Here is a 72,089-nt window from a genome sequence, read left to right as displayed (position 1 = left end):
TAATTTTCTGTCCCGAGGCCCGTTCATATAACTCAAGGATATGTCGTAAATGGTAACAGTTAGCCGAGGTAGCCTGAGCAAAGATAAAGCTGTCATCCGCAAAGAAAAGGTGGCTGACGCTCGGCGCCCCACGACAGATGGTGATGCCCTGCAGCTCCCTACGACGCTCAGCCGTATTAAGCAGGGTAGTAAGGCCCTCCGCACAGAACAGGAACAGGTAGGGCGAAATAGGGTCCCCCTGACGAAGGCCCCTAGAAGGATGCAAGTTGCCCCGAGGCTCCCCATTAATAAGGAAGGAATAGGTAACTGTACGGACACAAGCCATCAGCATTTCCACCCACTGAGAGTGGAACCCCAGCTTCAACATGATCTCCTCCAGGAAATTCCATTCCACACGGTCATAGGCCTTACTCATGTCTAGTTTAATTGCCATGCAACCCTTCTTGCCACGTCTACGCTTACGTAAATGGTGGGCCATTTCAAAAGCCACAATGGAATTGTCAGAAATCAATCTACCCGGAACAAAAGCAGACTGGTTTGGGGAGATGATGTGATGAAGGAGTCCTTTTAAACGGTTTGCAAGAACCTTCGCCCCAATACGGTAGATAACATTGCACAGGCTGATAGGACGAATATGAGACATATTTCGGACCTCCCTCACCTTAGGGATTAAAGCAACAGAAGTAGAATTGATCCTTGAGACTGCCCCCGGACACCGAAAATACGCAGTGACAGCACGCACAACATCGTCCCCAACAATAGCCCAGTACTTCTGATAGAAAAAAGGGGACATACCATCAGGCCCAGGAGCCTTGGAAGGATGCATTTGGAACAGAGCATGTTTTATCTCATCATAACAGAACGGCTGCATTAGGGAATGGTTCATCTCAGGTGAGACCCGACACTCCAAGCCATCAAGAATCTCCCCCATCCCCTCACCCTGAGCAGACGAGAACAGCTGGGTGAAATAATCAAGAACCGTCTTCTCAATCCCAACATCGTCAGAATGCCACCTACCCTCATCATCAAGTATACCCCGTAACAGGTTCCGCTTTCGGCGATGATTGGCATGCTGGTGGAAGAACTTGGAGTTTTTGTCACCCGCTTTCATCCAAATAGCCCTTGAGCGCTGCCTCCAATATATCTCATCCATCTGAAGTAGAGCGTTAAGGTCACCCTGAACAACCCGTTTCTCATCCTCCAAGGAACTAGAGTAAGGAGCCCTGAAAAGAACGGCCAACTTCGCCCGAAGGGCAGAAAGACGCCGTGCAGTATTACCAAATTCCGCCGAACTCCAGGTTCGCAACTTCAGGGACGTCGAAGATTGACGTGTCTCGAAGCGGGTAGTAGGGTTCAACCAAGACCCAGCAGACCAGCCCTGCTGCACCACCCGCTCACAGTCAGCATGGGCTGACCACATCTCCTCAAAACGAAATCGCTTTCGGGACGGACGACGGCGCCGCGGCTGAGACTGGATAACCACGAGGATGGGCAGATGATCAGACGTACAAGGGTCAAGATGCAAAACAGACGATAAAGGGAAATGGTCCTGCCAGTCCGACGTTGCCAAAGCCCGGTCCAACCGTTCACGTATGACTTCACCAGCATAGTTTCGCTTCCAAGTAAACTTGTAGCCAGAGAAACCCAAGTCCTGAAAAGCACATAAATCCACAACCCCACGAAAACCATCCATTTGCCGATCACTACGAGGGAGCCCCCCCTCCTTCTCATGAGCAAAGAGGAGCTCATTAAAATCACCAACACAAAGCCAAGGTAAATGATTATGCAGACCCAGCTGAGAAAGCAACACCCAGGACTTATCCCGGTCGGCGGTTGCCGGAAAGCCGTAGAAGCCCGTGAGACGCCACCTCCCAGCCACCCCAATAGAACCAACTTCAGCATCAATAAAGTGATCCGAAAAAGACTTAATAAACAACTCAGTATCATTGTTCCAGAGTAGAGCCAAACCACCAGACTGGCCCCTGGAGCTCACAGCCAGAACATGCGAAAAACCAAACCTCATTTTCAACTTGTTCATATGACCACTACTACAACGAGTTTCACAAAGGAAAACGATCGCGGGAGATTCTTTTCGGATTAAACTCTTTAATCCATTAACTGTCCAAGGGTTCCCAAGCCCTTGGCAGTTCCAGCATAGGATATTCATTGGGACCGGCGGGGCTGAGCCGAAGCAGCCTCCACCGATGAGTTCATTGTAATTGGGCCAGTATGGGACCTAAAACGTTTTTGGGTTGGCAGGTCATCCCCAAAAGGAGCAACATGCAAGCGTCTCTTAGCAGGAGTGAGGTCAGGAGGAAACACAGAAGCAATACATTTTGTCATACGTCCTTTGCTGCTGGTCATGCATGACCAACCATGCACAAAATTACTGTCAACCCCTTGCTGTCTAGTTCCCATAATGCGCTCAGTGGTTGGGCCAAGAGGGAAAGAATCAGACCCAAGTGGCGGGGCCATATCTGCCACATGGTTTCCCAAAATAGGGCCCAAGCAGGAGCCCAACGATTCCCCAAGGCCGAATAGATGGTGGTCAGTATGAGTTACCAATGGCCCACTTGACAAGATAGCAGCAGGTGTCCTATAAAGATTTTCAGAACTATCAGTGTCAGAAGGCAAGACATGTGCACGAGAAGGAAAAGTTCTTCCACTTGAAGGTTTCAAAGAGATCGTTGTATCCATATTGGAATCATGAATCAGAGTGCCAAAGAGCATAGATTGGTTCCCAAATTCCATGGGGCAAAGTCCCATCCCAAGCGCCAGAGAATGTTCCTCCGACAAAATGGCGGTGGCAGCAAGACCAAGACCAGGCACAGAACTCAAGTGCAGACTGTCCACCTGTTCCGCTGTCAGTGCGGGGATGTCAGATCCAGCGGTGCCCCCGAAACCAAGACCAAGGGTGTGGTCAACACTTGCCACTGGATCAGAGTAACGCCGACCAGGTGCACGACGGCGACCTCTTGGTTGGGGAGGTGCTGTAAATAAAGTATCGAGACTTGGTGCAGGCCCAGTGCCCATCCATTCTCCGAAGAGCTGCTCTGATTGGGTTCGCATAGTAGCAGTAACAAAACTACACTCTTTTTCCCCATGGCCAAGACGCCCACAGGCAAAGCAGAAGTTTGAGAGTTTCTCATAACAAAACGCAATCCAAAGTTTGGAATGATCTGACCGTGGTAGACCAAACCCAGGTGGAAGGGGTTTACTTATGTCAACCAAAACTCGGACTCGGAGAAAGCCCCGAAGACCACCTGCTTGGATTGGGTCCTCCACTTGCAGAACTTCACCAATAAAACGCCCAAGAAGATTAGCTTTTGCAGTGGTCATATCTTTCAAAGGAACACCATGTGCTTGAACCCAAAAAGGTATAAGGTGAAATTGAATTTCTTCAATAGCCAAATCAGATGGCCAAGGTTGAATGGAAGAAGAGAACCCCATAACTGACCAAGGCCCGGTATCCAGGATCTTTTTGGCCATTGTCGCATCACTGACAGTAATAGCAAAGATTTTATCCTTCACCTCCACTATTTTGGCTTCACCAAAACCGCTCCAGGCCTTCTTGAGAATTCCTTTTGCAGCTCCCCTGTTTGGGGGTTTGTCTGCAATGATTGTTCCAGCTAACATAGTCCCCGCCTGGACCCCACCAAGGTCAAGACTATCCCATTGTTGAAGGAGCTGGTCAGCACTTAAAGTATTCTCTGTCATTTTGAAAAAAGAAAAAGTGGGTCGATGGTGAAAAAAACAGTAAGGGATAGGAGGTAGGTACAAGTGAAGGGAGAGAGTTTAAAGGAAAAAAGGGAGGGTAGTTTAAAGAGTTGAATTGTGGTTTGAGGGTAAAGATGGAGGAGAAAAAAAGTAAAGAGTGTAAGGGTAGGTGAGGATTTGGACAGAAAGAAAGATAGACGTGGAAAGAGATGAGATTTGGAACTTGTAGTTGTCTAGGAAGAACTCAAACCAAGTTGGAAAAAGAAGAACAGTAATATCACAAAGGATATGGAAACTCTCAGGTAGAGAGAGAAGCTCTCAAGAAGAGAGAGGAAACCACTCGAGACAAAACATATTACGTCTTCGGGAATAGATTATTAGATTAATGATAAAGCCATGAGCCACTTTGCTCTTCACGCACGGTTCTTCAGATTTGATCATTTTGATACCGCCCTCTCTCTCTCTCTCTCTCGTATACGTGGCAGCCATCATTGCACTATTTTCTTTTTTCTTTAATTTTCTTTGCAAGATCATTTCTTTGCTTTTTTTAATAATTAATAATAAAAATTTTGTTTGATTGTTTGTATTTTCTCATGGGGCTGTTTTTTTTCCTTTTTTCACTCTAAAATAGTTATCATACATGTTTTCTAAGAAATTTCCAACATTAATCACCTCTAAAGTTAAGAGGGTATATCTAATCCGTGCTTATAAAGACTTTTTATAAGTGAGTGACTTTTATAAAGTTGACAAATTCTTAAATATTTTCATAGACTTGATGAAAGTCCCTAGTAAATTAGCAAGACTTTTGTTATTAACAATTAGCCCTAAAAATATACAAAAATCATTCATTTAATAAACTTTTTAAAAATCATTAAACTTTTAAAGACTTTTTAAACGTCACAGCTGAATATCATCAAACATCATTTTCCCATTGCTAAACTTGTTTTATTGTTTGTTTGTTCAAGTGGAGTTTATTCGAATTTGGACCCATTGTTTAAAGAAATTATAAATTACAAAAAGAATTTGGTTAATGAGTTCTCGCCCAGTATAAAGGGGCATTAACTTGCCAGCCAATGGGCTCAGGTTTGACCTCTCATGACACTTTGGTTGTGTGTGTATGTGTTGATTACCCTAGTAGTTTAGACTATCACTTGTATCTACCCAAAAAAGAAAAACTCTGCTTATATTCAAAAAAAGAAATTACAAAAAGAAAACTAATACCAACAAAGAATTACAAACAAAACAAGAAAGTATTGTATTTTCGTATTTGTTGTGTTGTGGGATTTCTTGTATTTTTACTTGACTTGATTTTCACATGATAATGGTGGAAATATTTGGATTGTATGATTACATATTCGAGATTCAAAGTGCTTTGTTTTACTTCGATTACATCCAAAATCAATCTAGGATAATCTAGAAGTTCTTAATCTTCAGAGTACCCAGTCATTATGACAAACACATCCCTAATTAATTATAATCATTATGACAAACACATCCCTAATTAATTATAAAAAAAAACAATAAATTAGGGAGGAAATTAGAATACTAATCAACGTGACAGCAGAAATTCTAGAGTCTAGATGTTTTCAACTTTTAACACAACATACTACGGATTTTCTTGGAGACCGAAAGTTCCTTGAAGTTGTATAAATTGGAATAATAAATAATAAACTTTGGGAGAAATCAATGCCCCATACCATACTTCTAGAAAGAAAATTTAGACCGACCGATGCTTCCCCTTTAACTACTACTCAACACTTTCCTTTTCTTTTATCTTTAAGTACGATATTATATTTATTTTTTTTAAATACAAATAATAGTGTAAATTATTTTAAATTAATCTAATTTACTGATGAGATTCAAACTTTGGTGCAAGAGGCAAACTCACTGCCCTGACTAACTAACTTAATCCATATATTCCACGCAGAATTTAACATTCCGGTTGAACCTAATCTCAACTATTTTTTCTACATGAAAGTGCCGCATGTCTTTAAAAATGAAAATAAAACTGGACACATTTCTTTAAAAATAAAAATAAAAATGCGCACATTGGTTCATGTTCAAATTTTTTCCCTGGTAGAAGAACTTGTGATATACTTCAAATAAAATGTACTCAATAAAACCATCTGCAAATTCTTGGACAAAAACAAGAGGATGAGAAAACTGCTGGCATCCGAATACTAGTTTGAGAATGCTGTGTTGACCATTATTGTCTACATTTGAATTTCATAACTATGACAAGTATAGCTATGTTGCACCATTTTGAATAATATTCTCAACAAAAGTCGATTTTTATAAATAAAAAAATTCCTCAAGTTTGTCCCACGTTTCACTCAAATTGATAGTGTACATATTTCGTGGAGTGTGGGTTTAATCATAAACGCTGCTTACTCATTTTTGGCAAAAGGAAAACCCTTAAACCAAAGTAATATTGATATTGATCTTTCTAGAAAAGGAAAAAAAAAACAGTGATATTGATATTGCAACTAAATTGGTTCACATATTGATATTGTAACTAAATTAATTGGTTGACAGATCGATGTTGCAACTAAATTCATAAAAATCAAGTTACTCATGTAACCCTGTTTATGTCTGTCAATTTTGCGTGATGTGCCACTCATAAGAAAGACATGGTCAAGGGAACTGTATTCATTAATAGTGGGAAACATTACAAATTGAGGAAACTCATTTCAAAATGCATTTTAGCGGGACATATATATATTATACAAAAACTCATGTAGAGTCTATTTAGAGAGAGAAACCCAAAACTAGCCACTTGTTATTTTCTAATTGGTTCTTACTATGTTAAAATTTTATAAAAACCAATTGAAAAATAACAAGTAGTTAGTTTTGGAGTTTTCACTCCAAATAGGTCCAATTACGGCTTCTGTATGTTATGTCATGTTAAAATGAGTTTATTAGTGAAATCTTAAAAGAAAAAATGGCTGGTTTAGTTCATTGATTATTATTGTTGGAATTATTTATTTATTTATTTAGTTTTGGCATTACATACTTTTAACTCTTTCATATAGTTTTAGAACACTAAAAAAAAAGTGCAATTTCATTGTCGAGATGAGAGAGCATCTACCTTTTCTACAAATGAGAGGGTAGCTTTTTTACCAAATTAATTTTCTGAGTATGCCTAGGTTTTTCTTTCAAGCAAACTCTCTGGATTTTGACAGTTAACCTTTCTTTGATAACGGCAATAAAAATGGTGGAAGAAAGAAGGAAGTTCAAGCTACCAACCACAAAATGATCTAATGTTAGAAACGGGCATACAAGATCTCGAGCAAAGTGAAGAGAATTTCAGAGTAATGAAATTAATTTAATCAACCCTTTTGGTGGTGGATTGTAGCGAAGAAGAAAGTGAATCGTTAGGTACCTTTGAATACAAAACACAATTCGAATATTATATGCGTACGTACATAACTTTTTAAAAATATTTCAGTTTTCCGTACACTACTTAATTATATGGAAAAATATGCATTTCTACAATAAAAATATATCATTTACGTATTATATATGTACATACTTATTTTTCTTGAATAAATATATATTTTTTCGACTATCTTGCAATAATACACGTATTATTTTTGTATTGTATCCTTTTTTTTTCACGTACTATTGAAAATAAGACTACAAATAAATAATTATAAATTTTTATAAAATGACCGGATTTTTCACCATATATTTTTAAGAACTTTAACAAATAATATACATACATATTTTATACATATTATACACATCCCATATTTTACTAATTATGCTAGCATACATAATTTTTTTTTTGGTCTGAACCATGAGGTGGTCCTGGATGGGCCCCAACTATGGATGACACCTTTAAGCCTTAACCACAATCAAGACTAATCCCCGATCACACCGGGTCGCCCCGTAAGGGGTAAAGTGCTGGCCAAAGTGGTGACTCCATACGAGAGCAGAGATCGAACCCCTGACCTCTCTTATGCTAGCAGACATTTCGCTACAAACAGATAGCTTAGATTTAAAAATTGATGATACGGAGCTTTCAAAATAATTAGACCTAATTGATCATCATTGAAACATTTTACATAAGTTTCTTTTTATTATACATCAGTAGTAAAGTATAAATCAACACTAATAAAAGCTTTTGTAAACCACAAGGTGTGGTGCGGTTGGCAAACTATCACCTCATGCTAGCAAGCTACCTAGTGCCTCAATGGCAGGGGTTCGAAATCCGTTGGAAGCACTTTGTGGTCATGAACAAGTCGAACCCCGAGTGGGGATTAATCCAATCCTTCGAATGTGGGGATACCTCGTGGTATTTACCAAAAATAAACAAATAAAGCTTTTGTAGGTTTTCTAATCAACTTTTCAACCGATAGAGATAAGCTTAGGTAGAGAAGCCGAATCCAACCCAAAGAAAATATATGATTTTATTATATAACAATAAAATTGAAGCAACGGTGCTACTCAAAGAAACAGTTACATTATTGGCACTATATATTTGAAAAATATAAATGCGTATAATAACAGGACTATATTTAAAAATATTACATTATGTCCCTATATTAAATAATTATATATTTATTATATTTTACGATAATTATTTCCCATCAAGAAATACTAGCATTTTCACACACGAGCCTTCCCTACTGTAATATATTTTTATTTTACAGTAAAACAATTAAGGTTTATTGGATTTTAACCCCTCAAGTTTGTCAACAATTTCATATATAGACCTCATGTCATAAATTTAGGGTTTATTGCATATTTAACCCCAATATATATTTTGTGCAAAGTTAGACCTCGTATCATACAATCCATCTATTTGTCCACTAAATGATGTTGTGGGAAATGTGGACTCCACACTCTGTATGGTTACCATGTGCTTTCGTATTTGTATTAATTCTATGTGATTATTTATATTTATATTCATTCTTATAATTGATAGTCTATTTGAATTATATATGAATGCAATTTATCGTAGAAATTTCATAATCATGTATTTGTGGCTAGGTATTTAAATTTTGGATAAGTTTATTGGTAAAAGAACTAACCTAACAAAGTAGTCCGCCAATAATTTACTATACTAAAATGTATAAAGTGTACAAAAGAATTGTACTTTTTTCGAATTTAAGACATCTTTCGATGCGCGTTTGAATAATAATGAAAACCAACTTGGTTTGGTAACTAATCTTCTAGAAGCAAAGGAATTATCCAACATGAATTTAATATAATACAATGGAGTTGCTTATATATGTACAGTGTTCAATTATCATCCCCTTATAAAAAAGAAAATAAATAAATAAAATATAGACAAATTGGGGTTTAAAAAATAGGAAGAAAAAAAATAGGATGAGAAAGAAGAAAGCTACTTTTATAATTATTAAAGTGCTTCACTTTCGACAGCTATCGTCGTGCCTATGGATATGATGTAGAATAGTAGATATCAGCCATTATATACCATTATAAATTCATCGTCCAATGTTTCCGAGGAAAGGTTATGAGTTCGAGTCCTAATATCTGTATAATGTGTGTGAGTTTAATAAATTATCGTTCTTCTTAATAAAAAATATCCTAAAAATAATAAAAATAAAAACATACGCATGAACCATAATATAGATATATAACACAATTGGAATCATGTTTTGCCTCTGTATATGCATTATTTAGGGTTCTTCTTTGTGGTTCATGTTGTATATCATTTTGCCACTATATCATCATCAATTAATATTGACAAAAATTTGAAAAAAGAAAAAGAAAAAATATATAATAAAATATTAACTGCATGCAGAGTTGTAACCCATCTCTAGAACATGCATCACAAACAACTAATTTTAGGTACAAAGAGGACGGCAAGTGTTCTTTTATCCAATGTAGTTGAAAAAAAAACAATTAAATTGAATAATTTACAATTTATACATAGTTGACTTCCATGAGTTTTTGTAAGCGGTTGACCAACTATAGCTAAGTGTAGTGACTATAAAAAAAAAATGATGTATTGCTAAGTCTAAGTATCTTTCTTTTTTTTTTAAAAGAGAAAGTCTAAGTATCGTTGGGTAAGGAAGTCAATGCCTTATAAATTTCTGTTACATGCTACTAATTTATGAAGATTCACATAAAAATCTTATATGTAATTGTTGGTACGAAGAGCATGAAGATCAAAATTTTGTAACAAATGGACATTTATGGTATATGTGGATGAGATTGTCATGTAAATTAACACTAAAAAATTTGACATATAGCAAATGGCTGGTAGCTTAAGTGACGAAGAATATTTACCCCTGCATCCGAGATTCTAGATTCGATTTTCTCCCATTCAATATCGCTTGTATTATTATTATTTTTTAAAGAAGAATTTGACATATAAATTCTTATCTCTTTGATAATGTGTATGTTGAACCCATACGTGGCATACATATTATAGGAAAAGAAAAGCACAAGAGACGTTAAAGTATATTTAAAAAGAAACACAGCTTTGACAAATAAAAATTATTTTAAAAATTCCAATAATTAGACCATTGAGAATAAATGAATCAAAAAATAATTATTTTGGTCAACTCACATTGTTTCCAGAAAAAAAAAAGTAACGAAGAAAATACATCAGAAAATATTAGGGAAAATTTTGAGAGTAATGAAAAGAAAACGTATATGCAATTAGTATATAATGGTGTCGTTGACCATACATAAAATACATGTTCCTCAAGACCAAATCTGGACCGTCGATATGTGTTAGATCAATCTCAAGGGCTGATACAAAGAACCAAGGGGCTGCAAAATCTGGGGCTCCTTATATTTTATTTACTCTTATTTATTTATATTTTGATAAGAGAGTCTGACTCGTTATCTTTGATCTGGGGAAAGGAAAGAGGCCGATGACGTGGCAGATGGTGTCGTCGTGGGGGCCACGGGTCGCAGAATAAGCACCGCCACATACATGCAGCACAAGACACGAAGACCTGAATCACCGACATCAAAGACCAATGCAATTATACGCGGAGTCGACACGTGGCATTAAATTAGGTTTCATGACGACGATGGACGAATGGGGATGTGCCCTTTCTTGTGTTTCTAGATGGTATACTATATATATTGCACGATTGTGTTGCGGTGTACTACTACTGTTTTTTCTACTCTTTTTTCTTGTTGATTTAATAAATTTCTATCCCATGTTATCAAAAATAAAAAGTTTACTTATAGAAATCTACTTATCCTTGTTAAGATGATTTGACATGTTGTAATGTTGCCAACGTAATTGCAAAGGTTTGTAACTCAAATATTTAAGTGCATTAAACCAAGGTGGTTGGTGTGAGTGGTTCGGCACTTTCATTCCTTAAGAGAGGTCAGGGGTTCGATCCCTGCTCTCGTACGGAGTCACCACTTTGGCCAACACTTTACCCCTTACGGGCCGACCCGGTGTGAGTGGGGATTAGTCTGGGTTGTGGTTAAGGCTTAAAGGTGTCACCCATAGTTGGGGCCCATCCAGGACCACCTCATGGTTTAAGACAAAAAAATATATATATTTAAGTGCATTTAGTTTGCATATGAGGTCCTAAGTTTGATTCACCATTCTCCTAATATCGCTTGTAATCAAATAAAAAATCTTAATCGTCATTCATGTCAGTTTTGGTTTCAATATATTATATATGGTCTTGTCTAGCAATAAAAAAAACAGTTTTTTATTTTATTTTTATATATAAGCGATATCTTCAAAGGGAAATTTTAATATTAGATCTCGAGCACAGAAATAATATCTGCTAACTATTTGAACTATCAATCTCTTACAACACCAAGACATTTTAAAGTTGGTAATACGACTGGTAAGCTCTTTAGCTACGTGGTGTTGTAATATGCGGCCAAATGCATACTTTGTTTATCATATCATAACGTGGAGGACCGTGTTCTTCATAAAAATTATACATAATAATATTGTGTATTATATATATTAACTTAATGTTTTTCCACATGGATCTATCATCTATGCATGATTTCGCAAGTTGCACACAAGGCCTATCCTAGTACGGTCAAATGACCCCTTCCACTTAAGAAGTTTGCTCATTGTTTTTATCTTGACCCCAAGAATCAAGGCATCAAGCATAAGGTAAGTGTTAGAGCAACTGGTTTGCCTGTTTGATCACTTGGCTACTAGGGGATTCGAACTCGGGTGCAGAATAAGGACGTTTTGAATTGCTTATTGCATTTAATATATTAATAAACGGACTAGTTAATGGAGGTGCCAAGAAGTTTATTAGAGTTTGTATATTCTAAAACTCAATAGTTCTTAAAGGAATTTGAAAATAGAATAATAATTTGAACAATTCTATATAGTTAACTCTATGCTCATTCATTGCAGATGCAATTGGTCCGAAAGCTCTTTCTCTCCCTAAAATGAAATAATTTTAAAAGAAGCAAAAAATTTGAAAAAAATGAAAGGTCATAAACTGAAGATAAGACCAAATTAATGCGTAATTGTTACGTTTACATTTGAATATAGGTAGAGGTTAATTGTCTTGAATGGCATAGTTGATAGTTGATAGTTGACAGTTGAATGACTTAGTCGAATTTAACAATGGCAATAAAGGGTATTGCATTTTATTTTATTTTATAAAGAATGATAGTATTTTATTAATAAGAAGAACGAAAACAAATATAAAGAATAATGCGTTTAACGTTAAACATATCGATATTAATTAGGTCAGCGTATTTTCTGTTGGGAAGTATACACTTCCATATGTAATTTACCATAAGCTTATAAGTGTAAGAAACATATATAATTTCAATATTAGAATTTAAACAATACTAACGTCATTCATAATTGATGAAAAACAATAACATTACGAACAAACAAAACAGCAAAATCTCTTCGAGGCATTTACATGGTGGGTGGGCACCAACACAGAGCAGATTCCGACCATTGCGCGTAAGAGCTCTCGGTACAACATTTTCTATACAACCATTAACACAACTGCATAAATGGAACTCCAAACCTTATTTTTTTTAGTACTCTTGTTTGTTCTTGAAAGAGAAAATGTACTGCATGAAATAACATGTAAGGTTCATTTCTCATGTTTTATAGTTTCGGTGATAGAACACTTACGCTCATTTTAGTTTAGAACGCGAGATTGACCCTTTCTTTTACGATGAAGAAACAAATAAAAAGAAAAGCTATGGGTACGTAAGTTGTAAAGATGATGGTACAGGTTTTCCAGAGGATGTAGACCTTTGAAAGTTACTGCTCAATAGGCCATTTATTATTGAAAAGTTTCATTCCTTTTCTCAATTTCCAAAATTGATTGCCACGTGTGAAGATCAGCTGCAAATGTTTCTAGAAAGAAATTTTTTTCTTCTCATTGATTGATTTTTGTCTGCTGGGTTGAAAGTCTAGAAGGAGAGAGAGAGTGGGAGAACTACAAATTGCGGTGGTGCATGCTTTAAGCTTTGACTGTTTGACAACACCAATAAATTATGTCTGGGAATGTCGACATTCTAGAATATCTATAGATCCTTATAAAGTTCCTTGGCCTCTCTTCCCCGCCCCTTCCTTTTGTCCGTTCAACAACGTGAGAGTTTCTGAGGGACCATGTTCTAGTAACAAGAGAAATTGACCAAAGGTTGGTTTGGGAGGGTTTCAGCTGTAAATTCTAGGAACTATCTCTTAGATCATAACTAAGGATTCAAATTCAACTCATGTCGTGTGTCACGTTCATGAAGTTATTGTTAAGTTAGAGTGTGTTTATGAAATATGAATTATGGAAAATTATCGTAACAAAATTAGCTAATAACTGAGAGACGGTAAGTGTATTCACTAAAATAATACAAAAAAGAAGTGGCAACAGTCACTATTATTTAATGACTAAAGTTGGGTGTTGCCACTTTTTTCGTAGTGAAAACACTTAGAAACAATGAAGGAAGAACAAGATTATGGATGTAGAGTGAACATCTAGTTCTTAAGTAAGAAGTTATTTATAATAGTGACTGTTGCCACTTTTTTCGTAGTGAAAACACTTAGAAACAATGAAGGAAGAACAAGATTATGGATGTAGAGTGAACATCTAGTTCTTAAGTAAGAAGTTATTTATGAATGCGGGCGTGCCACTATGTTCAGATCCTGTGTAGAAAAATGAAACTGAATCTGAACTTAAACAACAAATCATTAAAGTGAACAAGGACTTGATAAGAACTTGAACACTTAGCTTGTTAGCTCGTTAGCTTGGTTTTTTTGAGGGCTTAGTTTTATGTACGACTCTCTCTAGCCAGACTGTTAACGTATATAAATGTTTGTGTTTTCTTCTACATCTCCTACGCCTAATTATCTGGATAAGCAGATCAGCTCCAACTTCCAAGACTCAATCATGCATGAACTTATTAAACTGCAAACACCATGCCTCTATGTCTCCATGCTCTCCCCCTTCCCCAGCATGAAGATGTTGTTCATAAATGTGCGTGTCTCCAGCTTTCTTTTTTTACTTATTTATTGTTAATTTTTGTATTATTAGAATATAACACTCTTCTTCCCAAATTTTAAATGCAAGAGTTTGAACCGACGGGGTCTAATCTAGTAGAAAATACCATTAACTTACTGATAAGCGATTTCATGTTCAAATCCCTATGACACTTTGCCGTCTATGCGAGAAAATCCCCCTTCTCGTCAAAAGTTTGAAACTTGTGAGCTTGATTAATTGGCCAATGAAAGAAGGCATGTATACATGATCGATCGACCACGCTTCCTAAAGACCTAGACTAAACAAACAACAGGATTTTAAAAATATCTACTAATATTAATAATGCATATTGATTTATATGATGTGAAGTCTCCAAGGACAAACGACAATTTGAAACCACTAATGCCGGAGCACTGCAGCTATAACATGCAACATGAATATTAAAATCTTCAATTATTAATATAATATAGTCATGAATTAATGTTTAACTTATCTCTATGTGGTCACTTTTAATTACTTAATTATTTTCCTAGCCATAAGTTGCTTTCAAGCAACCCAATCAACTTGATCTAGAAGGGAGGGGGCAGCACCACTTCCCTATGCCGACTTAGCTCAAAACCATCATATCTTGCACTCAAAGGGAATTATTTTATTTTTCACCCAAAAAAAAGGAATTATCTTATGAGATATTTAGTTATATACTTATTCTTAGCACTAATGATATAGATAAATTCTATGCTATTTAATTTTTATAAACAACTCTAAAAAAACCCAAAATATGACAGCTCGCCATATTGAATTTAATTTTGATTATTAAATTACTTTGATGTCCTATTGAGTATTTTGGATTTTTTTTAATGTGGTTTTGGGGTTGGATTTGTTTTAAGAAATCAATAGCAGTTTTGTAATTTATAAGAAGTTAAAAACCTCTCTATTAAGTTTTAAATGAACTTTGGGTATGTTTCTAAAGTCCATTTCATATATGGTGTTTTTACAATTTGGGCCGTATAATAGTGAATTTTCTTTATTATATTATTATTTAACATGTTCTATTTTTTTATATTTGCTAGCTACGCATAAAATAATACATTAATGTACTCTATAAAAATAGTCTATCTCTGGCCGGTAGTTATTAGTTAAAATAGCTTCTAGAAGTCTTTTGCCTTATTCCATTATTTTAATAGGTGGACGCCTAATTTGCCAATTAACTAAGGAAGACGACGAAAGTCCAACAAGTTATTTACGGGAAAATTGGTGCTATATGAGAATGAAGTGACACATAGCTTAGCTCGTCGGGCATTATTTATTAGTGATAGATTCGAATGGTTTGAGGAGCCTCATGATCTTATTCAGGACTTTTTGTTTGTTGATGCCTCTAATCGTGGTCAACTTCTTAAGCTCCTATTCTCTCCTTCCTCTTTTATGCCCATGTCTTTTTATTGATGATTAATAAAGTTTCCCTTGTACAGTCGAGATTTCTGAAAACAAAAAACAGTTGAAACCGAAACTCATAACATAATGAAACTTCCACCGCCCTCCTATATTGCCCATCTTATATTTTGTATAAGTTGTATTTTATTTGGATTTGTTGGAGCATAATTGAGTATGATGAGCACTGTTTTACTCCTATTTAGAGGTGTTACATTATTATTATTATTATTATTACCCCTCGAATTAATATATAACTAGAACGGGGAAAGTAACTCATAATTTCATTGGACAAGAGACATCTTGTCATGACTCCATGGTTAGATAAGAAGAAAGCTACTTTTGTACAAAGAAAGAAAAATCAATTACGATAAGTATTCAATAGATATATTCAGTTCAGAGCAGATAAGTTCATGGCGTGGTGAAAATGAAGTCTACTCCAATCCATACCGTACATATATATAGCGTATTCTCATGTATAAGCTGATCATGGTATTTGATTATAGATAAACATGTATATGATTTTAGCTTACCAAAAGAAGGAAATTTGTTTTTATTTTATAACATATACGCGTAGATAAAATATATCTTAAATAGTCATGCTTTTATAAACTAGAATCGCACCTTCAAATTGCCCGCCACCTTCACTCAAGATCGAATCCCCCTTCCCTGAAATTAGATTAATTTAAAATAATTTGAACTATTGCTTGTATAAGAAAAAAAAAAAAAAAAAAAACAGAAATCCACCTTAAAACATGATTCTACTTGATCAGTGTGTGGAAAGTTTCTGAATAAAACGTATTTGTCAACCTTGGACCAAACCTTTTGGACCAGATTGAATTCTCTTTTTATAGATCACTAGGGGTTAAACTTTCTAGTGTGAAAATGAACTGTGATATTCTAGGTTCTAGCACGACTTTGCAGTTAACTTGTGTTTTAAATAAAGAACCCAATTCATCGTAAATGTTAAGCTGGGCAAGATGCATAACAATATCAACATTTCACATAGTTCTGCCTGCCCTGATCTGATCAACTGGCTTTCGAACTTTCACAATTAATTTTCATATAGTTGTGCCTATCAAATTGGCTTCCGAACTTGGACGTTAGCAAGCGGACTCACTGTCGTAATCAACTGGCCTAATCCACATCTACAAAATTGGAGGGTATAGGAAAAAAACAAAAACAAAAACAAAATCATTGAACGGCAATATCCCTTTCATCGTGAATAATATAATATTCAGGTAATAATTTTCCTTCGAAAGTTGTTAATGACGTCGTGCCTATCTTCTTCTTGCTCAGAAGACAGGACTTCTGCACGCCAGATAAAGATTAGGTGGTGCATGATGGCTTATCTTTGTGCATTGTATTGTCACTGTTTCCTAGATAGAGAATACGGACATGGATAACACAGGGCTGTTGTTGACCATGTTCGCAAACCTCACAAGCCAATTTGCAATTGGCAAGCAACTTACTTTGATTAGCTTTAAAATAGTAGAGAGAAAAAAGGAGGACAGTAGGGCTTAGATCTATTCATCCCACCATGCAGGACCAAAACTACAAGTTTCATATGCCTAGATTTTACACTCATGACACAGTCAACTTATAAGAAACTGCTAGCTAGGGGTAGCACGAGTCGGATTGAATCAATTTTACTCCACATTCACTATCGAACCTATTAAAATAAAATGATTTGATTTAGTTTGGTTTTAATAAAAAAATGCTGATGAAGTTGAATCGAATTCATAACTTCTCTGGTTTAGTTTAGGGGGATTTACAAAAGCTCAAAACCACAACCGAACTAAACCATTACAGTCTCGTTCAGTTTTAAATACACATGCAGGATCTACAGATACTCCATGTGATCAACTTCAATCATCAGTCAAAGCTACTAGTTAACAGAATAGACCAAGCACCAACTTCACAACTTGAAGTTAAACAAAAACTTGCATTGGGTTTTGGGTTTTGCTTGACTTGTTGCCAATATGTTTACAAAAGGATAACAACAAGAAAGAAAGTTCTAATAAGACGCTTCTAGCTAGCTGGCCTCCGATGGCCTCCTTGGTTTTATAATATCCAAGTATTGCTAATCTCCTATTTGTCATTTGTTTCTAACCTAACCTAGCTTTCTGGCATCCAAGTGGCTAATTAGAATGCATGTAATAAGCAACACCAGTTTCCAGACACATAAACCGCCGATTAAAAATTAGCGTTGCATAATTGCATTGGGAGTCGGCCTGCATGTTGATGATATATATAGTTCTTTTCCTATGCAGATGTTCGCACGATGTTACCATGCGGACGCCATTATAAAGAAAGAAAAACAATGAGACGTAATAGAAAATAATAGCATGCTGATGTTTCTAGTAAAATGCCGCCTAGCCTGAGCTTCAGCAACAATCATTGTTTACACAGAATAAACCAGACATACAAGGCCAAGTGGTTCCCAGAGTAATATATCGATTCAATACTAAGCAACAAAATCAACTGACCAAATAGACAATAGAACATTAGAGAATAGAGGGCGGCATGTCAATTAAAATTGGACTTAGTAAATGTCAGAAGGTTCCCATATAACAAATTGAGTTTACACAATATTCACAACAATTCAGATAAGGCTCTGACTGGCTGTGACTGTGACTGCGACTGTGATATGGTCTACAAATTTTAAATAGGCCAACTTGCAGTTTTTTATTTTTTATTTTTTCAATTTCCTCCTTGTTTGCAACTTCATTCCGTCTTCACCGTTAGTCCAAGCGTCAACTTTTTTCATTTCAATGGTTTTTTTTTGGCGTGCTCACATCTTAGTAAACAGATTGATAAAGCCTCTTCCTTTCTTAAATCATAACAGTTAGTGTTTGAAAGAAAAAGTTGAATTGAATTGCTGCTCAAGTTTTGTGGACCATCCAATTTTAGTAGAAGGTTGTGGGCTAGTGGCACCCGTGCCCAGATCAAATAGGGTTCCTCATGTTTCCATTGGAAGTTAGAACCAGGCACCCTACGTTAGGGAATAGAGAAAAGGAGAGCTCCTAATTTGTTTAACAAGAATAGCTTCTTCTCTTTTGTACCAAGTGTTAAACCGATTTTATTAACTTGGTAAAGTGAACTCGTTTTGACAGAAGACTAAAATGGAATGAAGTATTTTATTTCTGTCTTCTCATGAAAGCTATTCTTTTTTTCTGTTGAAAGACAAACTCATCAGTCCACCTTTCAAGTTTAATGAGACTTTTCTTTGCGAAATAAAAGAATAAATGGTTCCCTAAACATACTTCTGGCATGGAAATTCAAGAACAGAGACCAATAAAATGTAGTTTCTATCATAATATAGACTTTCCTCTTGTTTTTTTATATTTGTAAACAAGGCAACTTCTAACTTCGACCCTATTTTCTTAGTCAGCTGCCAATAGGAATGAAGCCCTCAGTTTGATTCAAGCCATATAAACAACAGAAACAGTCATAGTTTTTGAATCAAAGACATCAACATCATAATCAGAAATGGCTTAGAAGAAGAGTCAGAACTCTTGTGAGATTCTAGATGTAACTTGTAAGCAGGCTGCAGCCCTTGATTTATCTTTATTGGTGACAGCAATTCAAAAGAAAGTATCAACATATTTTTCAGTAAGATCCAACAACATCAAATCAACATGAAGGACTAGTTAAGTTCAAAAGTTCTAGAATAGAAGAAAATATGACAAAATGTGAGTGGGTAAGAAGGCAAGACCCAGGTCATTGTAGGGACTCTTATGCAGAAGATTTTCAAAGTTGCGAAAGTTGACCCTCTAAAATCTCTAGTTTTCTTTGGGGCAAGAAATTTTCAGCAAGGCCAGTATTATTGGAGGAGTCGAGAGGCGTCTCATGTAGAAAATCAACATAGATGACCATCAAAAGACAAGATAAAAGAAGCTTCCAAATTTGATAGACTAATGAATTTATTACCTAACAGCAAAGAGAACATGAAAGAAAAGAAAAATACTAATAGAAATTTTGCAAAAGATTTCCATACCCACCTACAAAAATTTCTCAATGGTAGCAGTCAATGTAGTTTTAGGCACAGCACCAATTATTGCGTCCTTTTTCTCACCGTTAATGAAAATCATGATGGTTGGGACACTTCGAATTCCATGTAGGGTTGCAATTGAAGGAGTATCATCCGTGCTTAACTTAAAGCACTTAAGCTTCCCAGCATACTCCTTTGCTAGTTCACCCACTACTGGATGGATCGTACGGCAAGGTCCACACCATGGAGCCCAAAACTCAACCAATACAGGGCCATCAGCTTTAAGGACCAGTGAGTTCCATGTTGTATCCGTAACTGTGGGAACTGTAGTTAGAAAGCAAAAGGGTAAATACATTCGCCTGCATTTAACAAAAAGAATCAATGCTAAACTGTGATCTTAATACAAAAAGATGATATGCTGGTAACCTGATACAAGCAAACAATCAGACAATGTTCTTTTTCTAAGTTTCAGAAAATGTCCAACTTTTACTCAATCAGTACTCTGTATCAACCTGGTCTTATGCACTAAAATACTGGAGCACTATCTGAGCCAGCACTCTTATATATGACCAAGTATAAATGCAGAATAAATGCAAAATACAGCTCCATTTAAAAACTTGTAACATGCAATTATGAGAGATGGTGAATGGTAGCTATGGTCCAATCGTTTGATGGCACATGAATGGAACTGCCAAACAACACCAGATGAAGATATTACAGTGAAGTGTGCTTATCTATCACATTGACAATAACAGTGTATGCACCAAGAAAAACAATTGATTCCAAAACTTTTACTGAATTACAGTGTATGCATAATATATAGATCTGACATTTCATGTCCATTATAGTTGACTATACTGAATAAGAACAAAATTTCATTTGCAGGCAGATTAGAATAAACTTGAGGCCTTTCTTTCACTTCATCTTTTTTACTTTATAGAAACATCAAGAAATCATCTGCGACAAACCAGACATTGATATATTTTATCTGAAGCCATTGTGGGAGAAAATAAAGACCTGAAAAAGTTAATTTGAGTTCTCTGACTTTCTACCATGGATAAGGTGAAGCTGATATTGAAGTACACATTCAATTTCCACATCTAGTGGTACTGTGACATAAGAGATGTGAGATGTGAAGAAATGAGGAAATGAAATTTGACGTAGAAAGGGTCATCACAAAATTGGATATGTAACCAAATGGCTTCGAACTCATACAGGTATGATAACCACAAAACATTGTATTCCTACCTCATGCCTATTTCATTTCCTTTGATACGTCTCTTCAAACCTGAAAAGTATGATTTTTCACCACAACTTCCAGATGGCATGCTAAATTTGGAGTTTAGGCATTGCGGTGGATAACTTCTTGTCAGATTGCAGTGTTGAAATTAATTGGAAGTCATCGATTTCAAAAGAGAAAAATTGTTTGACAAAGGAAGCTTCCAATTTGATACGACAATGGCAACACAAATTAGAAGTAGGTTTCTTCTGGAAACTAAAAAACAATTGCATCCAATATTACACACACCCACACAATATATGTTTACCAAATTGATGTGTACATTAAATCTTTTCACATGTTATAATCTTTTTTAAGAAATTTTCTTTGGTGATTCAATTAGATTTTCATTTGCACACACACACACACACACACAATATATGTTTATAATTTTCTTTATGCATATAAAAGATTAAAAAAAATTCTTTTCAATTAGGAATGTAGCATAATTTGAGGGTTAGTTTGATGGGTTACATAGATTCTAACCTCAAAAAGTTACTATTAATGCTTCCTTGAAACTGGCCATGAAGGAAATTTATAGATTGTAAAATGGAACCGGTCATTTTTTTTTATGTGAATGTGGGTTTGCACTCACTACTACGTATTTTAGGGACAGTCTATCTGCCAATTCTTTCAATTCTTGGGAGTCGTAAGAAGCACATTCAAATGCTTAAAACTCTCAATCATTATGGTACCCGGAGTTCTAATGGTCTCTATGTTCCTAATTCAATACCTGCATCATCCCCATTATGGATTATTTTGTAAAGCAAACAGGATTAATATAATTTAGATCCAGACTTTATCTCAAACGTCATCTTCATATTAATATGGTTATTGTAGCGATGAAAAATACACGCATTCACCTCTTCATCAAACCATGGTCATCTTAATGATGAAGAATGGTTCCATGAAGCAAAGTGGCCCTCAAAAGTTCCACAGGGCATTCTACCAACACACCTATATTTCTATCATGGACAACTAGAGCACTACATTTTCTAGAAAAGTGACAACTCCACCCCACCCTAACCATTCAACCTTCCCAACCCTCATCTTATACAAACCCAAGGCAAGGTAAGTTGGTTTGGCCTGTAGCCAGCCTGCCGAACCCTGAATGTTTGACTCGGGCTGGTCTTTGAAGCATTAACATCACGAGGTTGTCCCTGCCTCAGCCTATTACCAAGTATTGTAACAAATTTATCGTTATTTCCATTATGAATTTAGATAGACACACAAATATCAGAGGATGAACATGAATGTTTTGGGTTCAAGAATTGCATGGGAGTTGCACAGTACACTAGAACGCATATGGTTATGTGCAAATTTCCTATCTATACTCTGCGTCCTCTACAAACAGCAATAAAACTTATGGCTCTCGAACTAACGAAATCCTTCAGTCACAATCTCTGTTTTAGATAACACTTGCCCATCAAATTTCTAACGTGATGAAGGCTTGCTCCTCTTTATACTCAGAAACAAATAAGGGTGATAATATTGAAGATGATTAGAACTTATGCTATGAAATAAGGGAACTAGTCTTGTTTCGGCATCCCTAATCAACAACAATAACACCCAAAAAAGCAGTTCATACTTCTTGTCGGGGATACTTAATTAAACTGTTAATGAAACAAAATCCCATGTAACAGTACTCATCAATGGAGCAAAGATGCAGCCCATCAAGCAGAGCTTACATTACATACCCTAGAAAATGACAGAGCATAAAGCTAATACGAATCTATAAAAACAATCTCAATTCGCATAGCCATTTAGGCAAAAAATTGAATACACCCAACTACAGAGTTAACGAGATATCCACTAGTAAATGATCAAAACTTGGTTCAAAATCCAAACAAAACTTTTCTTTCTTGTTTCTATTGTGCTACATTGCTTCCTCAACACCAAAATAGAACATCAACAAAACTAAATTCTTAGATTAAAGAAAAAGGGGTAAGAGAAACCAAACTATAGGAACCAAATAACGAGAAAAAGAATCAATTTTTATGCGAAAATTTAAAATTAGAAGGCAAAAGAAAAAACGTACCATCGAGAGTGGTATCCTGAGCTTGAGAGACAATGCCGGCAGATGATGGAAAAGGCCTGGCTTTTGGAAAATTGGAGGAAGCGGGCGACGGTTTGGGAAGCAAGTGAACCCTCAAACCCCTGAATTCCGGCAACGCATCCAGTCTCCGGCGAACAGAGATGGAAAGAGCCGGCCTTGACGATATCGCCGGCCGGAGATATGAATTTTGAGCCGAAGAATAGAGAGCGATGGAGTCAGTTATCGTCGCCATTGAAGAGAGAAATGTACGGGAGAGAGATTCGGGATGGAGACTATTGCTTCAATATATAGTGAGAATTGAGAGAAATGAAAGTCAGATGTGGGACTCTGAGTGAAGGTATGAAAGAAAAGTGTTGGAGGATGGAGACGAGGAGCTTGGAGTGTAGCTATAGCGATCAACAGTATACTAACAGCTGAGGTTTGGATTTCAGAAGAGAAACATTTTTTTGTTTTTTCAGCCGTTTACCCTGAACTATGACCATTGTTGAAATTAAGGCATTGAATTAAAAGATCAGCCAATTTAGTCCCAAATTAATTGAAATCGTCAATTTAGCCTTACCGTTACTTTTTTAGAATTTCATCCATTTTTTCGTAAAAAAGTCACGTGTCACCACGTCACCTACTATTTGATATAGTTAGAAAATAGAAAAATGAAAAAACAACTCTCTCTCGTCTCTCTCCCCTCAACCTAATTTGCAACCTATGCTAGAGTCTAGGAAATGCCAATTCGAATTTTCGTATTAACAATCTCCCCCTTTGACATTTCCTGGACAAAACACTAGATTACATATCAACCACGTGTACAAGAAAACCTACACAACCTAGTTTACTTTGTCAGGCAGATATTCAGTTATTGTAACGTCTGCACACCAACAAACAGATTACCAGTGAAGCATAATAGAATTGAAATAATAATAACCAGAAATTGACACAGTTAAACAACAATATTTCATATGTCAGGAGGTTAAGCAAAGTACTTGTTTGTGCCTAATAAATCTCAGTCAAGGAAGCTGACCGAAGGAACAACAACTCGGCCCTGGCGTCTATCCACGATCAAGTCATCGCTTCCGTTGGTTAAAGACAAGTGAGCTTATAAATCAAAGCCATCACGGCCTCGGTAACATTGGCCGAGGACGAACTCCTCAGATACACAGCCAGAGTAGGAAAATCAAGTGGCATCGCCACATGGCATCATGGTTCCACGCTTCATTTAATGAGGTAGTACCTCTGATCACAGCAGAAAGCACATGATCCACGTAGGAGTATTTAATGAGCCAAGAAAGAGGGGACGTGATTGAAGTCAGATATGGTGAGTAAAATCAGGGATTAGGTGCGAAAATCCCATGATTTTGTATGGCTAAGCCACCAACCATCAGACCAGGGCATTAAATGCTCCTCCAAGGCCCGAGATGCAGAGCCCACCACCAGGGCGGCGGCCGGGGTTTATGGGTGTCACACCACCATGCTTCACGTTCCCAAATGCCGACTCGATTGCCCACTAGCTTTGATCAACCTCACCATGCAGATTGTCAGCTTCATTGTCTCCTCAAGACCTTCTCTATAAATAGCAAGCTCCAAATGTAGGATTTTCAAAACAATTTTCCAAAGTTCATTTGAATATTAAACATGCATTTAATCAAATTAATCGCAGCGGAAGTCTAAGGTGGTTGTTTAAATTCAAAAACAAAACTTCTTCCAAGTATCTTAAGCCATGAACATTGATATGTTTTTCATAAATGAAAATTCAAGAGAAAGGATAAGATCTAATTACCCTTGAAGCAATTATATGAACCAATTTGTGTTTGGTCTTCTCTTGATGATTTCCTCTTTGTTGATCTCCTCTTTGATCTTTGATCTTTGCTCCTTGATCTTTCTCCTCCATGTGAGCCACAAAAGTATATGGCCTCTAAGTCTCCACACCAATGGAACCTTGAGATGAGAATAAGTATCTTGAGAATACTTGGATGCTAGTGCAAGATTCTCAAGATTGGTTTCAATCTAAACCACTTTGAAAGATGAAACTGTTTCACTCTTGAAAACTATCATTTTTCTCTCTTTGATCTCCCAAACCTATTTGGTTGATGTTGGATTGTGTTTGTGTGTTAATAAGCTTATGGAAACAATTCCCATACACATTCACTTAACCATTTTCGGCCAAATCCCATTGGGCTTCCAAAATTGGGCCTTATGACACTTAAACCATAATATTTAGGTGTCTTAAGCCCTTGGGCTTGATACCCAACCATTTGGGCTTCCCTCTAACTATTATCGAGGCCCAAATACGTTTTTACACGTAGTAAATCATCCACATCAAATCAATCAAATTGATTTCCTCATTCTCATTTGTATTACTCAAAGTTAACCATTTAAGGTGTGCGATCCATTAGGTTCTAATTAGCAAGGCAGTGGGAAAATATTAGAACTCTTTCTAATCAACTGGAATTAAAACCCCTTTTTAATTCTTCCTTTATTTGGATCGATCACAATCAATCCTAGGACTTCCACAAGCCAAGAGTGACATCTAGCAATATATCAAGGCTACCCAAGCTAACCAGAATAGATGAAGAACCTATTCAGTTGGAATTGCAATGCAATACGATCCTTCTCTTATACAATGTTTCAAATCATATTATTAGGGTACGGATTGTTTATGTCAAACCCCTAATATGATTTATAACCTCATGTGATTCAAAAGAACATGATTAAGAACAACTTTCTAAATCAAGCTCAAAATACTTTGGCCAAAGATTTACTGAATCACATCTTGAAACATTCTCCTTCTTTATCAAAAGTAGAGATTCCTTATTGTACATTCACATGCCCCTATGATGAATTAAGAGATCCCAACAACACTTAAGACAAATCTTTTACGGCTTGCCTTTGTGAGCTATCAAAGATCAATAACGCATCATAGGACAACCATGATGCCTCAGGTCTAAGGACTAATTTGCATTATTGCAACTATGAGTTCTCATTTGACATGTAGATAAATACTCCATATGAGAACTACGGTTGATCGCGTTCAGTGTACTCATTCACTAATGAGCACCCACATACTTGTATTAGTGTCAACTACACAAATGGTTTGAGACTAACCATCCTCCCAATTGAGCATACATAATATGTGCTAATCTTGACGGTTTATCAATGTCCATTTGATAACCTATGAATAGGAACATTTTGGGATACTACAGTTAGAGATTAAAGGTCTCATGAATCTAATCTTCTTTAGATTACTTTATCTCTTATTTAGCATACCCTGGACATTTGTTTCTTTACACGATGTAAAAGATAACAAAATAAGTTTGCCCTTTATATATCATATACGAAATGTATTCTAAGGAGATTACATCAAATGTATTGGCTCTTAGGGCACATTTCTAACAATCTCCCACTTGCACTAGAGCCACATAGCCATGTATCTCATACCCATTATCTCTGTATGTCTATCCAGTTGTGACTGTGACATAGGCTTAGTGCATGGATCTGTTACGTTGTTTGCAGATGCCCCATCTAATGGTAACATTTTTCTATGTGTTTGGATCTCTGATGAGACCTAGGTTCCTTGGCTTGAGCTATCGCCCCATTGTCATCACACAGTAAAGGTACTTGTGACATTATGGTTAGAACCACATTTAGTTCGGTAATGAACCTTTTATCCAAACAGATTTTATTGTAGCTTCTAAAGCGACAATGTAATCAACTTCAGTTATTCTCTAACTAACTACGTGTCCATTCAAAATGAAGACGTACCCTTAGGTGGATTTGCAATTGTTGATATTAGATACATTATCCAAATCAGTAAATGCTTCCACTTGCTACTCTGATGTTCCTCCCAGATGAGGAACATGTCCTTAGTCCTTCTTAAGTATTTAAGAACATACTTGACTGCTCCCAATTGATCCAATCATGGGCTTGATTTATATCTTCTAGTTATACTCGTATAACCGATATCATGTCTTGTACATGCTATGACATATATGAGAATCCCAATTGCATATGCATAAGAGATTTTTACTCATCTACTGTATCTCATAATGAGTTTTTGGACACATGCTCTTAGAAAAGTGAAGTCCATGTCATACTGGAAGTAAACTTTTCTTAGACTGTTCCATATGAAATCTCCTTAGCATCTTATCAACATACAAGGATTGAGATAATCCAATTATTCTCTTAGATCTATCAGGATAAATCTTTATCTCAAGTATGTAAGATGCTTCTTTAAAATCTTTCATTAAGAATGATTTTAATGAGTCACAGCTTCACTGAAGATATCATTCCTATATCGTTTCCGATAAGTAGTATGTCATCTACATACATCACTAGGAATGCTACCAAACTCCCACTGACCTTTTGTACACTCATTAGTCATCCATGTTTTGTATGAAGTCAAATGTTTTGACAACTTCATCAAATAGGATGTTTCAACTCCAAGATCCTTGCATCAACCCATAAATGGATCTATGTAGCTTGCATACCTTATGCTTATCAACTTTAGAAATGAAGCCTTCAGGTCGATCTATATATAGTTCTTCCTGAAGGTGGCCATTCAGAAAAGCCGCCTTCACATCCATTTTGACAAATCCCATAATCATGGTATGCATCTATTGCAAGCCAAATCCGAATAGACTTTGTCATAGTGACAGGAGAGAAGGTTTCTTCATAGTCAATCCCTTCTCTTTGCTTGTAGCACTTTATTACTAGCCTTGCTTTGTAGGTTTCTACTATTCCATCTGAGCCTATCTTCCTCTTAAAGATCCATTTATTCTCTATTGGTACAATACCATGAGGAGGATCACTAGAGTCTAGACTTTGTTGGTATACGTAGAATCCATTTCGGATTTCATGGCTCCAAGCCATTTCTATGAGTCAATGTCTGACATTACCTCATTGTAGTTCGAAGGGTCTTCGATATCCTTACAATCACTTAGGAGATTTAACTCCCCTTTGTTGTCGTGAAGGAAACAATAATACCTTTTAGGCATTCTGCTAACCCTTCTTGAACTACGTGGAGTCTGTGTTACAACAAGTTTGTGGATCTAGGATTGCACTTAGTTCAGTGTTGATTTCTAGCTCATTGGACAATTCCTTGAGTTCTATCTCATGTCCCCCTTTTCCCATCAAGAGTGTATTCCCTTTTTAGGAAGGTAGCTGACCTTGTGACAAACAACTCTTGCTCGTCGATGTGATAGAAGTGATATCCCATAGTTTCCCTTTGGATACCCTATAAATCTACACTTCACTAACCTTGCATTTAGTTTATCCGCATATTGCCTTTACATATGCTGGACAACCCCAAATCTTGATCTAATCAAGACTTGGTTTCTTCCCAAAACACATTTCAAATGGAGTTTGTGGAATGGATTTGGAAGGCACTCTATTTAGCAAATGAATTGCAGTTTCAAGTGCATATCCCTAAAAGGATATAGGTAAATTAGTACAGCTCATGGAACTCATTTTAGAAACTTCATTATGTTGTGGAATTCCTGGTGGAGTCCATCATGATAAGATGCCGTGTTCCTTGAGGTAATCAAGAAACTATGTGCTTAAGTATTCACATCCTAGATTGAATCTAAGGATTTTAATACTCTTGCTTGTTTGGTTTTCAACTTCATTTCTGAATTCCTGAAACTTTTCAAAATTCATATTTATGCTTCATTAAGTATAAATACCCTAACCGTGAATGATCATCGGTAAAGGTAATGAAGTATGAATAACCGCCATCTGTGTTTGTATACAAAAATCCACAAACATCTTAGTGAATTAATCCTAACAGTTCTGTAACTCTTTCTCCTTTACCAGTGAAAGGAGACTTGGTCATTTTACCATGTAGACAAGATTCACAAGTAGGCATATGAACATGATCAAATGATCCAAAAGGTTCCATCTTTTGCCATCCGGTGAATTCTATCTTGGCTAATGCCTCCAAGTTTAAGGTGTCACAATTTAGTTGATGTACCCACATCTCTAGGCCTCTCAGGTCTAGTTGCATCTTTATCCATATACAGTTAATGCTACCATTCATTTCTTAAATGAAAAGAGACCATCAATCAAAATTGCATAAGCAACGATATGATTGATATGTGAAATAGAACAAAGAATTTTGTCAAACAAAACATTAACTCCATCTCTTAAAATATAGAGACGGATATTAAGTTCTTTACACATCCAGAAATGAAATAACAATTATTTCAAATTCAGGTCTTCTTCAGAGGGTAGTCTGAGATGTTAGGTGCCTATTGCATTAGCAACTACATTAGTGCTACTTCCCACAGTCAGCACCATTTCTCATTTTCCAAGTCTTCTACTCCCACTAGTCCATGCACACAATTGCATATATGTTGACTAGCTCCTGAATCAACTATTCAGTTTAGAAGCTTTAACTGTAATTACTAATTTTAGAACAAGAGAGTGACCTTCTAAAGGTTTTTCTCTTGAGGCTTGCAAGACATCTCTTGCAATTTCTCTTCCAATGTCCATTCTTGCCACAGTGAAAAACAAATATCTTTCAGTTACTTGTCTTTCTTTTGTATTCTTTCTTCCTTGGGTTTTTGGAAAACCTTTCTTCTTCTTTCCTTTATCCTTACCTTTTGTTTGGATTTGGAAGAAGAAGAACCCTTCTAAAAATTGCAACTATCCTCTTAACCCTTTATCTTTTGAGATATTCATTTAAGCTACTATAGCTATATTGAGTAGCTCATATAGGGTATCATTCATCTTTCCCATATTATAGTTCATAACATACTGGGATTAACTGATGATATGGATGAAAGAAAGAATCTTGTTGAACTTCAACATCAAAGAAAAATCCATATTTTCCAATATCTTATGTAATGATATTACATTGAGATCATGTTGATTAACCGGGAACCCACTTACCATTCTTGTTATAACAAGTTCACATATGGTAATGTAAGCTATGAGTAGCTTCACCTTTTCATGGATGCCAACATGTAACTTTTACCTCGGTTGTCATCTGACACATGCTTCTTATAAGCCTTTGTCTCCTCCTCAATGGCATATGGACCAAGAGGGGTATGTGGTGGGGTTTTCTTATACACAACTAATTTCATCCAATTATAGGACAAGTTGGTGTTTGTGCATCAAACCGGATAGTTCGTGTCATCTTGGACGTTTGAGTCAAGTATCTTTGAGATTGGGTTTGTGATGGTTAATTTGAAATTCTGCAAAACGTAAATAGATTTTAATTTAGATTAATCTTCTACCAAGGACTTAGGGTCTTTAAGTCATGATGGTAGCTCCCACTATTTTTGGCAAATTTCATATCCCTCCTGAAATCCGAGAGTTTCCGTTGAAACTCTTAGTGGGGATGGGAGTCTCACTTTCACATAGTTTTCCTCAACCTAACAGTTTGTTGGATTGCTATGATACTAATGAGAGGATACTCTTATCCAATCACATCATTAATGTGAATACCCATCACTATGGCCTCTAGAGAACTAGACCTCAACCTAACAGTTTGTTGGTTTCGTTCGTCTTAGTTAAGTTATTCCCACCATGCTTGTGGGTATAGGGTTTCAAGTATGACCTCAACCTAACAGTTTGTTGGCCACACTCGTTATCTATCCGCACTACATCAAGTATGTGTAATAGGCTTCCCTTGGATGGTTACAAGTACTGGATGTTGCCTCACTGAGGTACAACAATGTGTAAATGTGCCACCCAATAAGAGACTACCACGGTGGAAGGCCACAAAATAGCATTCAAAGTGCCATTTCGCTTATCAACTTAATATTGCTTTGAGGGTAGTTAAATTGGTCTCATTTTAATCCAATTTTAATCCTATTAAAATTACTTATCTAATCTCATTAAATGGTTCCCAGTGCAATATATTAGTAGCACACAATACTCCCACTAAATGTTTTAGAAACCATTTGCTTGAGATAGTGGAAATACATGATACTACTAATTGATTAATTATCATCATTACCGAACATTCCAATTGCATTGGGCTTGTAGGATGATTATGGACTTTCTTGTTGATCCAACACGAGCCACCATGTTGGATCATGGTCTTGGATGGTGATTCATTTTAATTACGCGCGCATAAAAATAAATTAGGCATGAAAGCCATTTCATTATTACATAGCCAATCAAAATCGAATACATATCCAATAAGCGGCCAATCACATAGCTCAATTGTTTGGTCTAAGTCCATAACCATCCTTTAATTATTTAAACGCTTTAAACAATTAAACTAGCAATGTAAAAACATGCTCTTGGGTTGCATACATATATATGGGTTTAATTCAAGTGGTAACCATATTCAAATAAAATAAATTTACCATGGAGTGAAAACATTTTACTACAATAGTAAATGTAATTGTGGAAACCTTTTAGGCATAATTACATTTATCATATATTGCAACTAGGTCTAAAACTATTCAACAATTAATAATGGATCCAAAGTTGATCCACTAGGGTGTGGGGTTAAAGCATGCATTTGTAAAATACAAAGTGGTGATCATGATTTTTCCAACAAGTGAATAATCATGAATGTGACTAGGTAGGCCAACCACACTCACCAAAGTAATCAAAATTAATTTTAGTGTGGTAGGTAAATAATTAGTGATAGGAATAATTTGATCAACTTTTGCATTTTATATCAAATCACCATTATTTACATCTAGATAGTCCCCACACACTCACCAAAGTAATCTTATTAATTTTAGTGTGGTGGGTAAATGTTTATTGAGTGGAAACATTTTTGAAAAACTTTTAATTTTATAATAAAACACCATCATCATCTTTTGACCTATTTTGGTGGAAAATTCCACTAAACACAATCATCAAGATTAGCCACCTAACTTATGGATCAAAAAGATCCCATAACAAGAACATCAAGAACACCAAAAACATGCATATGAACTAATATGAATGTTCATGCTATTTCCGGAAAAAATCATATTCCATTTTAACTATCTCATGCTCTTAATATCATATATTTCATGAAGTTAAAATCATGTGAGTTTTAATGCAACTATGCTCTAATATTCATATACATATATGAACACAAAGAGAGCATCAATCATCAAAACACAAATCCGGAAATTCAAAATCCCAAACAACCCCTTTCACTCCATTTGATTTTTATTCAATCATATCAAAATAAATCAAGTATAACTATTATACTTTTAAATGAATTCACAACCCATATATGCATCTCTAAACCCCAAAACATATCAAGTCCATGACCTATGGCTCTGATACCAATTGTAGGATTTTCAAAACAATTTTCCAAAGTTCATTTGAATATTAAACATGCATTTAATCAAATTAATCGCAGCGGAAGTCTAAGGTGGTTGTTTAAATTCAAAAACAAAACTTCTTCCAAGTATCTTAAGCCATGAACATTGATATGTTTTTCATAAATGAAAATTCAAGAGAAAGGATAAGATCTAATTACCCTTGAAGCAATTATATGAACCAATTTGTGTTTGGTCTTCTCTTGATGATTTCCTCTTTGTTGATCTCCTCTTTGATCTTTGATCTTTGCTCCTTGATCTTTCTCCTCCATGTGAGCCACAAAAGTATATGGCCTCTAAGTCTCCACACCAATGGAACCTTGAGATGAGAATAAGTATCTTGAGAATACTTGGATGCTAGTGCAAGATTCTCAAGATTGGTTTCAATCTAAACCACTTTGAAAGATGAAAGTGTTTCACTCTTGAAAACTATCATTTTTCTCTCTTTGATCTCCCAAACCTATTTGGTTGATGTTGGATTGTGTTTGTGTGTTAATAAGCTTATGGAAACAATTCCCATACACATTCACTTAACCATTTTCGGCCAAATCCCATTGGGCTTCCAAAATTGGGCCTTATGACACTTAAACCATAATATTTAGGTGTCTTAAGCCCTTGGGCTTGATACCCAACCATTTGGGCTTCCCTCTAACTATTATCGAGGCCCAAATACGTTTTTACACGTAGTAAATCATCCACATCAAATCAATCAAATTGATTTCCTCATTCTCATTTGTATTACTCAAAGTTAACCATTTAAGGTGTGCGATCCATTAGGTTCTAATTAGCAAGGCAGTGGGAAAATATTAGAACTCTTTCTAATCAACTGGAATTAAAACCCCTTTTTAATTCTTCCTTTATTTGGATCGATCACAATCAATCCTAGGACTTCCACAAGCCAAGAGTGACATCTAGCAATATATCAAGGCTACCCAAGCTAACCAGAATAGATGAAGAACCTATTCAGTTGGAATTGCAATGCAATACGATCCTTCTCTTATACAATGTTTCAAATCATATTATTAGGGTACGGATTGTTTATGTCAAACCCCTAATATGATTTATAACCTCATGTGATTCAAAAGAACATGATTAAGAACAACTTTCTAAATCAAGCTCAAAATACTTTGGCCAAAGATTTACTGAATCACATCTTGAAACATTCTCCTTCTTTATCAAAAGTAGAGATTCCTTATTGTACATTCACATGCCCCTATGATGAATTAAGAGATCCCAACAACACTTAAGACAAATCTTTTACGGCTTGCCTTTGTGAGCTATCAAAGATCAATAACGCATCATAGGACAACCATGATGCCTCAGGTCTAAGGACTAATTTGCATTATTGCAACTATGAGTTCTCATTTGACATGTAGATAAATACTCCATATGAGAACTACGGTTGATCGCGTTCAGTGTACTCATTCACTAATGAGCACCCACATACTTGTATTAGTGTCAACTACACAAATGGTTTGAGACTAACCATCCTCCCAATTGAGCATACATAATATGTGCTAATCTTGACGGTTTATCAATGTCCATTTGATAACCTATGAATAGGAACATTTTGGGATACTACAGTTAGAGATTAAAGGTCTCATGAATCTAATCTTCTTTAGATTACTTTATCTCTTATTTAGCATACCCTGGACATTTGTTTCTTTACACGATGTAAAAGATAACAAAATAAGTTTGCCCTTTATATATCATATACGAAATGTATTCTAAGGAGATTACATCAAATGTATTGGCTCTTAGGGCACATTTCTAACACCAAATACATTAAAAAGGTTCAACACCAAACACAAGCCTCCCACGGAGCAAATTATATTTTCCTGTCATTTACTTCTTGTCATTTACATTCTTGTAATGCCATTTCAATACATTTACTTGTTTTCTTAGGAGTAGTGACAGTTTGTAGGGAAATCCATTCATTAATATATCATACGACCCTTGATTTTCAAGGCGCCAGAGCATCACCTTTGTTACTCTTTCGTTCATTCCATATATCATACGACCGTTGCCACCCAGCGACGCGCCGGAGCACCACCTAAAACCCCTATCAGCACCACCATCAACGGCCTTGTAGCTCAGGCCGTGAACCTAACGGCCGAGATCAGTTCCTCTTTCGACCACAATCGTTTGATTAAAAGTCAGACTCAAACAGGCGCATCACTCATCTATCCGTCCAATCAACTCATCCTCAAACGCACGGTGAATCGTGCTGGCACGCCAGCATCCAACCATACCATACCCAAGAAGGACGACCTGTGTTGACGCAGATCTACTCGGCCCGGATTACCAGGCCGCGAGATTCGCAAACGCCAACAGTACTAAAAGTTATGATCCCATAGACAAACAAAGTTATCTCCCCTTATATTTCATGTTTCTACTCTCAATAGTTACTCCCCCTAAATCTCATATGTAACACAAAATATTCTCCCCCTTTTTGTTTAGGAATTCCAAAGGAACACAGAGAGAACAGCAAAAGAGAACAGAGCCAGAAGCAGAACAGATGAACCTTAGATGCTGCGAGCTGGAGGAGGACTAGGAGGATCAGTGGGCTAAATGTGCCTAGCAAGTGACAGCAACAGCTCACTATAGGTGTCAAGACGATCCCAGATGCGATGAAGAAGCGCATGCGTCACTTGATGAGATGCAGAGAGTGAATCCAAAAGAGCCTGTTGCTCGATGGAGAAACCATCCGAAGTACAGTGAGCATCGATGCGGTGTAAAGTGACCTGGTTGTTGACCTTGATGGTGTCGGATGAGCCAATATCATCTGTTGGCAGTGCAGGAACACCAACATGAGCAGCCAAGGTTGTGATAATCCGAGGAAGAACAAGACTGGATGTCGGAACAGCGGCATTGGAGCACCAGCGACAATGAGGCTTTCACGAACATAGAACTCAACACTGGCAGATTGCTCAATCACTAGCTGGAAGAGAATATGAGCAGCTTTCCAACTCACTTTCCCATGCTGGGAAGTGGGATTCAGATAATTTCGCACAAGCATATACAGAGTACGGGTCCACTGAGACATCATGCCAGAGGAGAGCTCAGTGGGGAGCACCTCAGGTGGAGACACATAGAGTCAATTCACCAGTTGAAGGCACGGAAGAAAATCTGGAACCGGCTCACACGAACTGCCAGAGCGAATAGGAGTCAGACCAAGGGCAGCCGAAATAAAGTGGAAACTGAGTGGAATCGCAATCCCACTCACACGCACAACCAGTCAAGACAGAGCAACAGAGGCAGTAGAGACATCGGGGAAACCCCATGTGCTCTTTGTTAAATTTCAAAGAGACGGGCATGTGACCCACCACTAGGAACACCGATATTGTTCCAAACTTAACCACCTATAAAGCCCAATAGGTGTTGGGTTTTATCACAAAAGGCGTCGGTGTTATTAGGAGTGGAACCACTTATTATAAGTTGTAGTTTATTTAGTCAAGTTTCCGATGTGAGACTTTATATTCTTCAACACACCCCCTCACGTGGGACCACTACATAGTGGGTGATTATGTCCAAATCAAGTCAACATATTGTTGCATTTGATCACTGGAGAATATTTACCCATATTTGACACATAATTGCTTTGTATTTTGGTTTACTTATCAATAAAAACTAGGCGTGGGTTCAGTGTGGTTTGGTTCAAGTTCACTCCAAATCGCTCACCGAACCGTAGCCCTTGGTGGAGGGTTTTCTGGCACCAACGCCAAACCACCACCTTCGGTTAACCAGAGTCCTCAATTAATCAATTGAATGATTTGGGTTGGCTCAGTTGCGTTTTTTGAGGTGCACAGAGGACTACAACAAAGAGGCAGTGATCTGGGCTCGACGACTAAACCCTATTTTATTTGTTAATTCCATTTAAAAACCATTAAATACTGTCATTACACAAATAAAATACAACAACAATTGCTACTACCATGTTGACGGACTTCTTTTAAGCAGGAGGTGATGGGTTTGAAACTCTATAATGTCAAAATTTTGCAAAAGTTTAGTATTGTGAGGTGGCAAGTTCGGTTTGAATAAATTGATGGGTTGGTAAAGGTCAAATGGTTAGTCTAATTTGATTTTCAACCCAAAATTCGAAGGATAAAAAAACCAGACCAAACCAAACTGACTTTTGCCCAATTTCTCTAATTTTCAGTTTGATTGCTGACCCCTAATAAAAACCATCACTTATTGTCAACAAAAAAGAAAAGAAAAGACAATTGCAAATTTAGTTGGCTAAATTGTAGCACTAGTCCTTGGACTAAGACCAAAATTTACTTTTCGTCCCTCATATTGCTAAATTGCTACGATGGTACTTTAATTATGCCTCCACTTTTAGAAATTGTAATTTCCATCATCTCAATCAACTTTTCCGTTAAAAATAATGACGTGGCATGGACAAGTCCTACTTGGCATGGGCAAAAAAATAAAATAAAATAAAATAAAATAAAATAAAAAATAATATATATATATATATATATATATATCTCTCTCTCTCTCTCTCTCTCTCTCTCTCTATCAGAATCAGATGCCATAGCCGAAGTCTCATCGATAGTCATATACCCAATAAAATCATTCCGTGGAATTTCAGTTTCTCAAGAATTGGTCACTCCTACAGGTATGACCAATTCATTTCTCGTTTAAGTTATAAAAATGGATTTGGTGTCTTCTAGGGGCCTCAAGAAAAAAACAAAATGAATATCATCACCAAAACCCATCAACGCCAGAAACCCACAAGCACAAGAAGAAGAAGAAGAAAATTCAAACAGTCCAAGTGGGGCTGCAAGGCTCTTGGTTTGTTCAGAGAGAGAGAGAGGATGGGGAGGGTGGGGTGCCATTGTGCCAAGAGTTGCAGACCCAAGTCCAAGCCACAACCCAACAGTCCAAACCACAAACCCATCAACGCCACAAACCCACCTGAAGAATTTTGCCAGTGAAAAATTCTTATTGTATGCTATCATAAAAAATAGGCTTATTTACAGTAGTACCTCCTGAAACTTCGGTCAAATCTCACTTTATCCCCCCAAAGTTAAAATGGCCCACTTAACCCCCTTGACCGTGGTTTCGTGTTCCACTTTACCCCATACCGTTATCTCCGTTAATAACTCTGTCAGTTTTGATGATGTGGCATGGCTATTTTAGACTTTTTACAACAAGTGATGATGTGTCATATAAAGGGCCCACTCTTTTTGCTTAAGTGGAATAAAATATATTATATAATAATATAATTACTTGTTTAGTTAAAAAATATATAAAAATTGAAAAAATTAATACATAAAAATCTTCTTCTCCATCTCTCTCCCTTGAACTCTCCCTCCCCTAACTTCATAACCCAAAGCCACCCTCACCATCACATGGTCGAGACTGACTTTCCACCATCGCCACCGCCAAAACAACAACGCCTCCAAATGACGCCGGTGAAACCGAAAGCGTTGGGCCGACGAGGATCTGTTTGGTTTTGGAGTTCTGAGGGTCTGTTTGGTCGAAGAGGGTATGTTATAATCTGTTTTATGTCACTACTACTTAGATAACAAAATTAAATTAAAAAGAAAAAAACCAACCAGCAGAAAATAATCAAAGCTCCAGCCTCTCCACGCACCCCCAGCCACCTCCTCACCCATCCACAGCCCGATCCCTCTACCAGCCACCTCCTCGCCGATTAGCCCAGACAATGGGCAAGTATTCTGTCATTAACCCCAACAAGGGCTTTCCTATACTTGATCTCAATGGAGAAGTTCTCCTTATTCAAAAACCCTTGGGATGACTCGTTGTAGAGAAAATAGGGTTTGGGTGTTGCCCAAATAGTGAAGAAATTGGGTTTGGGTTTCGAGTTGGACCGATTGGGTTTGGGTGCAGAGGAGGCTTTCTTCTTCCTTCATTCTTGGAAGTGGTTGTTTTGTTTGCCCTGCTTCTTGGCTGGTGTGGCGATGGTGATGGTGGCGAGAGAGAGGTCTGAAGTTGGGTTGGTGGGGTGGAAATGGCTGGGGTAGGTGGGTTAAGGGGTTAGTGTGGCTGAGGAGGGGGATGGGTGTGGGTGGGATCTAGGTAGAGGATTGGAGTAAGTTAATGGTTTTCGAGGAAAAATTTCATTCTCTATGTGCCAACTCAGGGAGCTCTAGTACCTTGATCTTCAAAACAATTCCTTAAATTTTTCAATCCTCTATGATGGATATGGTGATTTAGATGGTAGGTTTGATGTTTGGGTATGTGGGTATGTGGGTATGGTGGTGCTGGTGGTTTATATGGTGGTTGCTGGGGAAGAGAGAAAGATGGAGAAGAAGAGAATTTTTTTATATTAATTTTTCAATTTTTTAATTAAATAAGTATTTAAAATAATAATTTAATTTTAATTAATATTTTTTTTTCCATACTAATACTTTAATTTTTAAAATTTTTGTTTCTTTTTTCTTTTGGATTTTTGAATTTTTATTGTTGTATCTTTTACCATAATGACCCTGCCACGTCAGCTTTTTTGACGGTCTTTTGGATGGCGTTAACTGTGGGGGGAAAGTGGAACACAAAACCACGGTCAAGGGGGTTAAGTGGGTTATTTTAACTTTGGGGGGGTAAAGTGAGATTTAACCGAAGTTTCAGGGGGTGCTACAGTAAATAAGCCTAAAAAATAAAAACTAGAGGAAAATTAACTCTGGTGTGAACTATTTTGTTCTCAATTTCTATTTTTTGAGAACTGAGAAAAAAAAGGGGAAGAAGAGTGGATCACATGAAAAGACAAATATGCCCTCATTTTTAACGGAAAAGTTGACTAAGATGACGGAAATGACGATTTCTGAAAGTGAAGGCATAATTAAAGTACTACTGTAACAATTTAGCAATATGAGGAATGAAAGGTAGAATTTGGTCTTAATCCAGGGACCATTGCTACAATTTTGCCAATTTAGTTCATATGCAAAACGGCAAGTTTAGGCTATAGTGACATTGCACACAAACAGCAAGTCCACCATGGCCTGGCCTAGGGCCTTCACATTCAAATGCTCTCCTTCTCTCGCCTTTTCCACCAAGACACTCATGGACTCAAAACCCAGCACCCTCCGCAGCCCATTTTCATGTTCAACTTCTGGCTCCCGTCAAAGAGCAGCTCGTTTAAGCGACGCTGTTGAAGGCGCTATCACATTGCAGGAATGGCAGGGTTGGGGCACCACGTCCCCTCTGCCCGCCATGGTTACGAAAATTGTTGAGGATTTGAAGGCTTTGGAAAAAGATATCGATGCCCAGATGAGCTTTGGTGGTAGTGGTGGCAAACTTCAGGTATTTGAACAAATTGTTATCTCTTTTGTCTTCTGGGAATCTTTGGAGTAATTTTTGTTTTAATGCTATGTTAAATTCGAAGAAAGCCAAGGAGGAAATGAAAATTAGATATTGACATATTGTGTATAGTGTGTATGTTGTTTTCTTTTTTCTCTTAACTACGTTTTTTTATTTCAGATTAACCTAGCACTATCCATCAGTTTGCCAATCCCACACAATGATACCAAAGCAAAACTCATGGCCTTCCCTATATATCAAACATGGTTTTGTGGAATATAGGTGTTTAGTATTTGTCTTGGTTACTATAAAATGAAGAACTGAAGTTCTTTCCAAAAGAAAAGAAGCAACTGAAAAGTTGATATGGGTATTGGAGGAAATCAGCCCTCTTTGCTTTGTTTGGTGCTAGAAAGGGGAACAAACTGTTGCGGTTTATGTGAGATTATATATGTAGGTCTAGGTTTTCTTGCCACGGCAGCCGCATTTGTCATTCTAGATCTTTGATCAAATGATTTTTGTTTGAATATATGGTCTAGATTGAGAATCTGCCTGACATAACATATAACTTGCATGATAATACACACATTTTTTTTGAAAAGAAGAGGATAATACACACATCATCTTATATGTTTTATATATTCTTTCATTTGTTTGTCTTTTGACTGTATTGATGGTGTTTGGAAATTCAAAATGTTGCCATAAAGGCCAAGGTTTTTGCTTTCTTGGGTTACAACTGGTGAAGTCTTAAGAGGTTAAAATTTTGATTTCCTTCTTTTTTAGCCGTTTCTTATTTTCTCTGAAAATAAATGAAGCTTGGTATTTATTGACTGAGAGTTTGAGATGATTTGTGAAAAAAAAAAAAACAAGAGAATGGTGGTGTATATATCAATGGATGTTTATCAGCATCTCTCAATACCATTGTAATATAGAGAGCTTAGTTGGTTCAGTGGTCAGGGTGCTTCAGATGTAACAAATTTATACCTTTCTAGACTTATTCTATTAAAGGTTTAGTTTGGATGCAGGTTTCCTTTATTATTTTCTGATTATGCTCAAGGAGTGGTTGATAATTGGCTCTGAAGTAGGTTGTGGATATCTTACTTTTCAGGGAGATTTTAAAGTGCAAGAGGATAAAAAGCACCGGAAAACCTATCAGGCTTTAGGTGATTCTGAACAAAAACTCCAGTTCTTTGCAGCTCGACAAATAGCATGTCGTTTGCTGGGAAGTAGGGGCTACCTTTGTCAAAAGGTATTTATTTATTTTGTAAAAAAATTTCACATTTATCAGGTTTTACCTTCTTCCTCTCAGTGAGGCAATATTGATGCATCCTAGAAGGGACATTTATGCCTTTTTACCATTTCATATCTTCATATCGTGTCACCATTACATATAATATAAGGCTTATTATCACTTTGCAGTGCTGGCTTCCTTTGGAAGATTGTATGTGTTCAAACGTCACACAATCCACTCTTTGGCATAGAATGAGGTTCTGGTTATATATGCATCCAAAGGTTTGTTGCTGCTCATTTTATGAATCAGTTTGATACTTGAAAACAGTTTTTAAAAAAAATATCTAAATTAGCATTCATCATTTTTGCAGGATTTCTTGCGACAAAACAACACTGGAAAGTTGTTATGGCAAGTATTTGGCACTGAGGCTGCAACTTTGTGCCTCTTTGGCATTTCCGAACATGAAGAAATAATGTGGAATGCTTTGAAGCTAGCAGGTCTATTTGAATTTTCTTCCTTCAAAGAATTTCAAAACTGTGGTGCCTATAAATATCAAGTTGACCAGCTTAATGTACTTACTGTAGTGCTACTTTGAATTATTAAACTATTATTTGGGAAACATGACTCTTTCCTTATTGTTAAAAAACATACTTTGGTTCCAGGGTGAGTTTTGACTCCGATAAAATGGGTGCTTTATTTTTTATTTTTGGTAGTTTGTAGCTACTGGCTTTTGCAGTAGATACTGTATTTGCATGTTAAAACTTAACTATTAGAATTACTACCCAGCTAAATTGATGAACTTTAGTTGTCAGTGCTATTTTGAGCGGTTAGATTTGGCAGTTTCGTAAGCGTTCCCTAGTTTATGTTTTTGGATATTAAACCTTTTGACTCATTAACTTCTGTTTGGGATTTTACATTAAATACAGGAAAAAACAATGTTTGGTGCCTTTATCCCAACAAAAATGCAGCGTTAAAATCAGTTGAGGATGTCTTTGGCCAAGAACCGTCGCCATATCTGGAATGCACAGATACTAAGGTATTATTGTTTTACACCATGTCTGGTAGTGCTCTTATTGGTGTTGTTTTTGTTAGTAAAAAAATTCAATGATATGCTTCCTACATTATTCATCCAACAGCATTGCCTGCAAAAGCACCTATGAAGTGCTTCTCTAACCCCAAAAAAACTTTTATCTACTTCTTTTTCTTGGTCAAGAAATTTTATCTACTTCTTTTTCTTGGTCAAGAAATTTTATCTACTTCAGTCAAACACTATAAAAGCTGTTTTTGTGGTTATCTGAAATTGCTTTTCCATTCCCAAAAGCATTACCAAACTCACCTGTGGTTTAATTAGAAATGTTGGTTGTCTCTTAGTAACCTTGTCGATAGATCATCTCACTAGAAAAGGTAATATTTAGGCTTCAGGTTTCTTAATGAGAAATCTCTTATATCTTCTTCAAGTGCACATGGCGGTAAATTTCAATTTGGCTATGCGCAGACAAATGAAGATGGAACCCTGAATTTCATTTTGATTGATGGAACATGGAACAATTCAGTTTCAATATTCAGTCGTCTGAAGGTAATTCTGTCAGGCTTATCTTTGTTTCTGTGTTTTTTCTTACTTACATGTTTTGATTGTTGCCTACAAAATGCAAATGCAGATTTCTTACATAAATTCATGTGATATATTTGACCATCAACCATGGACCTCTACCAATAAATTATTCCCTAATAGTCACTCTTCTATTCATGACAATAGAGTCAATGGCTCAGACCTTTGAAGCCTATGATATATGCTGATAATTTGCATTACTTGTATGAAACTATCAGATGAATTAGGGATAACCTAGCTGACAACAAATCAGTTAAATTAAATTTTAACGAAAGAACCTATAGTTCTCTTTGGGAGTTTTTCACATGATTCTATGTGCAGGATCAAGCAACGTCAGTTTGGGGAGATGCGGACTTTCCTTGTATTTCCCTGGCCACTGGTGTATCTGCGATGCATAAACTTAGGTAAGAACTATAATTTTTTTGTTTTGTTTGTAATACTGGGGCTTTTGTTCTTTCCTTCGAGCGCTTCCAACTTTCCTAAATCACTAGTCATGTTTAATCTGGTTTTTAACTGATTGTGTTGTGTTAAGGGCAGGCCTCAACCATCATGGGATCGTACCTGTACAGCAGGAGCGGCTATTGGCCTCCTCTCTGAGCTGCAACTTCTTCCGGAGTTCAGCTCCTTTGGATTCGATAAACAGGCTGAGGCTCTAGAGGATACTTTAGTTATATTATTAGAAGCACTGACAACTAGAAGAGTTCGGATGGGCAGGTCCATCACTCGTAAAGTAAGACACATGAGCGGCATCTGTTAACAGCCAACCAAGAAAACTTAATGGTTGACCTGGTACCAGGAGAGATTTCTAAATGTTGAGGTAATTCCACTAAATTCTTTGATACCTTATTTCTGAATGCACTATATTTCTCTTCTGTTAGTTTATATTGTCTGTTGAATTTGCTTCCCATGATTGATTGGTTCACATGGATGCCATTAATCAATACAGGTTCACTTGATTATGATTAGAATCATAATAGTCCCCCCTTCCTTCTGTGCTTGCCTAATGTTCATAATTGATTGCTTTCATAGTAACCATCTTGTAAAATGGATTACATCTTGTTTCTCTTTTATATAAGGTTTCCATTTATCGGTTGACAACTCATCACAAATGAAACTTGGTAATCAGTAATAGAGCAAGTAATACACGCGTGTGGCCACAACTCCTCTATTTTCCAGTTGCGCTGCCTCTTTGTATACACTTACTAACAGCTTTTTTCTTCTTTGTTTCTTGGAAAAGTTATTACTAATTGCATTTCTCAGTACTCCTTGCTTAATGAAATATTGGATATGTTTGGCACTTCCTTTGTTCAGGCTAGTCAGCTACATACTTCAGAATACATTGTTACCAATTGAAGGAAGAAAATCTGTTTTTGAGGCACCGGACAGTTACGTTTCACGCAGAATGTGTTTAATGGTGAACTGATGAAAAGGAATTTGTGAATTGTGTCACATTTTAATTAGTCACTACTATCGACATTTTTTTCTTGCCCTTTTGGTATCCATTTCTTTTTGGGTATCCTTGGGGGTTAAAATGGCTTGAGTGGCTGATTGAAGTACAGCTTAGAAGCTAGAATGACAATATATTGCTTACACTACATCTTGACAGGTAGAATTCTTACAATATTTATGTACAATCTGTTGTGCTCGTGGGATGCATAGCCTAAATAGTATATGAAACACCCAATTAAGATATCATATTTTCTTGTAGTTTTACCAACGTACTTATAATCACCTAAGCCTATGTACTCTGAAATGGTGGTAGCTGCAAACCTCCAATCAGATGGCCCGGTACTCCAACTGCCTAAGTTAACAATATATAATGTCACCTGACACAACGTGACAATAGAAAGGTAATCCAACGATAGCCAATTAAGAAATATATAATTGAAATCCACCATTCACCGGAGAATTGAGAAAATCTCAAAATTCCATTGATAATGAAGATAGGAATAATAATCTCATCTAGAAAATACATACCTCAACAATAGAAAAATACAATTTCAAGTCCGAAGATGAAATTGAACAATACGAAGAAGATACAAAACTGAGCTTGAAATAGGAGAAATAAGATCGAATCAGAGCACAGAAATCGCACACCAAAACTAACCTCGATTCTGCATGCAAAAGCAAAATTACAAAGGAAACATAAAGATCAATCTAAATAACCCAAAACTTAATCAGAGTGAAACAGAAAAACGAAGAAAATCCAACGAAAACCTGCCAGAAAATTAGAGCTCCAATCGCAGCTAAACGAACCAGAGCTCCAAAACGTCAAGCCTAATGAAAACGAAAGAGAACCAGTTCAAATTGCGCTTACTTTAAATAGATAGGGGTAAAAAAGTCATTTACTTTGTAAGTTTTAAAGTTGGGCCATACTTTTTTCAGTTATTATTTTAAGCTAGCCCAACGAATCTGGGCCTCATCTTTGGCCTAATCCAAAATAACAATTCATTCCTAGGTATTAAAAGTCAAACAAAAATACTCTATCTCAAATACCAATTAATAAAGATAATTAATTTTTCTATTAAAAAAAATTGAGCGATTCACTATTATGCCAAATATAGGAGCCTAAATTAAATTTTTTTTAAAAAAAACTCTACATGAAATGGACTTTAGAAACACACCAAAAACCCATTTACAACATAACAAAGAGGCTTTGAACTTACTATAAATTACAAAACTGTCATTGATTTCTTAAAACTGTTGAGGCCCAAAAAATCCAAGGTTGGGCCCGAATAAATTCCCAGCCCAGTACGACGCCATATTAAGAAGAAACCCGGTGTGGGCATGCGAAAATTCGTCATACACGCTCGCACGAGTCATGATCCACGTGTCATGCCAAATAAGTATGTAATCCGTCACGCTGAGAGTTGAAACGAGCCTATAAAATGCACTGGCTCTATGAACCCATGCTAATTATCCCGTCAAGCATCATATCCCTTTCCAAATGCGATAAAATTCAAGCACGCCAATCGACACGCCATGCCAAGCGGAACGTCATTATGTTACACCTAGCCACGCTACAAGCTTAAGTGTGCCCAAGCCACGCAAATGCTTGGGGCTTGCTGAGTGGGTTGTGGTATGGATGGTAACGAGCTTTCATGAGGCCCATTGATGAGCCGAGAAATGAAAGTTTTGGGTCGCTTGGGAGCCCCAAAATTCAAGCCCATTTCTTGAGCCCAAATATATGGGTAAGCATAAAAGAGAGAAAAGCCCAATACTCTAGAAAAAACCAGCCCAATACTCTAGGGAAATTAGCCTATCATTTTGGTAAAATAGCCCATCACCTAAAGAGATTAGCCCATTCTCTTAATTGGCTAACCCATTACTTTAGGAAATGGCCCAAGTAGCTTAGAAAATATCTAAAAAATCTCCAGCACATGGTTTGAAATGAAACCACGATAGAAAACCAAGAGATGTTTGTACGCTCAGACTCCAGCGCATGTCAAAGACAAACCCAACGCAAACCATCAAAGAACCAAGGGATACTTGAGCAAAACACCCTTCAGACCAGCCAAAGTTATCTATCTCCTTCCTTTACTAGACCTTGCCATGAAATAGGGGAGGAAAGATGGAGAGGTGATAACCAAAGATGGGAAATCACCACTGAAGCAGCTGCGGGAAAAGCCTTAGAGCCCCCAAAAACCCTGTTTTGTGCGATTGGGCAGAGAGATTTTTACCAAAATAGGATGAGTCCAAGGGAGATAAGAGAAAGGAAAGGGGAGAGTTGACAAAAATTAGGAGAACCCATTAGGGTTTCATGAAAAAGGAGAGCTTCTAGCGGCTATAAAAGGGAGTGTCTCCTACCCATTAGAAACAACTCATTCGAAGGCAAGCAAACCATACCCAGAGAGTAAGCATCATCTCTCACCTCTGGAACCCTTCAATTTCGAGCCACACCTCTCCATCTCCTCCAATTTTCTCTTCTGGCAAGCTATTCCAGATATTGACAGACTTTTCATCAAGCTGCTAGAAATTACTTAAACCACCCATTGTTCCTCTTCATCTCTCTCCCCCCTTAGCCAACCTTCTTAGAATCACTTCCCTTTCCTTAGAACCTTTGTTTCTCATAGGAATTCACAGCCCTCTCTCTGTTTATGCTAAACTCATGATGGTTTTGCTCCCATGCCACAAGCTTCTCACGCTAATCTAGAAAATTTATCTGTAAGTTGTTGTTATTTTCATTGGTGAAGGTAACCAAGAAGTTTCCTAAGACTTCACTACCCTTTCGAGACGTTCTTGGGGCTTGATTTTCGAACTCAGACACAGGAGGATAATTTCATATTTCGCTCCTTACGGCAACCCAGCCCATTCGTCAGGCTGCTGGAACAAAAAGACCCCCACAAAAACAAACCCAACCTAAAACCTCATAAAAAAAACCCAAAACACTTAGGGGGGTGTATTCAATTTAGATTTTAAAAGATTTTAAAGAAGTTTAAAAGTTTAGGTGTATTCAATTACGATTTTATAAAAGTCTATTCAATTTTGGGTGTATTCAATTCAGACTTTAAAAGACTTCATAAAAGTTTGGGTGTATTAAAAAACTCATTGATTTTAAAGGAAATACAAAAGGTTGTGGATTTCGTTTGATAATAGACTAATTTTAGGCCATGACAAATCTTTGCTTTCCCCCAGAGATTTTGATAGATATATGATTTCACCACTTCTACTACCACCATTTTATCATGACTATCACTATAGTCGTCGCCGCTGCCACCACCACCACCACAGTCATTGTCTTCGCTGTCACCACCACCGCCATCGCCGCCACCCCTTAGCACCACCACCAGCAGCACTACCTCAACCACCACCCACCGCCGCCCCCACTACTAGCCCCACCATCACCTCCACCGTCACCACCACTATCGCCGGCACCATCACCATCACCATCACTGCCACCTCCACCACCACTACCACCCTCACTATCAGCCCCACCATCACCCACTGTTGCGTCGATTCAGCTGCATCCTCAACTTGTGATACTCGCAAGTGCACGAGCCGTTCGGTAATATAGCATATGTAAGTGCGAGGTCGATTCCACAAGGATTGGTGATTGAATAATCCAATTCAGTTTTCCTACACAAAATAGAAAAACAAAAAAGAAAATAAATAAAACAAGAAAGAAAGAAAAGAAAATAACTCAAGCAGATAAGTTCCCAAGTTCAATTAGATTAATGGATTGATTCTAGCTAAAGTATGATTAAGCTATGGTGTCTGGTCCTAACCTTGTATTCCTAATTCCCTAATTTGATCATCTGTTGTCTAACCTAAACTAAGCATTAGGAATCCATTAAGCATAGAAGAACATTTTAAACAACCAAGTATGTATCTAATCCCTGTTGTCGAATGTCCATACATACTCTTCCTATTCATAGTTCAATTCGAATTAAAGCATGGTGTCTACTCTTAATTCAAACCAAGATAGCTAACATGCAAGCCTAAATGGTGATCAATCATTTAAACTAGCATATTAACTTATAAGCATAATGAATAAGAACAAAAACCATAATTGAAACTTGGAAACTAATCAAACTTGAAACTAAAGAAAAGAATTTACATAACAATGAAAAGTAAAGTGGAACTAAGAAAAACTTAAGGAGAATTTCAGCACAAGGATTTCATTACAACAATTGAAAACTAGAAAGAGAAACTACGAGAATTTGAGGGAGAGAAGGGAGGGGAGCTCTAGAGAAGTGTTTGAGAGCTTCCCCCCTTGGGGGTGTGTTTTGAAGCTTGAAGACTTCTCTATTTATAGGGCTAAGAGGGAGGAACATCATGATGAATTCCAACACCACCATTCCTCTTTTAATACAACCCATAACTCTCACTTCATCTTGTCTATGTTAGTGTGGTTGGAATCAATTCCATTCCATACTTCTTTTGCTTCTCTTGAAGCTTTCTTCACATGGGTTTTCAAAGGTGTTCAATTGTGGCTGCCTTTTGCTGCCAACCCATGTAGTTTTCTTTTGGTTGCTGAAAAGAAATGATTCTTCTGAACCAGGCTTGGTGTAGGAAGGCCTGAGGTTTCAATATGTATCCAATGGAGCTCCAAAATAGACACTCATTGAAACAACTTTTATCAAGAATGTATTCCCATCTGAGCAGTACAAGTGTACGTTTTGGGCCTTGCAAGTTGACTGCCGAAAATAGACTGGAATTGACAATGCATTGCAGTCAGCTTGTGGGCTTGTTTTGGGCTTGATCTTTGTTTGTACCATATCTGACCCTCCACTCGTACAACGACATGTGGATCTTATAAACTCGCCCAAGTACCCAAGGCCTCGGACAATCGGCATCGGCCACCGATGGCATTGTCTCAAAGCTGCGAACAGCCATTACGAGCCCAACTCGTCTACAATCGGCATCCCCTACCGATCGTAGAGAATCAACCTCGAAGTACCCGCCCAAAATATCTAAAAGACTCGTGTCGACCTCAGAAGGCCCTCCCACGAGTCCCACATCGAAAATGAGCACTAAGAGCATACTAAATGCCCTATATAAATAGGCCCCTCCACTACAATACAGGGGTAAGACTTTTCAGCTTGACTTTTATACTTCTATATGGTCAACAGTAAGAGCTCTTAAAACAACAAACTTACTTCGGCATCGGAGGGTCTTAGGCTGGTTCCACACCGGTTCCATAGACCTTACGAGTCTCGACTTCTTTCTATTCAGGATCGGTATCCAAGGACAGGAAGAATCGGCATCCAACATCCAATCGATCTCTCGATCGTCCATCTCGCTTGTAAGTTGCACTCATCTCCATCTGTCCAGTTTTTAGTGCCAACAATCTTCCCTCCTACAAAATCTGGAAAAATCTGGATCTTCAAACCCCTTGAATTATCTTTCCAAGCATATGCAGCCCAACTCAAGAAAAAATCGGAAAGACCTTCAAATGTCATTTTTGGCCCAGTAACGCAGATTCTGCCGAATTTGACCTTAAGCTGCCAAAACTTGCATAACTTCCTCTAGGAGACTCGGAATCATGAACCGTGAAATTCTCCAGAAACTAGACTTCCGCATCTTTCCAATGATGTATGGCTTATTATCTGGTTCTTCTTGAGCAAGTACAGTCCAATCCGTGAAGTTGACTGATCTGCAAACACCGTTTTGAGCTAACTTGTCTCCAAAATGCATTTAATGAGTCTCAAGCTTATTACACTGAAACAAACACAAAACTTATTAAAAGCACAAGTTTAACTCAAAAACATAACCAAATCATAAGTTAGAAGGATACAAAATGATATGTAATTATGCACCAATCACCCACACCGTCACCACCACTACCGCCAGCACCATCACCATCACCATCACTGCCACACCCACCACCTCCACCACCCTTACCCCTACCTCCACCACCACTACCACCCTCACTATCAGCCCCGCCGTCAGCACCACCACAACCACTGCCAGCATCATCACCATCACTGCCACTGCCACCGCCACCGCCACCGCTACCACCACCACCTCCACCACCACCACCACCACCTTCACCACCTCACTCCCACCACCACCATCACTATCACCCCCACCTCCTCCACCACCTCACTACAGCCGCAACCACTACTACCACCCATACCTCCTCCACCACTACCTCCCCCACAAACCACCATAGCCACCACCATTGCCATCACCACCACCGCCATTGCTTTAAACTCCATTAAAATCAATAATAAAATTCTAACAAACTCAATTAAAATCTATACATGAATTCAGTCAAAATTTATGTGGAGTTTGTAGAATTCAGTCAAACTCAATTAAATTCAATTAAACTCCATCAACTTTATAACTCTTTTAAAATCATTTAAAATCTAAATTGAATACACCCTCCTTAACAAGACATGATTTTTTTTTTTTTTTTTTTGATTTGTATATAGAAATTAAATGGTTTAGGATTTATTTACTAGTACATTATTGCATTCACTATTTTCTCTGGCTATGGACAAAATTATTTACTAGTTACTCGGTACCAATTAATGGTAGGATCTGCACAGAAAAATTGATTTTAACCCCTTCGTTTCCTCAACAAACCATACATGATATAGATTTTTTTGGTTAAGGCTAAAGATCAGATGACATATCAATTTTCATATTAATTGTTTATATCATAGAGAACTCATAGATTTACAATTTACAATAATTTTGTAAATAAACAAAATTTCTTCAGCCTGCACCAACCATGGTCAGCTTAACCGCATGTTTCCAGCTATCATCTTGCCATGCCTCAAAACTTGAAAATTTGTAATCCAAGCCTGCCTTCAGTGCCAAATTGTATTGATCATCTTCTTCAGCTACAAATTATATAGTTGCTGAAATCAATTGGGTCCCCAGCAGCTAAGGTACATGACTTTCCTGAGAGACTCTTCAGACTGCTTCACCTTCTCATCTCTAAGCTTGCTTGAAACCAGAGCAGAGGATGAGGAAGAGAGCTTGTTAGCCTGAGAAAAAGACCCAAGTTGGCTCTTTGCATGCTGCTGCATTAATCTCATAGTATAATTCCACCTGCAGATCCCTTGGTCTTTCAACGCCTCCACAACTCCAACACTTGCTACCACCATCCAACCTCTCCTTACTGCTGCTGATGATGAACTGCTCATATTGATATCTTCTTCTGTAAATTCTTAATAAGAACACTCTTAAACTTGATGGGAAGTAAAACTGATGCTTTGATGTGTTTGAAATTTGTTGAAGTAAATGGGGAGTTGTTGTTGCTTTTATATGGAGGGAGTGAGAGAGTGACACTAAAACTAAGCACATAAAATGTGGGGAAAAAAAGCCATGGGCTAACTCTAGCTGTAGAGGTTTTTGCTGGGGGTAGCCAGTGGTTTTTCCTTAGCGGTGAGTCAAGATTAGGCTATTTGTCACTTTCATTTTTTTTCTGTCAACTATTTGTCACATTCAATGATGGAGACAAAATTGGGTTGGGTAGGACCAAAGCACATGGTTTTCCTTTATAAAATCCATTTAAGCCTCAGGTATGGGAGGAAAAACCACTTGTTTTTGTTTGTTTTCTAGTGGAAATTATCTCTTTTTTTTTTTTTTGGAGACAGTCCAATTGGTTTGAGTTAAGAAATATTTTAGAAGGAATGCTTCTTGGAAACTACTGGTGAAAATACTTGGTTTGGAGATCCATTACTAGATTGATATTATAATATTCTAAATTCATATTTCCAATAGGATACTACTTACTTTATTTGCCTCATTACCCGTATTCTTACCAGTAATAAGGAAGTATTTTCCTTTCTAATATGATACTACGCATGGGCGGAGCCAATTAAGGCCTATAAGGGTCACTTGACCCTTCTCACCCTTTGAAAATTTATTTTTGTATGTGTTGTATTTGACTGAATTACTTTCTATATTACATGGCTGACCTTTCTCATCTTTTGAGTTTACTAACTTTTTCATTTTCTCATTTTCTTTATTTACTATTTAAATTCTATAACAATTAATGTACACTACAAAATCCCTATTGGCTCTAGTAGTATCTTTTTTCTAACATATAAACACACCACATAATTCATAAGATTTCTCGTGATTTCTTTAATCGAATGAGTCAATCAATTAGGCAAAATTCTCACTCTTGCTATTTAAGGTTGACCCTTCTTGATAAAATTTCTGGCTTCGCTATGCTGCTATTGACAAAAATGTAGGAGGAAGTATTTTCCTTTCCAATAGAGCATGAGATGTATTGGCTAAGCCATCATGGCTAATCTCATGGCTAATCTTCTGTCCTAGTTTCAGATTGGGATGTTTCTAATCTGAATTAATGAATTACTCTTTCAAATTAAAGAAGGAGATTCTAAATGATAAAGTCATAGATTAGATACAAACTTAGCTTAATTTGAAAGTTTAATATGAAAGTGGGAGTAGTGCATTTTTGTCAGTCCATCGTAGCACCAATTTGTGTGAGTAAATTTAGTGTAGATGATAATGGCTCAACATTTCAACTTCAAATTCCATAAAACGTTTCCATAATGCAACGAATTGTGTGATGAACTTAGCATTCATTGCATTTGAATTGTGTGATGAACTTAAAATTCGTATGAAGGTGGGATGAAAATTGTATGATGTCTAATTTCATATTAACTATTTAAGTTTTCAACCAAAAAAACTCAACTGTTTATCTAACTGTTTGCCATAATGCAACGAATGTTCTAATAAGTTTTTCTTTAGAATAGAAAAAAAAAACCTTTAACTTCTGTTTTGGTTTGGTTCGTTGTCAACCTGTCTTTGTGTTCGAGCATAAATGGCAGTTTAATTACTTTTGGGGATGGAAGGAACATGGGTTTTGCTTTAGACAACTGACACGTTTATCTTTAAACATGGTTGTTATTTTAAAAACATGTTACATGGACAGTTACAAGTTATTTTTATAAAGTACATTTTTGTTTTTCTATCTTTAGTCCCAATTATTTATATATTTGAAGACAAAATAACGTTTTTTGGGACAACATGGATCAAACTGACAGTTGCCACTTTTGGCAATTGCAAAATTTGCAATTTGGAGAGACCTAAAACGCTTTGTTTCTCCAAATTTCATGCAGCATTTCGCTCTCCTCCCTCCAATTCTCTCTCTCCTCTCTGTCTCCCAACAAACTGAGAGAGGTAACCAAAGCCATCAAAAAACAGGGGCTGAGCTCAAACTCTTGGAAGACAGAGATCGACGACATCACACAAGTGGTTCGGTCTCTGCACAAATTAAACCCTAAACAACCTTAACAATACAATGTCGTCTGCTTCGAATCACGGTCTTCATCTCTTCTTCTTCTTCTTCCTCTTCTTGGGCTTCGCCTCCTCCACCACCTTCCTTTCCAGTAATTCATTAAATTCCCATTTAATTTGTTTATGTTCTTTTTTTTTTTTTGGTTGGAAATTTAATTTCTTGGGTCGTTGATTTTATCAACGTATGAATGTTGCAGATGATATTTTCCACACTGGTGGATCCATTGGACGTTCCCTTCTTCAGGCAAAACAAAGTAATTCTTCACCTTGCTTTCTCCTTTAAATTATGCATTTTCTGTTTCCATATTTTTCAGTTTTGAAATAATTAATTGTCAATGCCCATAAATTCCATGGCTGAAAATGTGTTCGTGCATCACTCTTTGAGAATCTGTACACAAGGTTCACCAAACATTCAGTTTTGTATGTATAAATGGTATTGCTGGTCTCCCACACCAAGAAAGTTGACAGATTGTTAGGCTGACAAGAAAGCAAAACATTGTCTTCTGTATGCATTAAACTCTGAGTAAATCGTATTTTTTTGGGGCCTTGTTTGTACTTTTTAATGAGATGCAGTCAAAATAATGACACATACATTTTGGGTCTGTGAAGGAATTTATCAAACTTATGAATCGGTTTTGTGACAATTGTTTAGGGAAGAAGTTCCAATGTCTCAGATGATATTGAGAAAGTATTGCCTCTCATAATTGCCACCATTAGGCAATAACAGGGCAATACAAACCTGTGAAGTTGCATCTTATTACATAAATTATGTATTGTACTGCTAGAGAATACCAAATTTCATACTTTGCCCACAATCCTCGGAATGTCGAACGATAAGAGGGGATTATTACTGCTAGAGGACTATAGTTCTTTGTTGAAACCAAAACCTGATATTTTTTAGATTTTGATTTGGTGTCTCTAGCTAGCATGCTTGTTTCTCTTAGCTCTGAGATTCTCTCACCTGCTTGTTTCTCTTGTCTTTTTGGGTTATCTGCAGATTGTCCTGTGAACTTTGAGAATCAGAACTACACAATCATCACAAGCAAGTGCAAAGGACCCAACTACCCAGCCAAGAGCTGCTGCAACGCCTTGAAGGAATTTGCCTGCCCTTTTGCAGATGCTATTAATGACTTGAAAAATGATTGTGCTACAACCATGTTCAGCTACATAAACATTTATGGGAAGTACCCTCCCGGCCTGTTTGCGTCTCAATGTCGAGAAGGGAAAGAAGGTCTCGAATGCCCCGCTGAGGCACCGAAACCTGAGAAGAGTAGAGGTCAGATAGCAGCTACTCGCTCCATCATACTAGCACTCACTGCAATCCTCCTAGTATTGTCATTCAATATGTTCTGAGCTGGTGTGAAGTGTGGAAAACACCACCCAATTTATAACCATTAATTCAAGTAACTTTCCCTGCTTTCTCCCACCAATTTGTATGCTTGAAGTTGTGCTCTAAATATAAAACTGCCCAAATAGTATAACTTTATTATATGCTTGTTAGTGTTAGTTCATTACTAGACCACACACACTGCCAAAATGAAACGACTTCGTTTCCATCCAATGTACAATCTGTTGTGCTCCTGGGATGCATAGCTTTCGTAGTATATGAAACACCCAATTAAGGTCTTAGATTTTCTTCTAGTTTTACCAACGTACTTATAATCCACACTCTAGCACCTAAGCCAATGTACTCTGAAATGGTGGTAGCTGCAATAGGAATAATTGAAATCCATCAGAAAATTTCAAAGTCCATTGACAATGGAAAATAGGAATAATAACCCTAATCACTTGACTAAAGTTGGAACAAATACTACCTCAAACTATTTTGAACCAGTAAACTTCATTATTTGGCCAAAAAAACCCATATGTCACAACAGGTGATGAGTTTTGTTTGATTGTCGTTCTTTTTGAAACAGCATGGGCCCAAATTGAAACTCGGGACCCAAACATATAGAGAATGACTATTAGATATATGACATGTAGTCTCCACTTTTCTTGAAGCAGTCTTTAATTCAAATTTAATCTACGACAGTTATTGAATAAAGAAAAAACTCATCGAGAATGTTAGGCTCTGCCTATAATGTTGTGGGGTGGAGAGCAAAGATGCAACTTGAAGGGTACAACCCAAAACTTGCCCAAACTCAACCCAAAGAGAATATTCTAAAATGAGCACCGCTATTCAAAGGGGTTCCACCTCCATTTTAAAAGGACACATAAATGGTAAGTTGACAAGATCATCATGTTCTTCTAACAATTTCAATTTTATAGTGATTAAAAAATATATATATATAAAAATACGCCAGGCATTTGAGAAAACTATCTTCCCCAAAGAAGCACAGAAGAAAACCAATAAATATCACAATCATGGAAGAAAAGGAGTGCTTATAACTTTCTAACATCTTTTTTGGTGACCACGCATCGTTGTTGTTGAATGATCTGGTTGGGTGTGGAATATTTTCCATGATGCACGTGAAAGGCCAAATTCCTCACCTAAAGCTCAATTTTGGTGATGCACTTGTCAAACTCGAGCTCCAATATCTTAAAGGGGTTTTATTAGCTTTGCTTTTGAGAAGTGACATATTTTGGTGCTAGGCATGTCATAGCCCAAAAGTTTCAAATATGAAACTAAGAATATTCTTTGCTTTTGTAATTGTTAATGAATTCACTTCTAAATAATCAATTCTATGAAATAAATAAATATATATATATATATTATCCCTACCAAAGAGGCTGACAACATAAGATGATTCTTAGACTAAATCTAGACAGTGTATTAAGTTGATTTTTATGTGAATAAATGGCCAAATTTCACACCTGAGGTATGTAAACGCTGACGCACCTATGTGTGAACCCTTATTTAATCGAATCTTTTCCTTTGATAAAGTTAAACCATTTTGAATATGTGGTCCTAATTGACAATATAAACATATATAGATATATCATATCATAACATCTATGTGGTCAAGAGAATATTATTATAGTATAGGCAATAATATCATAAGCAAAGAAGCCCGTTACTTTTGGGATGGTACTTGCTTCGAACAATAGCGCTGTTAGATAGAACTATTTTGCTATTCGCATTCAATCACGCTAGCGAAATTTGATTGTCGTGGTTTTTATTTCCACTGTCACATGTGATTTTATGAAAAAACAAATCACCATACCAGATGACTATGGCATCCAATCCAATCATTAGTCCACTGGCAACATTTAGTAAAAGAAAGAAAGGAGGCCAGAAAACAGGGGAAGAGAAATTAATTCCACATGAAAGAAAGCCCTTAACTTAAAGTTACAATTCCTCTCTTTCTAGTACTAATTTCATCTACCAAACAATTAAAAGTCCTATCTTCAAGTTGTTTCCTGAAGATGGATCAAAATCAAATCATCAAAGGCAAAAATATATTTAGATTTGAAGAAGATGGAGCTGTGAGGCTTGAGTTGAGACCAGATCTTATTATCTATGAGCAGTGACTAAGGTTTCAATAAATCTCAAGCCATCGAACCTCGGCGCAAATTTTTCTGTGGAAGGTGATGGATTTTCTTCATTTCTCTTCGAAGAGACAGCCTCCTACAAAATAAAACATAAACAGATTAGTTTCTTACTTCATAAAAAATAAAAATAAATAAAAAAAAAGAAGAAGCAGAAGTTGGATGCTAGAGAGTTTCTCTTTTTCTTGATTTTCTTTTCTTTTCCGTTCTTTTTTTTTTTCTCAGCAACCAAACAGAACAGAACCCAAGAAAAATAGTAGCAGCCAATATAGGCTAAACACTGTTTGAACAAAATCGAACCTCTTAAGAAAACCCAGAATTCGAATTATGATTTTTTTAATTACCTGATTAGAAAATCGCATGGTTGAATTAGACACACAGCTTGAAGAAGAAGAAGAAGCAGAGAGAGCAGTAGCAGAAGCGGCGGCGACTGAGGCTGCTAAAACACCAGGCTTCTTCATGACGGCTGAAGATGGTATAAGCTACCGGGATCTCTGGACAGCCTAGAACTTGGGAGACTGTTTGTCTCGGAAGAAAATGAATGAGAAAGTGAAAGAAAGTTGTGGGCAGTTGGAGGGGCTTTGACGGCATATATATATTGGTCGACGCGACGGTGCTCAGTGGTAATTTCGAACATTTACGCGGCAACTATGCCCAAATTGGGTTTCGACATTCCAAAATTACCCTTAGCAGTCTTTTTTCACATATTTGCAATTGTCTTAAATGCCCTCGTATTTTGAAAATAGTATTCAAACTCTTGCATTTCAGAAGAGGCGTGTGACTATTTCTTTTTGTATAATTGAATCCTGTAAGGATACGAATCCTATGTGTTATGGGGTCCAGATTAGATTATTGAATGCAAAAACTAACAAATTTTATTGCGTCATTGGGGGAGGGATTTGACTTAGGATTTCTTTCAATACGAGTTATTATTGGCATTTTAAAAAAGTTATCATACACTCATTCCATATAAAAACACGAGAAGAAAATTGTACTTAAATAAATATATAATGACTTTTTGGCTTGTCAATAATAGTTTACTAACAAAAATTATAATTACTTAGGATTTCTTTCAATACGAGTTATTATTGGCACTTCAAAAAAGTTATCATACACTCATTCCTTATAGGGCTAACGACAAAAGACACCAAGTAGGTTTGGGATGGTTCTCAATATGGAGTCCAAGATATCAATTTTATCAATTTACATCCATACATTTGTAATATCATCCAATTTCATTCTTCTGTTAAGTTGACTGTGTGGTCAATCGTTAAATACTGGCGTGTCTACTGTAGGGCCAAGTCTAGTAATTGTATCTTCTTTCACTTGGTCCAACTTGTTATTTGAGAAATTTTTTTGTTCATTCAATTGTGATAGTATCTTTTCTTCTCCCCTTTCTCGAACCAATTTATCTTGCAAACCTCACCTTTCGAGAGTACATCCACCAAAGGAAAGGAAAAGGAAAAGACAGAATGAGGTTAGTTTATTGACCGAAAATAAGAAAGATTGAGGTTAGTTTTGTAATAGGGGAAAAATGGATCTAGAAAGGCAGGAATATTGGAGGGGCAATTTGGTAATGTGGCAATCATTTTTAGGTATTTCTGCGGCACGTCGATGTTGATTTTTTCGAGATGAAGTTGGCCCTGATAGGCTGATCTTTTCTAGTCGCACTCAATTATCTCCTGCCACGTGAATGATCCAGATTGTCTCACGCAAGCACCACTAGTTTCACAACTTAATTAAAGGCCGATATCTTCGGAACGAAGATGTGTGGAGTGGGCGGAGTGGGGTTGACAGTTTGGAAGTAATAAATGAAATTACTATTTTAGCCCCCCTTTTGAATGACATTATTACCATACACTTCGTTTTCATCCCATCAGCACATTTTTTTTATTTTTGGAGACCGGCCACGTCAATTATTATTATTATTATATGTAATAAGTAATGTTAAGCTAGGTTCTAGGAAACGTAGCAAAGGAGGGTGCACATCTTGCCATCGTGAATAATTACAGTGTGGTATTAGAATATGATTATATGATATGGTATAATTTGTTTATATGTTATAATATAAGTGGATATTTATCGATATTATACCCAAAAAGTGAGAAATATAAATCATGTCGTCTATTCATCTCATAACACGTAAACGAGTTATATTACATCATTGTATTACATTACCATTCAATAATTCATCCATGTGCGATAAGTGTACAACTTTTGTATATCGTCCCAATATATCAACTTTTGTATATATTTTTTTAAACTTGAAAATGACCAGAAAGTAGCTAAGCTAAATAGTTAAATCGAAACATACTATTTAAGTGAATCCCATCACTATACAATATACTCATAGGTAAAATCTTTTCTTGAAGGGACTAATGCAACTTCTTACTTCGTTAACAAAAGTTTAATTTTGTAGCTTTAAAAAGAATATTATAAAATCTAATTTATTATGTGTGCATATAGTATATACAAGTATGAATATTTCTAGGAAGAGTTGGCCAAAACTTGGGATTGGCAAGAGGCAAAAGAAAAATAAAAGAAGTTGCATATGCCAAAAACTAAAATGAGCTTCTAATTTTGTATAATATATATTATATACACACATTACTGCTATTAAATCTATTATACAATATATATATATACCGCATAAGAGAATTTCTATATATCAGTTATTCTCTTATCCGGATGTCCGTACATTATTATCGTGTGAATGCTATTGCAAACAGGCAGGAAAGCAGGGAGGGGTAGTACAAAATACATGGCGTCCGCACGATAATAACGTCCGGATATCCGCATAAGAGAATTTCTATATATATATATATATATATATATATAAAATACATATACATATAACATTTTTAAGAATTAAATGGAATCCAAGTTCACTTATATTCAATATGTTGTACCCAAAATCATTACTCATTTTAAGTCTCTTATCATTTTTCTTCGTGAGATTTTTGGAGCTCGTTTTTTGGGGTACAAATGTTTCAATCAGCTAGAATTTCCAGCCAATAGGCTTTACGAGAATAATTTAAATATGTTACTCACACAAGTATTATCTAAAGAAATTTCACCACCAGGATACCAAAGTGGGGTCATCAATGGTGTATCAAAATTTATGATGGAACAAAATACTTCCATAGGCGATGTCCAATGTTGCAGAACCAGGATGCAATTTAACCAAGACACACTATGCATAACATGTATTAAAGCATCAGGCGAAGAGCTTCGTAGGCGATGTCCTCTAAGCTGAAGAGCTGAAGTGCTATTTATGGAAGTTGTTATATTAGATTTGGACATAACATTTTTCGCTAGGTAACGTTTGCTATAAAAAATGACTTGTTAAGAATGTCAATACAAAGCTCATTTCAGAAGATGGAGATAAATTACTACATAGAGTATGAAACTCGGTGTTTATAAGTTGTTCTATGAACGCAACTATCTCCTTTTGAAAGGTCTTCATTGATAGAGTATATTTGGTTAGACATTTATCTGCATAGCAACAACTGAAAGATTTTATAGGATGTCATTGTTTCAATGTACCCCAATAACATTTTCGTTTTATCTATCATCCCTTGAAATCTAGAAGAATAATAATCCAATTTATTGCATAGAAGTGAAGGAAGTTGAGGTTCCACCCTAAAACCAATTGGCTGTGGGGGGAGTAACCTAACTCCTTATAAACCCTTATTAGGTTTCTTAACTTTCCAATATGAGACTCTTTACCTTCACATTATCACACGCCCCTGCACATGTGATGAATTTTCAAGCCTAACACGTAGACAACACATATTGGGTGACGTGGAGCACGTGTGGTCGTTGGGCTTTCACACGTGGGCTAACCTGCTCTGATATCATGAAGGAAGTTGAGGTTTTACCCTAAAACCAATTGGCTATGGGAGGAGTAACCCAACTCCTTATAAGCCTTGCTAGGTTTCTCAACTTTCTAATGTGGGACTTTTTACCTTCACATTCTCAGCAGCCTATACTTAGTAAAATCCAGAAATTAAATTTCTTAATATCCTAACCTCATGTTGGTTTTTGAAAATTGAAACAGTTAATCTAGCAAATTTTGTATCCAGAATTCAAAATCTGAAAAGTACTTGACTCCTTATATGTAAGAATTCAAATCAGAATGATCAAAACAGCTCAAATAAACTGATATATTCGACATGTAGAAACCCGTAAAATCCTAAATCATATTGAATTATTTTAAAATTCTAAACAGAGAGATGAGATTGATAAATTATTCATACCATACATGATTCAGCCTACAGGGAATCAAAAATAAAGTCCCTATCCTTGCCGACATTATGGATACTAGAGAGATCCACTAAATATGGAGTCAAATTATTATACATGGTTGAGATCGAGAATGCCATGCCAAATCAGTCTACTCTCCAAAGCTCAAGCAGCACGCGCATTCTCTCTTTTAAATGTTTTTCAGTTTTGTTGGGCGGCTGCATCTTCACGTTGTTGGTGTACTTTTGTCGGACACGACACATCATTGATCCTCAATGTTTTTTTTTTTTTGGGTCGTCATGATGATGATTGATCCTCCTAGACACCCAAAGGAAGCAAAGAAAAACAAAATAATAATAATAAAATAAATGGAAGGAAGAAAGCATGCGATCCTCTAAGATATTTTTTAATCGAAAAATTATGTCCGTATAAAGGGTTCGTAACTCAAGTGGTTAAAATTATATCCATATAAAAGAGACGGAGAGTTTTCTCTCTCACACACTACCAAGATTTCATGAGTTTTCGAATCTAAGACCACTGATTTGCAAGTTAAGGTCGTTTTATACTGAGCTAGATCACGTTGACCTAGGTTCGATTCATCCTTCTTCTAAGTGAGATAGTATTTATTCTTAACAGGTAAGATATTGAAATATACGATACACCTCATTTGTAAACAAATGGTCTAATGATAAAAACCCCTTACCAACCAATTACTATTAATTGAGTAGACACGAGATCCGTGGTTAAGTAGAATTGGATCAGTCAGTAAATAGGGTTTTTATATATAGCCACGAATAACTTGTGTCTATCTATTGGGTGGGGGGGCTTTATGTACTTGACGTTTATTTTATAGTATCAGAAGCAAATTTCGGTGGTGAAGGCACGATGAACTTGTCATTGTCTTACCTTTCGGTTCAGATGGAGACGTATGAAAAGCTGTTTTTTTCTTTATCTAAAATAACAGCAAGTCAAGCCGAAAAGCAGCCCGACCCAAAAAAGCCATATAGCTAACAAACAATACAGTAAGGAGGAGAAGAGAAGGGAGCAGAGTTGTTTATCCAAGTAGTTGGATGGTAGAAGACCTACGGTTAAAGGAAGAAGATAACATAGTTTTTATTTTACAAAAGAAGGGTAGGTTGTGCTGGCGTTTTCTTATCAATTCTGCTCTAAAAACACTGGATTGTGCAAATTGAGTGGTTGGTTTTGGCAAATTGTGCAAATGGAGTAGTTGAAGTAACAATTTGGCACGCCCAGTGGGACCTCAAAGTATACATATTCCTAAACACTCCCATAAAACAAATTGTTCAAATTGTGCATGGCAATTGATGTTGAGCAAACTGTGTCCACAAGGACATGATTATGTTGATAACATTGTAGATCACATCACTAGTAAAGTTGTAATGAAGCCTAATTGGATGCCCAATATCATGCTAATCCCACTGAATGGAGAAACACTTGTGTGGAATGGGAATATCAATGTTTTGCTTTCCTGGCCAATTATGGTATGCCATGAGTGATAACTTTTTCACTTGGTATATCGTGATTGGCCAAAAATAACAAAACAGTGCTATGCCCGTTTCATACAAGTTTTTCTACACCGAAAGACATCTAAAAACAGTCAAAAGGATCATAAAAGAACCATTACTGGTACACCAAAATTGAAATTGTCCAACAGGGGGTAGAACTGGACTTCATAAAATAAAACAAATAATTTATTTGAGGCTAAATTTACCAATAGATTTTCTCTGGTTAATTTAATGGTTCTGGCAACACAATTAATATCATTACTTGCACCAAAATTAATACATTCAACATAATTAGTACTTGATTAGGAGGTTCACGAAACTCGCCTACAAACCAACCATCTGCCTTTGGATTGGCTTTGAGAGTTGAGATTTACTGGCCCATGGAGCCAAGCCCTAGCCTAAGGTGGGTATTATCAGTGTGTAAAAAGAATGTGCCTGAAAACTAGATAGATTAAGAAAGTGAGAAACTAACCTCAGCCCTAGACTTTTAACAGAGAGGTGAGCTAAATTGCCCATTGAGCTTCCAACAAACAGATGCAAGCTTTTAATGGCATGGAACCGCAAGATTTGTTCTCCAATTATAAATAGGAAATTAAGGAATAATCTATTTAACCTTTTTGTTTCTTTGGGTAAATAGTAATATACTTAGATTTCTACATCAGGAAAATGAGAGTGCTAATGTGTACATCAAAAGGGTTATGGAAAAAGATTTAACACAGAAAAATGCAAAGCAGGCAGCAATATAAGAAAGGGAGCTCGAATATCATAAAAGCACGAATCAACACAAAGTATAAGACATTCTGGTGCAGAGAAGGAATTGACTGAAACTATTAATCACTCATAATAAACATAGCTCAGTTAACCATAGTGAGAAGAATAGGAAAGGAATCTTCATCAGAGCCAATGCAGAATGGTTTTCTTAAAGTACATTTTAGGGGCAAAGATACTTGAGGAGGGTTACACTCTGTGTGCGTGCGTGTGTAAACAGGGGAGCCATAAACGTCTGTTTGCGGGCGCACACGTGCATGTGTAAGTGTGTGTTATTGCTGAATTAGTCTGCAAAACAAAGATTTCAGCTAGAGTCTGTTGCTGAAGTAGTCCTTCGCAATATGGTGGTTACAACCAAATGCCAAATTTATTTCTTTTTTATCTTCAGAAACGACACATTTTTACATGAATCAAATGCTGAACTTTTATTGAATGTGGACCTTTTATAAAACCAAAACTATTAAGTCCTTATAGAGAAGGTGTACAGAAAAGCCAATACAATAAAGCTCTAACTATCATACAACAAAAAACTAAACAGCTCTCTTAGAGTCGCCAGTCATGACAGTTACTATCCAAACAACAAGTGTGGTAGTGTACAAAACTGCACCAGTGATGACCTTGCAAAGAAAATGAGAAAAAGAACAGTAAGAAACTTGACAGCATCAGAGAACTTTATATTGCTCAAATAAAGACTCTTTATGATTAATTCGTTCAAAGACAGTTAATACCCCTAGATCTTTGTAATAGAAATTACTTGCTGCATATTTTTTTCTTTTTTCTTTCTCCCAAGTTCATATGAGTGCAAAAAATTTCATTTTTACATGTCACTTGATAAACCATTGACTGGATTTGGCAGAAACTGAGAAACTTGGTAATCTAATGCATTCATAATTTTCACTTATTAGCTAAGCACAAGAAAGAATAAACAAAATTCCATTCGAGTTTCTACAATAACATGTTCAACATGATGATTGCGCATTTAGAAACTATATCAAGCGGCAAGAAAATCTCTGATTTTTTAAAGGTAGGCCATTCATGATCTGATTCGTATAAACATTAACTGAAATTGAGATAAAACAAGATTATTTTGTTCTGTTTTTCTTATTTGCTTTCGTTTGTTTTTGTTCTTTGAGTCAAGCCTTAAGTATCTAACTTACTAAAGATCAAGTTAACTAACTCAGAAAATCCTTCAATCAAACTCTACTCAGAAAACTATGACAGTCACTGCTTAGGGTAAGCTATCAATCCATTTCACCATGATCAGTTCCATACCAGAACACCACATTTAGACGCTCCTGTTTTCAAGCATCAGGTCACCCCTTCAAAGTTCTCTCTAAGGATCATCCTACTCAATACACACATCATTCCTGCAACTCTAGTATTCTTTACTTGATAGAAAAGGACATGCCCAAAGAAACTCACAGCTGCTTACTAAAAACAGAACTAAAAATCAATCACAATAACAGAAAACCACACAAATCTGCATATCGTAAACAATTATTGTTTAATTTAAACATTAAAAGACAAGAAAAGGCATGCATTACAAGAGGTAATGATACATGGGCTCAAATCAGGATAGCAGAAAAGAAACAAATTACCTATAAATTGAGTACCTTAAGGGTCATGAAGATTTGATTGACTCAACAAATCCACTGCTGAGAAGCCTCTCCACATACTTGCCGAGTATATCAACTTCCAAATTCACCTTTTGCCCAACCTTCTTCAAAGGAATCACCACGTTCTGCTGAGTATAAGCCACCAACATGAAATTAAAGCTGTCTTCTTTATCAAACACATCCACCACAGTCAAACTAGTCCCATCCACTGCTATAAACCCTTTCGGCACCACATACTTCAACAGCTCCTTTGATGCCTTCACCTTGATCCATAGAGAATCCCCCTCAGGCTCCATTGACACTATCTCCCCTGTGCCATCCACATGACCCTGCACAAAGTGCCCACCCATTCGACTCGTGGGCTGGACCGCCCGCTCCAGATTCACAAGTGACCCCGGTTCGAGCTCGATCAGAGACGTCTTCCTAAGCGTCTCGGGTGACAAACCGACGGTGAAATCGGACAATTGGGTGTCGAATTCAGTCACCGTGAGGCACGTCCCGTTGACGGCAATGCTATCGCCGAGGTGGACGCCCTCGAGGACGGTTTTGGCGCCGATTTTCATGTCGAAACCGCCGTTTTCAGCGGTACCCAGTTGCTTGATTTGACCCATTTCCTCGACAATTCCAGTGAACAGGCATCGGATTGTGTTTCGAGGTGGAGATTTGATATGTGCATGTGGTCTTTGGGTGGAGATGAAGAGGGTTAGAGTGGATGGTTTGAAAATGGCGTTGAAATTGCAGTGGGTTCTGGAAGCGACACTGTGGAACTTACTCAGGATTGACATTTTCCGAACAGAGGGTTCAGGGGTTCTTGAGAATAAGCTGAGAGACGGTGAAACTGCTGCCATTCTTGTTTGTTTCCGAGGAAAGTTGGGATCTTTGAGTTTTTAAATTTTGAATATTCGGTGAAAATGCTAGTAAAACCCAGAAACCCAATTAGCTCACAATTAGCTCACAATTAGATCATTGACTCATATTTTTATTTAACAAGTCTTTTACAAAGGGGCTAAATTTCGCTTTTTAAAATTTTATTTCTCATAACAAAAATGGTGAATCCACAAACGTGAAAATCAGAAACAAAACCGCAATTTTAATTAAGAGTATGTTCAAAAGAAGAAGCATGAATGTCTCTTCAACAAGTCAGCCCTGGGCCTAGTCCTCAACTTAGGGCATCTCCTTTTATGAAAGAGATAGGATTTTTGTATTGAGTTTGTTGCTGAAAAAAGTTGTGTGTTTTGCAGTGAAAGTATCCTCTCTTTTTATATGGGTGTAACCCTAGCATAGAAAAAGTAATCTTCTATTAGGTCACAGTCAAAATTAGATCACAATGAGGTCCTGGGTTCGATCCCAGGCGCTTGCGAATAAAGCAGACTTTGTTGGGAGAGGTCCCCGCTTTGCGCCCGACAGTACCTCGAGGGTTAGTCCCCGCAATCGCGCGGGGGATACCTTGGTTTTCACCAAAAAAAAAAAATCAGAACAAAATCAATTAGAATCAACTATCTAATTGATTGTCTTCGCCACCAAGTAATTGCCGAGAATATCCACTTAATTTAGGCAATTATCAATTAAATAATAATTTCCTTATATTAGCCATTTTACTGGATCAGATATCCAATTAATATTAAAGTCCAAGCCATAGACTTGGCCAAACCTTAAAAATTGAATATGTAAAAAGCAGGCCCAAACAGGTTGCTGATCAATTAGCTAAGAAAGGGTATGGGTATAAAAACTCTTTTATTTGGTTTAGAAATTTTCTTGTGAATGTAATTATTATATTTTACTTTGATATGTACGGAACTAAGATTCCATGGGAATTTCATTTGTAATGTATTTTTTTTAATAAATAAAAAAAACTAATTTAAACTAACTAAAACAATAAACTAAACTAATATTTAAAAACTAAATAAACTAGAGTTATTTACACTAACACCCCCTAAGGTTTTCGGCTTTTTCACCAAATCCTCTGAGGTTTTAGAAATTACACGAACACTCCCTGAGGTTTTAAATTATTTTCACAAAACCCCCTTTCATTGGTTTTTCATCCAAATATTGATGATTGCATACAAAACAATTCTCCAAATGACAAAGTTGGCCCCCGAGATTATATTGCATATACTTCATTGAGGTTAATTTTGTCATTTGCATATATATATTTTTTTCAATGAAATCATCAAATTTTGAACGAACAATCAACAAAAAAGGGTTTTGTGAAAACAAACTGAAACCTTAGGGGTCTTAGTATAAATAGCTCAATAAACAAACTAAACTAATTTATCAACAACCTTTTAATATTGATCATCATATAGATTCCAACAAATTAAATTGTTTCCATGATTATATACAACATTGTATCTCAGAAGCACATGCTTTAGCTCTTGTAGCTCATTTTACTTCTTCTGAAATTTATTTAGCTATTAAACAAATTAGCAGCATTAAGGCACTAAGACCTTATGGTGTCCATACTTTTTTTTTTAAAGATTGTTAAGGATAATATTTATGCAATGGTCAAGGCATTATACTCAAATATGTCTATACAAGAGATAAGTTATACTTATATAACTCTCATTCCTAAAACCATGCCGGCTGAAAAAACAACACATTATAGACCTATTAGTCTCTATAATTTTTCTTATAAAATTATTTCTAAAATACTTCTTAATAGAATAAGGTCAGTGTTGCACTATTGTATTTCCCAAAATCAGGCTGCTTTTGTGCCAAATTGTTTAATTTTTTAATAATATTCTTATTGGACATGAAATTCTTTCAACTTTTCCCCTGAAAACTTTAAACAGCCTCGAATGGCAATTAAATTTGATATGAAAATAGCTTATGACATAATAAATTAGGACCATCTCTTTACTTGCCTATCATGATGTAATACCCCGAAAAATTCAAAGTGGATTTTCATATTTCAATGAAAAATAATATTATGATAAAGAATGATTATGGGTATTTTATCAAGTGATTTTGGATTGAGACTATTGAATTGTGTTTAATTTCAAATTGGACAAAAATGCCCTTATGTAACATTTGGTGAATTTTTCAAAGGACATTTAAGACATTAAAGTGAGATGATAGTAGTCGACTCAACGAACACATAGGAAATCGTTTCTGAATTTGGGGCCAAAATGACCAAAATACCCCTATGTGTGAAAATTCCCAAAATACCCTTGTAGGCAAAAAAACAAAACAAAAACAAAAGAGAATCTAAAACATGGAGGGCATCAGCCTACCCTTGTCCCATTCTTCCCCCCTTGCCTCAAGCTTTCAAATCCACCATTATGAAAGGATGAGTAACCTAGTCTAAAGTGGTGAGTCACCTAGCCTAAAGTTATGACTCACCTAACCTAAGGTATCTTCCTTAAAGAAGCTGAATTTTTTTTAGAGCTAAGGGAGGTGAGTTGTTGGAGGGAGGGAGAAATAAATGGGAGAGAGAGAGAGAGAGAGAGAGAAGAAGAAGACTAAGAAGAAGAAGAAGAAGAAAGGAGAAGACTTGGAAATAAGGGAGATGGAGGTTATTACTATTACATCCATGAGAGAATTAAGAAAGAAATGTGAGAGGTAGAAAAGAAAATGGTTAAGTGTTGAAGCAATTGGAAGGATGAAAGGTGGGATTCTTGTTCTAAGTTCATTTTCAATTCTTGAGTTTTTGTATAATTAATTGTTTGAGTAGATTTATAGTTGTATTTGAGTTGGAAAATGATTTATGAACCTTTTAAGGCATAAGAAAATCAAAAGAAGAATTTTGAAATCAATATTTTCAGATTTTGGGTGTGTTGATAAACTTTTGGGTTTGGGTGTTCAAAATTTAGATCCAAATCTTGTTTTTGGGAAGCTTAGGCCAAGGATATCGTGTGAGCGATTTTCGTCCCCAAAGAATATTCGTCTAAAGATTCTGTCTTCCTCTTCGCTTCTCTTTCTCCCTGCAAAACAATACGAAGTAAAAGACCACACCCAGAGGTGTTGGCCAAAGGCCCTCCAATGCCTAAGTTAGGTCGAGTGTTTGTAGGAAAAACAATAGCTAACAAAGGGTACGGAGATTTCTCTAGAGTGAGAACCGGGTGACCGAAGCCGTGTGTGGTGGTTGGAGCCTTGTATGAGAGAGAGAAAGAGTATGGCGGCTAGGGTTTGCGAGAAAGGATTTCTGCAGAGTTTCATACAAAAGTTTAGACGTACCTCAACTCTTGGTGTAACCATGTATTTATAGGAGCCTCAGAGGCTAGGGTTTCAGAAGAATAATTCCACAGATGGAAAAGAATTATTCTTCCCTAATTTGGGGAGATTGATTTGATTTAATCAAATCCCCAATTAGGGTAAGAATCAAATAATTCCCAATTTGGTCAAATAATTCTTAAATTGATTGGCTAAATTATTTGACCTAGGATCTGGAGACACGACGCTCGAAAAAGCCTCGATTGAGTTTGTACCCTGAAGTAGCTTGCCTTCAATGGAGGTAAGGCTCATCGCCTGCATGCGTATGTCGGGGACATAGCGCTCGAAAAAGACTCTATTGAGTTTGTACTCGGAAGTAGCTTGCCGTCAATGGAGGTAAGGCTCGTTGCCTGCATGCGTATGTCTGGAACATAACGCTCGAAAAAGACTCCATTGAGTTTGTACTCGGAAGTTGCTTGCCTTCAATGGAGGTAAGGCTCGTCGCCCATATGCGTATGTCGGGGACATAACGCTTGAAAAAAACTTCATTGAGTTTGTACTCGAAAGTTGCTTACCTTCAATAGAGGTAAGACTTGTCGCTTGTATGTGTATGTCGGGGACATAGCACTCGAAAAAGACTCCATTGAGCTTGTACTCGGAAGTAACTTGTCTTTAATGGACGTAAAGGAGGCTCGTCGCTTACTTGGAGTTGAGCTAGTAAGTTGCAACTTGAACAATGGCTTTCTTGTTGTAGTAAGATGCTAGTACTGCTGGTATATTGCAATTCGAACAATGGCCTTCTCTCGTTCTTCTTCGAGCAAATCAATGTTGACTTTCATATGCTTGCTTGCAGTTTTGGTCAAGACTGCCTACCTCAATGCTCATGGAAGGGACTATGATGTGCGGGGGGATGATTGCTTCTGTCCCATAGGCCATGGAAAATGGTGTCTCGCCGGTCGATCTCCTTTTGGTTGTGTGATAGGCCCATAGGACTCCTAGTTGCTCGTCAACTCATTTTCCTTTTGTGCCTTCTAGTTTTTTTTTAGGCAGTCCAACATGATCTTGTTGGATGACTCTGCTTGGTCATTTCCTTGCGGGTATTTGGGAGTTGACAGGTGTTTTCCTAAACCCTTGTTTCTTTTTTCTTCACAAGTTTCCGTCACTTGCCAAGCTTTGTCATCAGCAAGGGTTGGTCAGAGTGGGTTAACTGTGAACTAACGAACCCACCTACTTGCGGCATCCTACACCGGACAGAGGTGTTGGATGCCATCTTCCTCTCCAAGGCATGTGACATCCACATTGAAGTCAAAATACTTCATCACGTGGTTAGGCGATGGAGCACTGAGACGCACACTTTCATTTGTTCGTGGGGGGAGTTTACCCCCACGCTTGAGGATGTGGCTAACATTTTCCTCCCGATTTGCAGAAGCCAAGATCCCTTCAATGTTGCACTGACTCCAGATGACAGAGGGAAGCTTGAGATTTTATGGAAGGGTGCCCCGATCGCTCCTAGCACTTCTCTTCAGTTTAGCAATTGGATACAGTATTTCGGGGATGCCAACAGAGATGACATGTGTCGTCTTGCCGCACTCATATCATTATGGCTTGGGAGGTTCATTTTCTGTGATTTTTCTCAAGACTGTTTGCATGAGCAGGTGTTCCCTTTGGCCCTGTCTATAGTACGTGGCAGCACGATTCCTCTAGCCCCCATGTTCTTGGGGCACCTATATCGCCTACTTGACCAAGTTCACTTCCTTGAAAAATGGGTAGCGGGAACTATGGCTGTGGAAACCCTCTTAAACTCGATCTTTCTACATGTATTCTTATGGGAGCGTCTCAAAGGGCTAGATGTGTCCCCACTTCCTCATTCATGGGCTAGACTACTTGTCGATTCCGATAAGGGCTCTTATATACCTGAAAGACTCCCTCTGGTTTGTAGGTGGTCTCAACGAATGCAAAGGAAGGGTCAAAACTTCCTGGAGCTCTTAGATGGTGTCGAGAACTTCGTTTTTCATCCTTATTGTGTCATAGCAGAGGAATTTAAGCATGTACCCTTCTATGCTGATACTGACGATTTAGTTGAGGCTCCTGTAATAACGGCACAAAGTCATCATTTGAGAAAGATGCCCTATTGAGTGTTGCATGCCTCCCTTTGCCCATGTTAGGCGATGATCAGTTAGAGGTTTCTGCGCATTATTCACCACATCGAGTTAGACGACAGTTTGGGCTTGATCAGGGTGTCACTTTCAGTCTCAGCCATAACGATACTCTCACATTGAATAGGGCCTTTTAGGGGTGGACATAAAAACCGATAAATCGAACAAACCGACCGAACCAAACCAAACCAAATCGAAAAATAAAGTTTTTTTTTACCAAACTGAAAAAGTCAACGCTGGACTTGAACCGAACCATTGACTTCGATTCAGGCTTCGGGTCTAAATTTTTTTGAACCATTGGACCTGACCCGAACCGATCATTATTTAATTATATATGCATTTGACACATGGCGTTGTCTCATTGGCTTAAATAAGAACTTTGGGTGAGTTTGCTCGCACTATATAGGAACCTCTCTCAATTATTTATTTATTATTTTTTCAATAACCCTATCAGACTCTCATTCTGTATCTCTCTCTCACCCACTCACGAAACCCTACACTATTTCTCTCCCGATTTGAGACTAACCCTTACCTCATTGGACGCCGTCTCTGTCGCACTCTCTGTCGCAAGACTCATTCTCTCTCTCTCTCTCCAAACCTAACCTCGCAATCCTTGATCTCTACTATAATCGATTGACTACTTCCCATATAATCGATTGACAGCTTCTTCTCGTTCTCACTCGCTTCCATCCTTACCAAATTGAAGACGACGATGGCTATAGTTCTCGATTTAGACCCGTTTCTTGTCTTACTCGCCCCCTATATCTCTCTGTCTGTTTGTCTGTCGATCTCACCTTCTCTGTCGACTTGACCTCAGCTGCTCACCAAATCGACGATGACGGCTACGGCATCGTCTTCGTCGTCTCTACCCCTCTAATTCAATTGATTTTAAAAGGTAAACATACTAATTTTTAGGGTTTTATGAAATTTTGGTATTTTGTTGGTTTAGTGGATTATTAGGGTTTCTTAATTCTGTTTAAATTAATGCAATTTTTTCTTAATTTTGCAGGTTATTCTCAGCAAGTTTCGATTAATAGGCAAAAATACAGGTTATTCTCAAACTCTGTGTGTTGGTTGCTTCAAGCTTTGGTTTTAAAGTTTAAACTTCCAAGGCTAGGATATGATAATATGATATGAATGATAAGTTT

At 36.9% G+C, this 72,089-nt stretch overlaps 6 protein-coding genes and 1 long non-coding RNA gene across 10 annotated transcripts; 2 read left to right on the top strand and 5 right to left on the bottom strand.

Moving 5' to 3' along the window:
- Nucleotides 1–19,092: 19,092 nt before the first annotated feature.
- LOC110767827 (uncharacterized) lies at nt 19,093–23,371 on the bottom strand. Its single transcript, XM_021971483.2, has 2 exons — nt 22,878–23,371; nt 19,093–19,884 (listed from the first exon to the last, which is right to left on the bottom strand). The coding sequence occupies exons 1-2, from the start codon at nt 23,125–23,127 to the stop codon at nt 19,571–19,573; spliced, it is 564 nt and encodes a 187-aa protein (XP_021827175.1). The 5' UTR covers nt 23,128–23,371; the 3' UTR covers nt 19,093–19,570.
- A 15,710-nt stretch (nt 23,372–39,081) lies between these two features.
- Nucleotides 39,082–43,859, top strand: LOC110767824 (DTW domain-containing protein). Its single transcript, XM_021971481.2, has 9 exons — nt 39,082–39,430; nt 40,533–40,673; nt 40,844–40,936; nt 41,026–41,152; nt 41,582–41,691; nt 42,151–42,231; nt 42,586–42,668; nt 42,802–43,081; nt 43,576–43,859. Exons 1-8 carry the CDS (start codon nt 39,125–39,127, stop codon nt 43,019–43,021), a joined length of 1,161 nt encoding a protein of 386 aa, XP_021827173.1. The 5' UTR covers nt 39,082–39,124; the 3' UTR covers nt 43,022–43,081; nt 43,576–43,859.
- On the bottom strand, nt 43,755–44,546 carry LOC110767825 (uncharacterized). Its single transcript, XR_002528364.2, has 3 exons — nt 44,482–44,546; nt 44,242–44,378; nt 43,755–44,090 (listed from the first exon to the last, which is right to left on the bottom strand). It is a non-coding gene; the product is annotated as an uncharacterized LOC110767825 (long non-coding RNA).
- Nucleotides 44,547–50,337: 5,791 nt separating this feature from the next.
- Nucleotides 50,338–51,029, bottom strand: LOC148295824 (uncharacterized). The gene has a single exon (XM_088251273.1). It carries the CDS (start codon nt 50,859–50,861, stop codon nt 50,580–50,582), a length of 282 nt encoding a protein of 93 aa, XP_088107399.1. The 5' UTR covers nt 50,862–51,029; the 3' UTR covers nt 50,338–50,579.
- A 1,718-nt stretch (nt 51,030–52,747) lies between these two features.
- LOC110767864 (GPI-anchored protein LLG1-like) lies at nt 52,748–54,478 on the top strand. Its single transcript, XM_021971529.2, has 3 exons — nt 52,748–53,081; nt 53,187–53,243; nt 53,987–54,478. Exons 1-3 carry the CDS (start codon nt 52,994–52,996, stop codon nt 54,340–54,342), a joined length of 501 nt encoding a protein of 166 aa, XP_021827221.1. The 5' UTR covers nt 52,748–52,993; the 3' UTR covers nt 54,343–54,478.
- A 1,741-nt stretch (nt 54,479–56,219) lies between these two features.
- Nucleotides 56,220–57,052, bottom strand: LOC110767836 (uncharacterized). The gene is made up of 2 exons (XM_021971496.2): nt 56,823–57,052; nt 56,220–56,557 (listed from the first exon to the last, which is right to left on the bottom strand). Exons 1-2 carry the CDS (start codon nt 56,937–56,939, stop codon nt 56,444–56,446), a joined length of 231 nt encoding a protein of 76 aa, XP_021827188.1. The 5' UTR covers nt 56,940–57,052; the 3' UTR covers nt 56,220–56,443.
- Nucleotides 57,053–63,440: 6,388 nt separating this feature from the next.
- LOC110767865 (lumazine-binding family protein) lies at nt 63,441–65,717 on the bottom strand. 4 transcript variants are annotated; one of them, XM_021971531.2, is made up of 2 exons: nt 64,616–65,716; nt 63,441–63,634 (listed from the first exon to the last, which is right to left on the bottom strand). In XM_021971531.2, exon 1 carries the CDS (start codon nt 65,479–65,481, stop codon nt 64,639–64,641), a length of 843 nt encoding a protein of 280 aa, XP_021827223.1. In that variant the 5' UTR covers nt 65,482–65,716; the 3' UTR covers nt 63,441–63,634; nt 64,616–64,638. The 4 variants fall into 4 exon arrangements, with proteins under 4 accessions (XP_021827223.1, XP_021827222.1, XP_088105893.1 ...); XM_021971530.2 differs by having other exon boundaries at nt 64,631–65,710; XM_088249767.1 differs by lacking the exon at nt 63,441–63,634 and adding an exon at nt 63,665–64,448 and having other exon boundaries at nt 64,616–65,717.
- Between the last annotated feature and the right edge of the window lie 6,372 nt (nt 65,718–72,089).

Source organism: Prunus avium, chromosome 3 (assembly GCF_965620075.1).
Source record: "Prunus avium chromosome 3, drPruAviu1.hap1.1, whole genome shotgun sequence".
Lineage (NCBI taxonomy): Eukaryota > Viridiplantae > Streptophyta > Magnoliopsida > Rosales > Rosaceae > Prunus > Prunus avium.
The sequence above is the reverse complement of the archived record's forward strand: the minus strand, read 5'-3'. Positions and strand labels throughout refer to the sequence as shown.

Bases quoted from the DNA above. Each gene is read 5' to 3' on its own strand.
- LOC110767864 (XM_021971529.2), top strand. From the start codon at position 52,994: ATGTCGTCTGCTTCGAATCACGGTCTTCATCTCTTCTTCTTCTTCTTC. The intron at 53,082-53,186 runs GTAATTCATTAA...TGAATGTTGCAG, and splicing joins CTCCACCACCTTCCTTTCCA to ATGATATTTTCCACACTGGT. The intron at 53,244-53,986 runs GTAATTCTTCAC...GGTTATCTGCAG, and splicing joins CCTTCTTCAGGCAAAACAAA to ATTGTCCTGTGAACTTTGAG.
- LOC148295824 (XM_088251273.1), bottom strand. From the start codon at position 50,861: ATGAGCAGTTCATCATCAGCAGCAGTAAGGAGAGGTTGGATGGTGGTA.
- LOC110767836 (XM_021971496.2), bottom strand. From the start codon at position 56,939: ATGAAGAAGCCTGGTGTTTTAGCAGCCTCAGTCGCCGCCGCTTCTGCT. The intron at 56,558-56,822 runs GTAATTAAAAAA...TTTATTTTGTAG, and splicing joins CCATGCGATTTTCTAATCAG to GAGGCTGTCTCTTCGAAGAG.
- LOC110767827 (XM_021971483.2), bottom strand. From the start codon at position 23,127: ATGGCGACGATAACTGACTCCATCGCTCTCTATTCTTCGGCTCAAAAT. The intron at 19,885-22,877 runs GTACGTTTTTTC...TTCTAACTACAG, and splicing joins TCAGGATACCACTCTCGATG to TTCCCACAGTTACGGATACA.
- LOC110767824 (XM_021971481.2), top strand. From the start codon at position 39,125: ATGGCCTGGCCTAGGGCCTTCACATTCAAATGCTCTCCTTCTCTCGCC. The intron at 39,431-40,532 runs GTATTTGAACAA...CTTACTTTTCAG, and splicing joins GTAGTGGTGGCAAACTTCAG to GGAGATTTTAAAGTGCAAGA. The intron at 42,669-42,801 runs GTAAGAACTATA...TGTTAAGGGCAG, and splicing joins TCTGCGATGCATAAACTTAG to GCCTCAACCATCATGGGATC.
- LOC110767865 (XM_088249767.1), bottom strand. From the start codon at position 65,481: ATGGCAGCAGTTTCACCGTCTCTCAGCTTATTCTCAAGAACCCCTGAA.